General features: G+C 38.7%; 1 protein-coding gene across 1 annotated transcript; it reads right to left on the bottom strand.

The window, feature by feature from the left end:
* Positions 1-3,696: 3,696 nt before the first annotated feature.
* Positions 3,697-27,151, bottom strand: SLAIN1 (SLAIN motif family member 1). The gene is made up of 8 exons (XM_070751863.1): positions 26,639-27,151; positions 21,816-21,955; positions 13,378-13,527; positions 10,278-10,427; positions 9,253-9,600; positions 6,887-7,042; positions 5,298-5,592; positions 3,697-3,992 (listed from the first exon to the last, which is right to left on the bottom strand). Exons 1-8 carry the CDS (start codon positions 27,139-27,141, stop codon positions 3,917-3,919), a joined length of 1,818 nt encoding a protein of 605 aa, XP_070607964.1. The 5' UTR covers positions 27,142-27,151; the 3' UTR covers positions 3,697-3,916.
* Between the last annotated feature and the right edge of the window lie 33,797 nt (positions 27,152-60,948).

Raw genomic sequence — 60,948 nt, 5'->3', positions numbered from 1 at the left:
CATCATCTAAAACCAATCTCTGCTTTCTGTTCCTTCTTCCTCCCTGCTCCCATAGCCGTATCCCACATGATTGACTGTTATCCTTTAAATCAGTGTTTTTCAACCAGTGTGCCGTGGCACACTAATGTGCCGCGAGACATGGTCAGGTGTGCCGCGAAGCTCAGAGAGAGAAAGAAAATAAGAGAGAAAGAAAGAAAGAGAGAGAAAGAGAGAAAGAAAGAGCAAGAGAGAGAGAAAGCAAGCAAGCAAGAGAGAGAAAGAAAACAAGAGAGAGAGAAAGCAAGAGAGAGAGCGCAAGAGAAAGAAAGAAAGGAGAGAGAGAGAGAGAGAAAGAGGGAGGGAAGGTGGGAGAGAAAGACATAGAGGGAGAGAGAAAGAGCAAAAAAGAGGAAAGAAGGAAGAGAGAAAGAGGGTTGGAGAGAGAGAGAGAAAAGAGGGAGAGAAAGAGGGAGGGAGAGAGAAATAAAGCGAAAGGGAGGAAGAGAGAGAGAGAACTTTTTTGTCCAAACTTTTTTTAGCCCCCCCCCCCCCCCAATGTGCCCCATGGTTTTGTAAATGTAAAAAATGTGCTGCGGCTCAAAAAAGGTTGAAAATCACTGCTTTAAATGACTATTTCATCGTGAAAACCGATTGGAACTTTCATCAAGTATTTGAACAACGTAGCAGAGATGTATATAAAGTTGGCACAGATAGACCTCATTGGATTTGGGTATACGCTTAACACATATTCTGAACAAATACTGATTATTAAAAGACAAAATAGATAGATATATATAGAACGTACATGAAAAGTTTGACACACTTTTTCAAGCAAATACAAAAAAAAAAGATATCAAGTGCAAAAAATATGCTTTATTGAAAAGGCTATAAAAAATGAAGTATGTAATAATTTGTAAATCTACAAGATAAAAAATGCCTAGCTAAAGAGAGCAAAGGAAGCAAGGAACACATTTTTAAAACAAACCCACTTCGTTCTGACTAAACATTCAGAAGTCATATTTTGACTCCCCAAGAGGGACACTTCAGGTACTTTGTGCATTAAATAAGGACAATGTTAAATAAGGACAATGCAATGCTAACTTCGTAATACAGACAGTCCTTGACTTACCACCACTTGTCTAGCAACGGTTCCAAGTTACAACGGCCTTGGAAAAAGTGACTTACAACCTGTCCTTGAAGCTACAACTGTTGTACCACCCCTGCTGTCTGGAATGGGACGACTCACTGCGGTCGACTCTTAATAGCCAACTTTCTGTGGGACACTGACGGTCAGGTCACTGGGGGACAATTTAACAATTCAATTTAATTATTTAAAATACCATATTTTTTGGAGTTATAAGTCCGAGTTATAAGTCCGAGTCCTCAGAGAGGGACGGAATATAAATCCAATAAATGTATGTATGTATGTATGTATGTATGTATGTATGTATGTATGTATGTATGTATGAATGAATAAATAAATAAATAAATAAATAAATAAATTGCACCTTAGTTTTTGAGAAGGAAAATAAGAAAAACAAAATTCTGCCCCTGCCCACCAGCATTCATCTGGCTAGTCTCGGCATTCATCTGGCTAGTGTCCTTTCAGTGTGTGAAGGAATTGAGGGCTGTTTGGAAACTGAAACAGTATTTGCTGTGTGAGCAACAAGGAAGGAGACAGTTTGGAGCTCTGCAGCTCGGAGTCAATAATGGGTCCCTACCTGCGCATGTGCATCAAGCGAAATCTCATGTGAGGATGCTCATGTGAGCGAGATTTTGGCTATTTTTGCCAATGAATCTGCGCGGAAGCAAAAATATCGGCGCAAATCACCAAAATCTGGCTTGTGCGCGTGTCCTCATGCGGCATTTCACTTGCTACGCATGCACAGAGCCAAATCTCACGCTGATGGGTGTGTGCGCTCGCACCAGCCATGGAGGGTGCACTATTAGCACCGAAATGGAACAGACCCTCACTGCTGTGCTTTAAACTAGTCCGCTACTCAAAACTGAAATTCCTCCCCTCTGCTTGTGTTTTGCACATTGGAAAACCTGCTTTTGGTATTGTACATTTACTTCTTGTGTTATATTATATATAAAGAGAAGTTATTGAATCCTGCCGAATCAGTTACTTGTGTGTGCTTTCTGGATGTGATTGCTGCTGCAAACTCTGAGTCCTTGCAGCAAATAGTGAATAGCCAGGTCAGCTTGATCACATTATTGCAGGCTAAGTCAGCACGAGAAGCTAATTGACAGGTGGATCGGCATCCTGGAATATCCCCAATCAGATGTTTCAGGCGGCCACAGACCATTGCCGTCTCTACGACTCGCATTTTTGGCTACATTTGGTGATTAAGACGCACCCAAATTTTCACCCTCTTTTTTTTTATGTGTGTGGGTCCATTTTATACTCCGAAAAATGTGATAGTAGAGAGAAAAATAATTTAATTTTTGCCATTCACATTTCATTCTACATGGCATTGGACCAGATTTCCTCCGGAACCGCCTGCTACTGCACGAATCCCAGCAACCGATAAGGTCCCACAGAGTTGGCCTTCTCCGGGTTCCGTCGACTAAACAATGTTGTTTGGCAGGCCCCAGGGGAAGAGCCTTCTCTGTGGTGGCCCCAGCCCTCTGGAACCAACTCCCCCCGGAGATTAGAACTGCCCCCACCCTCCCTGTCTTTCGTAAACTACTCAAGACTCATTTATACCGCCAGGCATGGGGAAGTGAGTTGAGATATTCCTTCCCCCTAGGCCATTACAAGTTATGCATGGTATGTTTGTGTGTATGTTTGGTTTTATAATAAGGGTTTTTAGTTGATTTTATTATTGGATTGTTACATGTTGTTTTTATCATTGTTGTTAGCCGTCCCGAGTCTACGGAGACAGGCGGCATGCAAATCCAATAAATTATTATTATTAAATTATTATTCTGTCCCACTTTTTACATCATTTCTTTAGAGATTCTCTTCCACCGTTTCTTGATGTTGCTCTAACTCTTGACCCACGATGAGTTGTTCTGTGGAATGTCACCACAGAGAGTTGGCCGTGGCAAGTTGGCTGTGTCGAATTATCCTAGACCTCTTTGCAGTCATATGATTGTAATTCAGGTACATGGCAACTGGTGCTGACTGCAATTCAGGGGCATTGTGTGTGCAATCTTGTGGTCACATGATTGCAATTTATGACCTTCCCAGTTAACTCCCAACAAGCTAAGTCAACCGGAGAAGCCGCATTTACTTAGCAAACACGATTCCCTTATTGACTATGTGATTCACTTAATAACCATGGTAAAAATGGGTTAAATGAAGTCCAGTTACATGATGACTTGTTTAATGACTATACAGTGTTCCCTTGATTTTCGCGGGGGATGTGTTCCGAGACCGCCCGCGAAAGTCGAATTTCCGCAAAGTAGAGATGCGGAAGTAAATACACTATTTTTGGCTATGAACAGTATCCCTTAACACTTTAAACCCCTAAAGTGCAATTTCTCATAGATCATTACACACCATGTTTATTTATTAAAGTTTATTAAAAAAATATTTATTAAAGTCGGATGAAAGTTTGGCGATGACATATGATGTCATCGGGCGGGAAAAACCGTGGTTTAGGGAAAAAACCCGCAAAGTATTTTTTAATTAATATTTTCGAAAAACCGTGGTATAGACTTTTCGCGAAGTTCGAACCCGTGAAAATCGAGGGAACACTGTATTGCTCAGCAACCAAAATTTCAATCCCAACGGTGGTGGTAAGTCTAGAACGATCTGTACTGCTTTTTGCTTAAGCAGACAATTAAGTGCAATATATTTAGTGACAATGATAAGAACAGAAGAATAACAAAGAGTCCTAAGTCATAGCTCTCCTACAATTATATTTACCCAGCCAGCTGGGTAGGAGATCTGAGCTATTTTTTGAACGGTGTTCAGATTGACCTGACATCAATAACAGCCATCTCTCCAATTACCATCCCGTAGAGTAGTAAATGAAGAAAGAGGTTTCGGTGGCTGGAGGAAACTGTTAAAAAACAACAACAACACAAGATAAGCATAAAATAAGGCAAAGTCCCATGAAGAATTAAACACACGTGTATTGCTATCTTCTCCACAAGTTGGAGTTGACATACCTCTCAGATGAAATCTCGCAGAATGACCCTCTAGTTTTTAGCATCATCAAAAGAAAGATTTGGCTTAATATACTGCACACATCCTTTTTTATTTAAAAGAACATTTAAAAAAAAATATCTTTATTGATTTTCGTAAAAAAGACAAACTAGACATACATACATTTAACATATATTTGGGGTTGCAATTACCCCACTTGTTTTAGAAGCCTTTTTAATACATCCTTTAATACATCCTTTTTTATTTAAAAGAACTTTGTAATGAGTTTTCAAACATGGGACAAATTGGTCTTCCTGTTCTTTTCCCAAATCTGTCCAGATCCACAAGACACTTCAAATGTTTTGCTAGGGGAAAAAACTGAGCAGTTTTGTGCCAGGAATAGTGTGTAATCTTGTGCTGAAATGAAGCTACTTTTCTTTTCTCTATGACACAATACTAGGACAAGGGGGCACTCCCTAAAGCTCATAGGTAAGAAAGTGAAGACAAATAAAGGTAAACTTTTCTTTTCTAGATAAGAACCGGTTGTTCAAGATTTTTTTGCCTCTTCTCAAGAGCCATTTTCCACTTACCAACCCGAGCCTCCGAAACTGTAACCGGAAAAGGCAGAGAGAAGCCTCCGTGGGGCCTCTGTAAGAATCTCCTGGGAGGAAACAGGGCTGGAAAAGGTGGGGAGAAGCCGACAAACCCAAGCCTCCGAAACTGTAACCGGAAAAGGCAGGGAGAAGCCTCCGTGGGGTCTCTCTAGGAATCTCCTGGGAGGAAACAGGGCTGGGAAAGGTGGGGAGAAGCCGACAAACCCGAGCCTCCGAAACTGTAACCGGAAAAGGCAGGGAGAAGCCTCCGTGGGGTCTCTCTAGGAATCTCCTGGGAGGAAACAGGGCTGGAAAAGGTGGGGAGAAGCCTCCATGGGGCCTCTCTAGAAATCTCCTGGGAGGAAACAGGGCCTCCACTCTCCCTGTGGTTTCCCCAATCACACACATTATTTGCTTTTACACTGATTCCTATAGGAAAAGATTGCTTCTTCTTATAAACTTTTCTACTTAAGAACCTGGTCACGGAACTAATTAAGTTCGTTAAGTAGAGGTACCACTGTACTTGATTTTACGCATCTGTAGACTTCATGGCAGAACTTTAGGGAGTGGGAATTATTATTTCAAGGTTATAAGCTCAATTTCTCCTTCAACAAATGTATTCTTACCTTCGAATTGGCTGTGCAATTTTGCTCCTGGGTATACTGCTTCCACCTATGGCCAGGGAAGGCCTAGGAAGGCCACTACGAGTTACAATATTTGTGTTTGCAGTCTTGTTTGGCACTGGAATGCTTGTACTGGAATGCATTTGCAAGCTACTGTTGGACAACGCCAGGCTGTTGCCGCTATTACTTCCTTGAACTGTTGGACTCACATAGGCCATAGCTTTGAGGGGCTGCCTGGCAGATACTGGAAAATGCCCCACACTGTGGACTCTGTGTTGAAGTTGCCCCAGTGAAGGAACTAGAGAGAGGAGAAATAGGAAAAAAAACAAACCTGAGACCTATCATTGAAGAGGAATGTAAATAATTCCTGACAGTGACTTCACATATTAACACGAGGAAGTAAATTATTTAAACAAATGTACAATGTAAAAGTGTATTCAGATGCTCAGTTATTGTGTAGTTCTTTCTGTTGTTTTTGGACCTTTTTGTATGAAATTCAGGCATGCATACTCATGGGGAAGGCAAGGGGAAGAGATGAGAAAATATATACTGTATCAAAGACTGTTAACAGATGCACAACATAATGATAACAGAAAACTGAATCTGGAATCAATTTGCATTGACTTGAAGAACTACGTCCTTAAGTCATCATTCATTGGATCATTGCCTCCTGGACATCAAATCTTAGTGCATTTGGGAATTTTACAACTACGTTAACAATAAATGTATAAAAAGAAAATAGAAAAATCCCCTTAGTAGATATTTTTTGGGAATCCTATTTTTAGTAACATAAAATAAAAGTACATTTAAAATAAGAACAAAATAATCTCCGTTAAACCATTTCCCTGAATATAAAGCTTCAATGTAAAGTTTGTCTCAATTTAAATTTTAATTCTTTTAAAAAAATATTTTTAATTGAGTTTTTTGAAACAGAAAGCATAAACAAATACAGTGGTGCCTCTACTTACAAACGTCTCTACTTACGAACTTTTCTAGATAAGAACCGGGTGTTCAAGATTTTTTTGCCGCTTCTCAAGAACTATTTTCCACTTCCAAACCCGAGCCTCCAAAATTGTAACCGTAAAAAGCAGTGAGAAGCCTCCGTGGGGCCTCTCTAGGAATCTGCTGGGAGGAAACGGGGCCAGAAAAGGCAGAGAAAAGCCTCCATGGGGCCTCTCTAGGAATCTGCTGGGAGGAAACGGGACCGGAAAAGGCAGGGGAAAGCCTCCATGGGGCCTCTCTAGGAATCTCCTGGGAGGAAACAGGGCCTCCACTCTCCCTGTGGTTTCCCTAATCACACACATTATTTGCTTTTACATTGATTCCTATGGGAAAAATTGCTTCTTCTTACAAACTTTTCTACTTAAGGTCCTGGTCATGGAACAAATTAAATTCGTAAGTAGAGGTACCACTGTATTCTAAAGTAGTGTCCCCCACTTAAAATCCAGGGCCTTGCTTGCTTCTATCAATCTCAATGATCTGCCATAGGAGCTGTAGAACAATTGGATCCAAAGATTCAAGATTAGTAAAGAATGTTAATCAACAGCTTTCAATACACAAATTTTAAAAAACAAGAACATTTTCATACTTACTGGAAGACTGCATTCTGGATACTCCATTACTGGCTCCGTGCAAGTTGGAATCAAAACTTAGGCTGTTCCTCACAGAACCTGTAGGATTACTGTTTGTATTGACAGTAAGAGTACTCGGCATTCGAGCTAAGTTAGGCATGCTTCTTCGGAGTTTGTCTGCAGCAAAAGTTAAGACATTTGCATTGTCCAAAATAAATCAGGCATGAATTTAAAAAAGAGAAAGTTCTTTTGGATCAAGTCAAAAGGACCAATCAATGTGGGATTAACAGAAGGACTAAGCTGGTCAAGGAAGCTAATAATGGCAAAATCTTACTGATTTGATTGTGCCATGCCAATTCTTATGGCAGTAAATTAACTTAGAAAATTCCAACAATACAGTGTTCCCTCGATTTTCACGGGGCATGCGTTCCGAGACCACCTGCGAAAGTCGAATTTACGCAAAGTAGAGATGCGGAAGTAAATACTGTACACCATTTTTGGCTATGGACAGTATCACAAGCCATCCCTTAAGACTTTAAACCCCTAAATTACCATTTCCCATTCCCTTAACAAACATTTACTCACCATTATTACTGGTACTCACCATTGAATAAGACACAGTGATCCTGATATTTATAAACATAATTATTTATTAACAATAATTATTATTTTTATTTACTTGCAAAAATTATTAGTTTAGTGATGACATATGACATCATCGGGTGGGAAATAACCGTGGTATAGAAAAAAACCCCGCGAAGTATTTTTTGATTAATATTTTTTGAAAAACCGTGGTATAGGCTATTCGCGAAGTTCGAACCCGTGAAAATCGAGGGAACACTGTATTCTTTTCATAGTAGGATGCTATTTTTGAAATAGGAATAATGGTGATTGTGATATTCCAAAAAAGAAACAGAAAGAATTTGCCCTATGTGGCTCTGTCAATATTGTGAATGCAAGATTCACACCCAAACTCAATCTTCCCTTCTTCATGTTTCCTCTCCTTTCTGGTCCTGACTTGCTTGATCAGAAGGGTGGTAGAAAACGTTATGTATTAATCTCTAACTCAATTTTTGTGTCTTCCCAACTTTGAAAATTAAGTCTGTGCTAACCAAACAAGTCAGATGTATTCGAGAGTCATGCTTTTTGCCCTTAAAGAATTTTAGCTCTGCTGCAGAGTCCCAAAATAGTCACAATATGCGGTGAACAGATTTAGCAGTTTTCAAGCTGTACAGGCCTGAAGGAAGGGAAAATGATGTATATCGTGTGTAGAATTAAGCCATAACCTCTCAGATCATAAAACAATCTAGTTCAAATTATAGTTAGCTATAATTTTTATGCCTTATTGTCAGTTCTGACATGGTATTTGCCAGGTGTACTGAATTGTAAAGCTGTCAAATACTGATTCTCTCTCTCTCTCTCTCTGTATTATAGTATTTGAGTTTTACAATTAAGACATATATATTTTTTCCAAAATTAAATTAAATAAAATTTTTAATGCAAAAAAATAAATAAAAATGAGCCAGCAGCATCTATTAATCAGGGTTGCCTGAATAATATGCATTTTACTGAGAAGCATGGATTTTGATCCTTCATTTAAATTAACCTTCCTTTCTTAATTCCTTCCAATTTTATTAGAATCCGTTAGGATGGTTGTGATGACTGAGACTGACAGGTTTGCAAGAGCTCCACTTGAAACAGCAAATTCATACTACTAAATATAGGAATCCTCTTTTTATAGAGGAGAAAATGTGTGTGGCAGGTTAAGTGTGCTTGAGTGGGGAAATACAAACCAATCAAACAAACAAACAAATAAAAAAATTGAAGAATGGGCCATATATGGAAAGAAGGAAACTACTTCCAGAATATTAAGCCTTTATGAATTATTTTAGGTATATAGTGTTCCCTTGATTTTCGGGGGGGATGCGTTCCGAGACCACCCACGAAAGTCGAATTTCCGCAAAGTAGAGATGCAGAAGTAAATACACTATTTTTGGCTATGAACAGTATCCCAAGCCTTCCCTTAACACTTTAAACCCCTAAATTGCAATTTTCCATTCCCTTAGCAACCATTTAGATTATTACTCACCATGTTTATTTATTAATGTTTATTAAAAAAATATTTATTAAAGGCAGATGAAAGTTTGGCGATGACATATGATGTCATCGGGCGGGAAAAACCGTGGTATAGGGAAAAACCCCGCAAAGTATTTTTAAATTAATATTTTTGAAAAACCGTGGTGTAGACATTTCGCGAAGTTCGAACCCGCGAAAATCGAGGAAACACCGTATTATCAAAAAGAAAATAACCCGCTAATATTACAGTGTGTTCAGGATCAGATGTAAACTGATGTCAAGAAAAATTCACACAAGCCAGCCACTCTTACCTCCATTAATTCTGCTTGATTGAGACTCCAGAAGATTTGGGGGTTGAGGAGAACAAAATGGCTGCTGCTGATTATTACTGTAGGGAAAATATGGGGAAATTGGGCTCCTCCTACAGTCCCGTATATTGGAGAAAGTTTGGGAATGGGGAATTCCTTTTTGGAAAGGAGAGCAACGGGTGAGTCGAGGCTGTGGAGGGGGCAAGTGGTCAAATTCTTCTTCCTCATCTTCAAGGCTGTAACGATCAAATTCCTGATCGCAGCTGATCCCTTTTTTGATCAAAGGAAGCGATACACCGGAACTGTTTCTTGACACTGAGGTTGAAGTTGAAGCATAGTCTTGCCTCAGGCCTATAAAGGAAAACAAGATCCCAAAATACAAAGTGGTAAAAGTCATACCTCTAATAATAATATTAATATAATTGCATTATTATTTTAATCTTGCCCGACAAACCATGATCAAAGAAGCAAGAATTTATTTATTTGTTTGTTTGTTTATTTAGTTAGTTAGTTAGTTATTGGATTTCTATGCCACCCATCTCCAAAGACTTGAATTGTAAAGATTTCAGTAATGTTTCTTTAATATGAGTCTGGCTAAATACATACTTTTGGAAACTGTAAGAGGAAACTTCTCACCCTTATTTATAACCGAGTTCACTAAGACAGTCTGTCTGGATTCTTTGAAACACTTTGTCAGACTCTGCTGCAAATTTAAATCTCTAAATAGAAATGATCCTTGTCTCTATTTGTTGAGAAAGGTATAGTTTTATCAGAAGTCAAGTTCACTGAGAATCACGCGCCAAAATCCCTAAGTTCAACTTTGCCCTCCCATCGCTGCCTCCCCGCCATGTCCTAAAAACCAAAGTGATGTATCACATTTTCAAATTTTAACTAGACAATTTTTAAAAACTCATCTTCTACAAAATCATATTATTTTGCAAAGGTCAACCCTTTTCGTCCCCCCTAATCAGACAGCAAAAAAACCCCCAACCTCATTTAGAAGAAGGAAAATAAAAATGTCAACATACTTTCTTCTTGTAGCCGGGCCATGATCTGGACATCTGTGAGGTCTTGTAGTTTATACCCCATGGAAATGGAATCGTCTTCTAATTCCGAAGTGCTCAATTCACTGTCCAGAGATGACTGGGGACTAAGAGGGGAGCTTCTAGAAAGGCAATCTGTTGAAAAACATTAAATCCATAAACATTTCATTAAAAAATAACAGCACTAATTCATACATTAATTTATTAATTAAGAATGTGACTGTTCTATACAGTATATCTGCATTATTCCAATATCATAAATACAGTAGTCCCTCGCTATACCGCGCTTCACCTACTGCGGCTTCACTTCATCGCGGGTTTCTGAGGAAGTCGATCGGCAGATTTAAACAGCCCGCCGAACTCGATCGGCAGGTTTTTCAAAAATATATATATATCTAAAATTGTAAATACTGTATTTAAATACTGTATCTAAAATAAATACTGTGTGGGAAGGGTTTATAAACACTTAAAACAATGAAAACTTACCAAACAATTACAATATAAATACTTAAATAAGTACTATCAGTCGATAAATTCCCCATCGCGGATTTCACCTATCGCGGCCAGGTCTGGAACGTAACACCAGCGATAGGTGAGGGACTACTGTATCTACTTGGAAGAAAGACTTGATGACACTATAGAAAGTGCACAAACAACCCCTTACCACCTAAGGATATGCATACTTTGTAGATGATTAGGAATGTGCATCTCAGCACCACTGTTTTATATTATTCATTAAATAGATCCTCTTGTACAAACCTCAAAAAAGATGCTACTGCCTTGAGCTGAATTATTTAAATTCATAACGCAGGTGAATTTGCTTGAAAGTTCAGAAGAGTGCACAAAATGGCTATAAAGTGCTGGTGAATGGTTAAATATACTGTGTTTTCCCCAAAATATGACCTACTCCGAAAGTAAGTCTTAGCTTTATTTTTACATGTGTACCTAATATAAGCCCTGCCTCCCAAATAAGCCCTAATTAAGACCCTCGTTTTTCGCTGGGGATCTGTTCCAAGACCACCCATGAAAAACAAATTTCCGTGAAGTAGAGGAAATATTTTTTTAATGTATTTAACGAGTATTCGAACTTTTAAAACCCACCCTTTGCATTAAACAGCCATTCTATAATGTTTCTCAGCTGGAACTACATGTGATATCCTACCAGTTTCTTTCATAGAGTACAGTAGTACTGTAGAAGAATTTTATGGATTTTTAATGGATTTAAAATTTTCAATGGATTTAATGGATTTATGCCCCCTTTGAAAACCCGCGAAGTAGCGAATCCGTAAAAGATGAACTGCGAAGTAGCGAGGGATTACTGTACTTACCTTTGGACAGATGCAGCCAGGCCTTACATACCCAGACACCTGCCTTGCTGGCCCATTTCTCCTGCAGCTGGCAAGGCCAGCAAAGCTTTCCTAAAGGCCTTTGCAGCTGATAACAGAGCTCTGGATCATTTCTGGATCTGTTATCAGCTGCAGAGACCTTCAGGAAAGCCTTGCTGGCGTTGCTAGATGCTGAAGAGGCTCCTGGAGGTCTCTGACAGCAAAAAGAAGGTTAGGGGGTGATGGATGCAAGTGAGATGAATCAGTAGATGGCATTCCCCCTGAAAATAAGACCTGATGCTCTTTGGATGGAGATATATATATATATCTCCATCCAAAAGGCATCACACAGTGTTACCTCTATTTAAGAACTTAATTCGTTCCGTGATCAGGTTCTTAAGTAGAAAAGTTTGTAAGAAGAAGCAATTTTTCCCATAGGAATCAATTTAAAAGCAAACAATGCGTGCAAAGCCATTAGGAAAGAAATAAAAGCTCGGAATTTGGGTGGAGGAGGAGAAGGAAGAAGGACAGTCGCTGCTGAAGGAAGAAGGTGAGGGGAGGGGAATCAACAAAATCCAAAACTTTAAGGCTTTAAAAAAAAACCAGGGACTCTGAGGCGGCGAGGAGGAGTACGCGCTTCCCATACACTCGGTGGGAGGCTGCCTCCCATACACTGCGCCAGAGAGAGAAACCCAGGGGGAATGGCAGGAAATTGGCCGTGCCTTTGTGCCGCTCAAATTTCAAAAAGGAAACTGTATACTCCTCCCATATTTGGGTATACCAGGGTGATTTGACAGAAAAAAAATATGTATGTATGTATGTATGTATACATTATGTATATGTATATAGGTTTTGGCATATAGAGGGATGGCAGCTCTGACCACGCTTTGTTCATCCTAGCATGAAGCCGAAAGCACCAGTCCGAAGATGACGAGTGGGACCTTGTCGAAACGTTGCCAAGATTATATCAATCTTACATGGGAAAAGACCCAGATATATTATACAGTAGTACCCCTAGATACGAGTATAATTGGTTCCAGAAGGGAGCTTGTATGTCGAGCAACTCGTATCTGGAACAAATCGCTTTAAACTTTGTTTTTCCCCTCCGAGATAACCAAAAGCAAGGATTCTTGCCCCACCTAGTGGACGCTCGGCTCGTATCCCGAATTTGAGCTCGGGTCTGGAACAGAAATTTCTCTCCCCTCGTGGCTCGTATCTTGAAATACTCACATGTGGAGCAGCTCGTATCTAGAGGTACTACTGTATATATCTCCACCAAAAAGGCACTAGGTCTTATTTTCGGAGGGAATGCCATCCACTGACTCATCTCACTAGGATGCATCCCCCTCCCCGCCTTCTTTTCTTTGTCAGAGACCTCCAAGAACTTCTGCAGCTGGCAAGAATATATATAAGACCTGGTCTTATTTTCGAGAAAACACAGGTACTTCTTCCAAATCATTTTCAAAATATTCAGCCCATTTAAACACTATGAATTAAAAGTGGTATTGCAGTGATCTCTACTCATTAATTCAATACAAACAGGAATCCTATCATTTCTTCACATTAAAAAAGTATAACAAAGAAACAAAAATGAAAACTGCAGTACGGATTTGTTTTAGATTTGGGATTCCTAGTTATTTTCGGTCTATTCGTAATTTTCCTTACAGAAAACAGGGTCCTTAAATACACCGTCTGTAAACCTACAGTGCTTGGCCTTAGAGAATATTAAATTGCTAGGTTAGTAAGAAAGTAGGCATTACCTGTTTGTTCAGGTGTTAATATTGCTTTGCTGAAGGTTTTAGGGAACGCAGGGCTGTTAAAGCTATTGCTATATGGAGTAAACCTTGCAACAGGATTATAAGGAAAAGCCAAGGATACAGATGAAGAGAAGAGACTCCGCCATCTACTAGCTGTTAGTAGGCACAGAAAAGAAAATATCAGTTTCTATTTAGCAACAGAACAAAACAGCCTTTCAACTAGAAAAATACCTGACAATGGGTGTGAACCAATACCATAGAACAGCACTCACTAGAGCAAGATTTGAGCAGTTAGATTCTATGGTTAGATACGGACAATTCCACCAAGGACCATATTTTGAGAGAACATGCATTTGCGGTGCATCAGAAATAGAAGACATTGCACATGTGCTACTCAATTGTAAACTATACTGCTCAGTAAGACCTCAGTATTTACAGCCCCTACTTGACAAAATCATACACTGGGACTGTAATAAACAATTATATTTTCTTCAGGGTACAAATATATATGTAATTTCCAGAACCGCTAAGTTTATAGTCAGGGCTGTTCAGATGAGAATACGTTTTATAGAACATATTGGGGTGGCATGCAAAGGAGATGAACTCACTTAAGAATATTTTATATCAGTATCTTAGATTTGTTTAATACAGTATAATCCTTTGCACACGAGTTATATTCTCATGTTTTACTACTCAATTTTAGCATATTATACTGCATTTTAACTTATTCTTTATTCAAATTCCCTCTCTTTTAGCCAATTTTATTGTATTTTAACCAGTCACAGTTTTATGACGACCGATGTGGTCCTTTTCCTCGCTTTGATATGGTTGATTGACTAATCAAATAAAGTTGATATCGATTGATATTAGGAAGTTAATATCACCAGAAAGATCAAACAGTATTGATGTATGTACATCTAGTGAGATAAGTCTCACTGGAGACAGGAAATTTTATTCCCAAATCAACTGATGTATGAGAGATTTATTAGAAGTATTTGCTGTCCATCTCATATTAAAACAAGATGTCATTTGCATGGGAGCTAATCCCACTAAACTGATAGAATGCCAATAATTTTCTATAGGTTGGAAGGAAAAAATCCTGTTTAAGATAAATAAACAACCACATTTTGAGGCAAAAGGTTCAAAAGGGGATCAAGGGTTTTTTCTTTTCTTAATTTTTTTCTCTCCCATACAATACAATTTAATGCTGAACATTTTAAACACTTCTTGGTACCAATATTTACCTATAGAAATTATTTAAATTGAAATTTCACAGTAAAATAAAGGATGTGAGAATATTATTATTATAGACAAAATTAGTATACATACCGAAATAAAATTTTTAGAAGCTGTAGTTTTGTTAAACACTAAAATCATTGTTATTGCATGCAGAATAACAAAGTTGTGTTTGGAAAATCATTAGTGAGCTTTTAATTATCACAGAGGAAAGGTTTTCAAAACACAATATTATTTGGATAAATTATTGATGACAAACTTGAATGAGTGAAGTTTCATGATAAGCCACAGATTCACTTGCCCAGTAGCCAATATAAATTGCACCCCATTTTTAAGCTTTTAAGTCAATAAATATAAATATTTCTTTTCACCAAAGTGAAATTTCAAGTTACACAATTACAATTTTTAATGCAAACATACACACTCCAGAGCAGTTATTTTTCCATCATGCTAAATGCCAGATTGGTATATAGCCAGGGTGGATAAAAACTGGTTTTTAAATCATATTTTTTATTTAAATCAATTTTTTTAAAATCAAATTTATTTTAATAAAATGTTTTTGGAGTAAAAATCTATTTAAAATAGTTTTCTATTTAGGATACATTAATAATTTAGTTTATTCAACACGAAATGGAGCTTAGTTATGTAGTATGAGGCTGTATATTCTGCAGTATTTATATTTTTGGTAAACTCATTCAATGAATCCAAGCTCTGCAAGAAAAATAGGAAACTTTCATTTTGTTTGCAATTAATACTATTAAAGATTCTAACTATCAACAAGAATGAGTCCTTACGTTTAAAGAGCACCTGTCATTTCAGATCCATCATGGCAACACCTGTTAGCGGGCATCCACTCACCTGCTGCCCGCCACATCCCTCGCTTTGTTGTGTCATTGCCAGCCATCCCGTTACAATTAATGGGACAGTCGGTGAGTCAACAGCGGGTCAGAGGAGGAGTCATTGTTATTATTATTATTTATTTATTTATTGGATTTGTATGCCGCTCCTCTCCGCAGACTCTGGGCGGCTAACAACAATGATAAAAACAGCATGTACAATCCAATTAGTAAAACAACTAAAAACCCTTATTATAAAAACCAAACATACACACAAACATACCATGCATAATTTGTAATGGCCTAGGGGGAAGGAATATCTTAACTCCCCCATGCCTGGCGATAAAGGTGGGTCTTGAGTAATTGGTGAAAGACAAGGAGGGTGGGGGCCGTTCTAATCTCTGGGGGGAGTTGATTCCAGAGGGCCGGGGCCACCACAGAGAAGGCTCTTCCCCTGGGGCCCGCCAAACGACATTGTTTGGTCGATGGGACCCGGAGAAGGCCAACTCTGTGGGACCTTATCGGCCGCTGGGATTCGTGCGGTAGAAGGCGGTTCCGGATGTATTCTGGCCCAACGCCATGTAGGGCTTTAAAGGTCATTACCAACACTTTGAATTGTGACCGGAACCCGATCGGCAACCAATGCAGACTGCGGAGTGTTGGAGAAACGTGGGCGAATCTAGGGAGCCCCATGATGGCTCTCACGGCCGCATTCTGCACAATCTGAAGTTTAAACTTGATTTAAATCTTGATTTAGATTATGATTTAAATCGTGATTTAAACTGACTTGATTTAATCAAATCCGCCCTGTGTACCGCTAACGATGGACTGAAGCATTTACCCAAATTGTGCATGCACATATATGAAAGAGAACACTTGAACACGTCTTCTTGATCTTATTTAAAGGAAAGCCAAGAATAACAAGAGCCATTTTTAAGACAAATTTCAATCTTTTGTCCTCTTCATTAGAAATCATAAAATGTAAATGCCTTTAAAATGAAAAAAGGTCTTTTGTGCCTCTGGACTGGTGTCATAACAGTCTTGATCCAAGGCCATCTCCTTGTTACTCCCAAACGCAGTCTGCAGCCCACGTGTAAACAGCGTTCGTTATTTTGCCACAATTGCGCCTTTGAGAAGACTCACAGTGAACAAAGCTACTGTTTTTGCAGCTGGGATTCCAAGTAACAAAAACACGGCATTTGTGGGGAGAAAAAAAAACCTGGACGAGGACACACAGCATGTTCTAATCTAGAGCTATTCGCTGTTCTTAGGGAAAGTGTGATATCTATTCCAGTCAGTTTTAACAGGAGGGCTTTCAACAGGCACAGGAAAGGAAAAAGACTATGGATCTTCTGTTCTTTTTATAAAAGTAATTAGCTGTACCTGGCCACACGTTGTTGTGGCTCAACCTTGGAGGTCCTGTAGTCTAACCCCCTGCTCAATTTATTCAGAATAACAGAGTTGGTAGGGACTCTTTAGCCCAGCGGTCACCAAACTACGGCCCGGGGGCCGGATGCGGCCCGCTGAGGTCTTTTAACCGGCCTGCGACAGCACACGAGATTTTACCGATCGATATAATAAGAGGGAGAAATAGAGAGGGAGAGAGAAATGAAGAGGAGAGATAGAAAGGGAGAGAGAGAAAGGGAGAAATAGAGAGAGGGGGAGAGAGAGAAAGTGTGAAAGATACAAAGAGGGAGAGTTAGAAAGAGAGTGAGTGAGAGAAAGAGAGAAGAGAGAAAGAAAGAAAGAGAAAGAGGGAGAGATAGAGAGGGAGAGAGAAAGGAAGAGGGAGAGATGGAAACAGAGAGATAGAGAAAGAGAAAAATGAGAAAATGATGGAGGGAAAGAACGAGGGAGAGGAAAATGAAAGAAATGAAAGAAAAGGAAGAGGGAAGAGAGAAGCGGAGAGGAAGGAGGGAGGGAAGGAAGGAAGGAGAAATGGAGTTTGTTGATTTAAGTTTAAATTTACTTGTTAATAAAAAAGTATAAATTATTTTATTACTTAATTATTAATTACTTAATTACTTATTACTTCTTCTTTATTTTAAATATTGTATTTGTTCCCATTTTGTTTTTTACTTTAAATAAGGTATGTGCACTGTGTATAGGGATTTGTTCATAGGTTTTTTTAATAGTCCGGCCCTCCAACAGTCTGAGGGACAGTGAACTGGCCCCCTGTGTAAAATGTTTGGGGACCCCTGTTTTAGCCTAACTTCCTGCTCAATTTATGCATAAGAACAGAGTTTGAAGGGATTAACATTAGTGAGCAGGGTGACATTTGGACATCTCTCTCTCTCTCTATCTCTCTCCCCCTCCCTACCCCCCCTGCTTTGAGATACCGGCATGACCCATCTACCAAAAGACGATAAGAGCAGTCTACTCCACCGGGTTCTTGGTTCCACCCAAGTATGCAATACTTAGGAGGCAATCCACTCTATGGTTCCTTTATGTTCTGAGGAGAGTTTCCTGTGGCAGTTGAAACAATTATCAGCAACCAATCAAAACGTGCCTCCTATGTTTGTCACTAGTCTCCATGCCAAACAACTCCCTGTTTTTTCACCATCCAATCAAAACATGGCTTCTATGTTTTTTACCACCCAATCCTATGTTTTTCACCATTTTTACCTTTCACATGTGTGACATCTATAGAATATATGTATTTAAAAAGGGCTGTGATCAAATGCAATGCTGTATCAAAATTTTAAAGCAATTGGTGAAGAACTTTCGGAGATTTGACGTCCCGAACATAGGCACTTTTACATTTTTATTAATAAAGATTTGAGAATAGAACTGAGGAAGGAAGTGGTGAAAGTCAGAAGTATGAAAAATGTGTTTAGGAAAAGTGTTAAAAGTGTAGTGTCCCATGCCTTCCTTCCTTCCTTCCTTCCTTCCTTCCTTCCTTCCTTCCTTCCTTCCTTCCTTCCTTCCTTCCTCTTATATTCAACTTAAGTTGCTTCCAAATACAGTAACTCACTATTCTGTCTAACTTTGGATAGGCAGTTCCCTTTAGATAGCTTTTCACTCTTAATACAATCCAATTTTTTTGGTTTGGTGCATTCATCTTTCTACAGAGTTTCCCTTCTACTGACAGTCTGACAGACTTCCTATCCTGTGTTGGGTGTTATCTTATAGAAATCTATTGGTTTCTTTTTCTTTAAATCTTTCTCTGTTGGCATCTCTACTTCAATGAGTTGCCAGTCAAAAGCAGGGCATCTGCAAGTTTGCAACATGGTAGATGCAACCACGCTATTGAACTATGGCCTTTAAAAAAATATACATATTTATGTTGTGCAGGACTTTATGCAGTTATAGGTACCATCTTGACTTTGGGCTAACTTTGCATTGAAAGTCCTTTGTTAGTCCTACTTCAGGTTGAGAACAAAATTTTCATTTTCTATCTGTAGCAGCCTCTCAAATACTGGAATAATGCTATCATGTCCCTCCCCCAGTCCTTCTTTTTTCCAGACAACCAAACCCAAATCCTGCAACTGTTCTTCATATGTTTTAGTTGGATGCAATATTCCAAGTGTGGCCTTACCAAGGCTTTATAAAGTGGCGCTAATACTTCATGTGATTTTGATTCTATGCCTTTGTTTATACAACCAAGCATTCCTTTAACGTCATGAAAATTAGAGAGAATCCTATTTGAGCAGGTTTCTCAAATTATAGTTCCTCCTTGCAGTCATTTAAAAAAAATCTAATTGCTGTCTTAGAACAGCTCTTCTTCTTGTCCCTCAAAGTCATTCCTCCATTATATATTAATACCTCCGGAACCGCCTTCTACCGCACGAATCCCAGCGGCCGATTAGGTCCCACAGAGTTGGCCTTCTCCGGGTCCCGTCGACAAAACAATGTCGTTTGGCGGGCCCCAGGGGAAGAGCCTTCTCTGTGGCGGCCCCGGCCCTCTGGAATCAACTCCCCCCGGAGATTAGAACAGCCCCCACCCTCGTCTTTCGCAAATTACTCAAGACCCACCTTTATCGCCAGGCATGGGGGAACTGAGACACCTCCCCCAGGCTTTTATATTTTATGTTTAGTATGCATGTGTTGTATGGTTTTAATTGTTGGGGTTTTATATATACTTTTTTAAATATTAGATTTGTATTACTATTATATTGTTTTTGTTATTGTTGTGAGCCGCCCCGAGTCTTCGGAGAGGGGCGGCATACAAATCTAATAAATTATTATTATTATTATTATTATTATTATTATTATTATTATTATATATTAGTTGTTGTCTGACAATTTGGAGGCATTTCATAATGATGGAGCTTCAGAACTTCGTGAACATTTTGCATTCCTTCCCGATATCCGATTCAAGGCAGCTTTTCCAATGTAGGAGATATTTTAAGTGTTCGTGCACCAAGAATTCATAATATACTCCACCTCATATTAATCTTACCCATCCACTAAAAATGCAGAGGAGAGGAAAGTGCTGGATATCAAATAATGAACATGAAATAACTGGGGAAATACAAGTTAAATTTCACTGAAGCAGGCGATTCGTAAAAAGAAAGCTGGCTCTGCAAAATGGACAATGAACCTTGGAGTCAAACTTTTTGATAAGTGAGAGAAATGCTTAAGAGGAAAACCAGATCAAAGTTCTCATCACAATCGTAGTATGATCTTAATACAGCCTTGGTCAAGTCTAACTGTTTCTCTAAAAGAAACTATGCAGCCTAGATAACACCAGAGGCTTAAGGAACAGCTGTGTTAGTACTTTTACAAAGCCGGTATCCGTAGACATGTGGATAAAGTTATACAGGGAATTGTTACAGACAAATTTTGTGAAAGGCAATAAATTGCCATGTTGATAAGAGACATACTGTAGTAGCTGAATAAATGTGTTCATATCTTGTCTGCTTCTAATTGGTTCCTTGGTCTTTGCCACAATCATAGTTTCAACATACTGTCAATATTGCACATATTTTACAAACAATTATTCTGAATAAAGTTCTATCTGGTTCTATTCATTTGAAGATATTTTCTGACAAAAGAACAAACACATCGTATAGACTATTTGTGAGACTGTCTTCTACCGTATATCTCCCAGCCACCAATAAGGGCCCACAGAGTTGGCCTTCTCCGGGTTACATTGACTAGGCAGTGTCGGTTGGCGGGGCTGCAAGGGAGGGCCTTTTTTGTGGCAGCACCAGTTCTCTGGAACCAACTTCCCCCGGAGATTCATACGGCCTCCACCCTGCTGGCTTTCTGGAAAGCCTTAAAGACCTGGTTCTGCTGGCAGGCATGAGGTTGTTGAGCAATTAATACACCTTCCAGTTCCGGCCACAAAAAGTGTGAATGTTTTTATTAAGGGGTTTTAATATGGTGTTTTAAAATTATTTTTAATGATGATATTTTATAGATAGATAGATAGATAGATAGATAGATAGATAGATAGATAGATAGATAGATAGATAGATAGATTAGATAGATAGATAGATTAGATAGATAGATAGATAGATAGATAGATAGATAGATTAGATAGATAGATAGATAGATAGATAGATAGATAGATAGATAGATAGATAAAGGGACAGTGGCATTAAAATGAAAACTGTTCATAAACGTGCATCAGACTTTAGCTGTATTTCAAAATAAACATAACAAAGAGCTTTGAAATGTGTCTTAAAATCATGGGACGTGAAGCCAACAAAAATTCCAGAGTCACACAAATTCCTAATCTTTATTGTATAAAAATATATATACTGTATTTTTCGGAGTCCAAGACGCATCTTTCTCCCCTTAAAACAAAAAAATATATACTGTATTTTTCGGAGTCCAAGACGCATCTTTCTCCCCTTAAAACAAAAATATATATACTGTATTTTTCGGAGTCCAAGACGCATCTTTCTCCCCTTAAAACAGACTAAAAATTTGAGTGTGTCTTATATTCTGAATGTAGCTTTTTCAAAGTTTTTCCCCCCAGTCCTAACGAGGTGCTAATGATCTTGAAGGATTTTTTCATTGCTACTCCGAAGTTTTTTTTCTAACCCTAAGTCTTTGCAGGCTCTTTTCATTGCTATTCCCTCTGAAAAGTTTTTCCCCCCCCCAGCCCAGGGATATTTCCCCCCCCCTGGGGATAAAATGATGTGCTGAAGCTGACCAGACTAAGGGTGCTAGCTAGATAAACACCTGGTAGGTAGATTTCCCCCTCCTATTTTCCTCCACCAAAAGTAAGGTGTGTCTTATACTCTGGTGCGTCTTATACTCCGAAAAATACGGCGTATATAAAATATATAAGCACAGCTCCATACAGAACAACATTCAAATGGCTAATGGTACATACTGATATCTAACCAACTACAATCAACAATAAAAGTTTTAGTTGAAAAAAAACAACGAAATAAATCTTAAGAATAGAATTACCTTGCTCCAGCCTGAAGCACAAAGAACGCTTGGCAGCTTCCATCTCGGGGCTTGGATTATCAAGAACATGTCGACACCACTGTAGGGGAGTCAATGACTTTTCTTGCTCCAAGATACCCTTAACAGGTGCAGCGTATAGCCTAAATAGAAGCAGAGAAAAAATTTTAGGGGCATATTCTTTGTAGTGATGCTAGCTGTAATTTTCTACCTTTGGTGTTTGAAGATGAATTACAAGTCATAAAACGATCCAATGTTTGAAGCATATTTTAAACAACATTAGTTTTAGCCTTTCCTAAATCAGGCTCATGTAACTATACTGCTCAAAAAATAAAGAGAACACTCAAATAACACATCCTAGATCTGAATGAATGAAATATTCTCATTGAATACTTTGTTCTGTACAAAGTTGAATGTGCACAACAGCATGTGAAATTTGATTGTCAATGTTACTTCCTAAGTGGACAGTTTGATTTCACAGAAGTTTGATTTACTTGGAGGTATATTGTGTTGTTTAAGTGTTCCCTTTATTTTTTTGAGCAGTGTATTTATTCCTCCAAGAAAGGAGAGAGCAATGTATGTGCATTAGTGAAATCTTATGGCACCAGATGTTCCAGAATTTTAGTCATAGTCTGTTGTGGTTATAAGTCAAAGCACCATATGACTGGACCCAATTTTAAATGACAACCATTTTAACAATGGCCTTAAAGTGGCTCTTTACAACTGTGGTGGTGTAGTGGGTAGAGTGAAGTTCTGCAGTCACTGCGCTGGAGTGTTTGCGTGGTTTCTGTCCTCGGCCTCTCTCGGTAGGAGGTTGGGTTCCACTCCAGTGTGAGGATGAAAGCACTCATGATTCATCAGGAAAGTAGGAACCGGAGGAGTCCTAGCAGATGCAGTGAGCTCTTTCATCCTCGCACTGGAGCGGAACACGACCTACGCGGACTGGTCACAGATAGCAGGCGGGCCGCCCCTTGCCCAGGTCCACTCTGGAGGGAGAAATGGCCTTCTCCAAGGCCAAAAGTCATCTGGCACATATGCATGCTGGAGCTGACAAAGGGCAACATCTTGTGTGCCCTCCGACATGGCTACGCATGCCACCTGTTCGCCATAACAGTTATAGGCTATGCAAAAGAGACCAACAATTTGCTCAAAAGAGAATAAGACTACTGTACCTCCCCGCCAGTAGTCAGCACTCATATCAGCATAGATTAACACATTTAATTTCACACCAACAATCAAGTAAGCAATACTTCAATCAAGAAAGTGCCAAAGAGCCATCAGTAAACAGCCCAGCCAAGAATCCCTAAGACTGACAGACAGACAGACAAGACACCAAAATATAAACAGACAGCAAACACCCCTTATTGCTGTTTGATTTAGTATTTAGTATTTATTAGATTTGTATGCCGCCCCTCTCCGAAGACTCAGGGTGGCTAACAACAATATAAAAAGACAATGTAAACAAATCTAATATTAAAAGACAATATAAAAAACCCCAATTTAAAGAACCACTCATACATACAAGCATACCATGTATAAATTCTATAAGCCTAGGGGGAAGGGAAATTTCAATTCCCCCATGCCTGACGACAGAGGTGGGTTTTAAGGAGCTTGCAAAAGACAAGGAGGGTGGGGGCAACTCTGATATCTGGGGGGGGAGCTGGTTCCAGAGGGTTGGGGCCGCCACAGAGAAGGCTCTTCCCCTGGGTCCCGCCAAACGACATTGCTTAGTCGACGGGACCCGGACAAGGCCAACTCTGTGGGACCTAACCAGTCGCTGGGATGATGTTACTTAGTTATGATAATGAAACAGCTGCAAGAAAACAAGCAAGATCAGGCAACACCAAGGACCCATCATTTCAACCCTGAACTACAAATATTCTCCTTTATTGTTGACATTCTCTACTCATTAGCTAGTTTCTTTTCATGGTATGGTTAGAATTAGCTTCACAAGCATTAGGAGATTTTTCTCTTGATTTTCAGGTTTACCATGTCGAGTTCTTTTAAATGTTACTCAACTTCTTAGAAGCTGCAGCTGATGATATATTTTTTTAAAGTATCTGGTGAACCAGTGGGGTTCCACTGGTTGATATGGATGCCTTTTAACTCCCCAAATGGGTACTTAAATTCCAGAATATTTTACAAAACGTAATTCTTAGCAAATTGTTTAACTTTGTGCAAAAGTAACACAATTGTATGTAACTTAAGTTTGTGGGGATGTTAGAAATGTGTCCTTTTATAGACAGATAGTGTCATATTAATGGCTGAGATTCTAAAAAAAGAAGCACTGATTGTATGATGTAATGAGGAATATGAAATATACTGCTCAAAAAAATAAAGGGAACACATAATAATAATAATAATAATAATAATAATAATAATAATTTATTAGATTTGTATGCCGCCTCTCTCCGAAGACTTGGGGTGGCTCACAACAACGATAAAAACAATATTAAAATGACACAAATCTAATATTAAAAAACTAAAAACCCTATCATAATTAAAAACCAAACAGCACATACATACCAAACATAAATTATAATAAGCCTGGGGGAAAGATGTCTCAAATCCCCCATGCCTGGCGGTATAGGTGGGTCTTAAGTAGTTTACGGAAGACAAGGAGGGTGGGAGCAGTTCTAATCTCCGGGGGGAGTTGATTCCAGAGGGCGGGGGCCGCCACAGAGAAGGCTCTTCCCCTGGGGCCCCCCAGACGACATTGCTTAAATAACACATCCTACATCTGAATGAATGAATATTCTCATTGAATACTTTGCTCTGTACAAAGCTGAATGTGCACAACAGCATGATTGTCAATCCGTGTTGCTTCCTAAGTGGACAGTTTGATTTCACAGAAGTTTGATTTACTTGGAGTTATATTGTGTTCCCTTTATTTTTTTGAGCAGCGTATATTCCTGAAATATAAATGGTATTTGATATGAGAAACAGGGAATGATGTTTCTTTTTTTCTGCACAAATCTACATGTTTTCTTTGGAAGCATTTTAAACTCCACAAGAGGAAGTATCAGAAGGCATATTTGTAAGAAAGCGAAAAAGTGTGAAACAGCATTCTTTCTCCAAATTTCTCTACTCCCTCTGAAAAGACTAAGGATTTCTCCTAAAATGACGGCAGTTTTACTAACAATGGAGGAAAACCCCCATCAGCTTTGCTGACTGTTGGAGTTTATACCTTTTCTGCAGTATGTCAGAAATGATCACCTCCATTTTCATTAGTTTTGCATTCGCTCATGCTGCTTTAGATCTATTCAGAAATATTCTAGGCGGGCCATACTATCACAAGGGTTGCTGACCACAGTACTGAAATCCACGTGCATTTTCCCCAAGCTATGAGATTTCATCCCTCCCACTGTGGCAGTAATATTACCCATTCATCTTCAACTCAACATCCGTTTCAAACATGAATGCTAAACTGCGAGCTCCAGACTGGCTTTTATGATGAAATCCCCAGCTTTTCCCATTTTATCATTTCTTCCCTACATTACAGCAGGACAGTAGTGTAGTTTGCAACTGTCCCATTTCAATCAGCATCAACCGAGCGACTTAACTGACACGCGGTGATTATTTTTTGCACAACACAGTCAAAGCAATTCCGCAGAGCAAGCAACGCTAACAAATCTCAGTTCCTTCGCTCCATGCCAAGTTCCTTTTTAAGAATTTGCACTCGTTCCCATTTTAAATGCATAGGCACCTTCCTGCCTGGCATTTGTCCACCAATGCAATATAAAGAGAAGCAGGTTGGAATGGAGGGAATTGCTTGGAAAAGGAATGGTTGGGAAAAAAATCAATGAGAGAAAGGGAGATGTTCAGAGAGGGAGAACCCCTGTAAAATGATGATGGTGATGATGGTAATAATAATAATAATAATAATAATAATAATAATAACAACAACAACAACAACAACAACAAAACTAAATAATAATAATAATAATAATAACAACAAAAAACCAACCAAATAATAATAATAATAATAATAATAATAATAATAATTTGTTTCCGATTATTGATCTTCTTTGATCAGCCAGTCCAAGTTCAGTTATCTTTGAGTCAGGGCATACTTGTTTCCACAATTGGTACATCCTTTTTGTGATACAAAATCCAGCATATAAATCTCCTTTGCTGCGTATTAGTGATTTTTGTGAATAAAATAATAATAATGTCTATGGAGAAGGGCGGCCTACAAATCAATCAATAATAATAATAATAATAATAATAATAATAATAATAGATATTGTGATACAAAATCCAACATATAAATCTCGTTCGCTGTGTATTGCTGTCTTTTGTGAATAAAATAATAATGTCTATGAAGGGTGGCCTAGAAATCCAAAATAATAATAATAATAATAATAATAATAATAATAATAATAATAATAGAAATTGCGGTACAAAATCCAGCATATAAATCTCCTTTGCTGTGTATTACTGTTTTTTGTGAATAAAATAATAATAATGTCTACAGAGAACGGTGGCCTACAAATCATGATGATAATGATAATAATAATAATAATAATAACAACCACCACCATCATCATCATAATTGTGTGATATGAAATCCAGCATATAAATCTCATTTGCGGTGTATTGTTTCTTGTTACATTAGTAGTAGTAGTAGTAGTAGTAGTAATGATTATGATGATGGTGGTTGTTGTTGTCAATATTATTATTATTTAAAAAAAAACAGAGTCAAAGGGGATTTGGGCAGCCAAATGCTGGAAAAGTGAGCTTTGGATAAATAAAATAAAATAAGAAGAAAAAGGGAAAGAAGAGCCAGGCGGGGGGGGGGGGGGGTCGGGCAAAAGATACCCTACCAGGTTTCCTCCTCCTCTTCCTCCTCTTCCTCCGCCTGGCACCGCTGCTGCTCTCCTCCTTCCATGTCTTCCCGGCCGCAGCCCCGCAGCCTCCGAAGATCCAGGATTTCCACCTCATCCAAAAGGCTGGCTGGGGCCAGAAGGACCGAAGGGGCGGCGAGGGCTTCGTGGGCTCCGCCGGCGGGGGATGGCTTGAAGTAGACGAAGGGCTCGGCTTGGCACACCAGAGCCGGCGCTGGGCTCGACCTGCCGGCCGGAGGGGAGCTGCTGCGGGGGACCAGAGGCGAGGCGGCTGCCCCCACCAGAGTGCTGCTTGGGCACGGGCCAGGCGCCGAAGCCACCGGGGAGGTGGCGACGGCGGCTCGGTTGCGCAGCTGCTCGTTCTGCTTCTCCAGCTTGCGCACCAGCTCCTGCAGCTTCTTCACCTCCAGCTCGGCGCTCATGGCGCTCACGGCGCCCGGCTTCACCTCCGCCACCATCGGCTTCACCAAAGCGGCCTCCATAGCCGGGAGGCGCCCGGGAAGCGAGTGCAAAAGGCGAGCCTTTCCCGGACAAGCGCGGTTCTCGTTCCCCGCGGCGCAGCAGCAAACCACCTCCCCAGCAGGAGCACCTCACCGCGCGGGCCGGGCAACCGCGCAGGCGCAAGGAGGAAACAAAGCAGGGCGGGGAGACACCCTTGCGCTGCGCAAGGCTGGGCGGCGGCGGAGGGAGTTCGTGAGGGGAGTCTCTCTCTCTCCTTGCCCAAGATGAGGGAGTGGGAGGGGAACCGAAGGGATGGCGGGATGGTGGTTGTGGGGTGGGTGGGTAAGGTGCGGGGAAGCCCTCCCGGACTTCTCCTTCGCCGTCGCCGGTGTGGCGGGAATGTTCTTCTGAGGCGTTTCTTTCGAGGCGGAAAATAAATGGCGCGCGGGAATTGGGGTGGTGGTGGTGGTGGAGGTTGTGTCTTGCTCGATTCGAAGCGGGTCGACTGGTTTTTATTTTATTTTATTTTCTGCCAGACCGTTTTTTCTCTTCTTTTGTACACGGATGCATCCGAACTAGGCTGTGTTGTTTTTTCATTTTTGTCATCTAATATAAGCGGGGTAGATGTATACTTTCGTATTTATTGATATGTTTATCCTGTCACGGCTGGGTAGTGCCTATTTGAAGTGGTGAGCAAGGAAAACATTTGCAAGGAAGACAAAGCTATACTGTTCTGTTCTATTCTATTCTACTCTATTTTTTCTATTCTATTCTATTCTTCTCCATCCCTTTATCCTTTACCCCATCCCTTTGTAGCAATAGCAGTAGCATTTAGACTTAATATACTGCTTCATAGTGCTTTTACAGCCCTGTCTAAGCAGTTTACATATCAGTATATTGTCCCCAACAATCTGGGTCCTCATTTTACCCACCTGGAAAGGATGGAAGGCTGAGTCAACCTTGAGCGGGTAATGAGATTTGAACTGCTGAACTATAGCTAGCAGTTAGCTGAAGAAGCCTGCAGTGCTACATTCTACCCTACTCTACATTACTCTACCTTACCCTACCCCAGTGTTTCCCAACCTTGGCAACTTGAAGATATTTGGACTTCAACTCCCAGAATTCCCCAGCCAACAAATGCTGGCTGGGGAATTCTAGGAGTTGAAGTCCAGATAACTTCAAGTTGCCAAGGTTGGGAAACACTGCCCTACCCTACCCTACTCTACTCCGATTTGGGTTCTCTATGGGCCTAAGCCCATACATGGCACATATTTTGCAAACCACAACAGTGCTGTGATATTTCCTAACAGTGGGAAACATAGAAACATAGAAGTCTGACGGCAGAAAAAGACCTCATGGTCCACCTAGTCTGCCCTTATACTATTTTCTGTATTTTATCTTAGGATGGATATATGTTTATCCCAGGCATGTTTAAATTCAGTTACTGTGGATTTATCTACCACATCTGCTGGAAGTTTGTTCCAAGGATCTACTACTCTTTCAGTAAAATAATATTTTCTCATGTTGCTTTTGATCTTTCCCCCAACTAACTTCAGATTGTGTCCCCTTGTTCTTGTGTTCACTTTCCTATTAAAAACACTTCCCTCCTGGACCTTATTTAACCCTTTAATATATTTAAATGTTTCGATCATGTCCCCCCTTTTCCTTCTGTCCTCCAGACTATACAGATTGAGTTCATTAAGTCTTTCCTAATACGTTTTATGCTTAAGACCTTCCACCATTCTTGTAGCCCGTCTTTGGACCCGTTCAATTTTGTCAATATCTTTTTGTAGGTGAGGTCTCCAGAAGTGAACACAGTACTCCAAATGTGGTCTCACCAGCATTCTATATAGTGGGATCATAATCTCCATCTTCCCGCTTGTTATACCTCTAGCTATGCAGCCAAGCATCCTACTTGCTTTCCCTACCGCCTGACTGCACTGTTCACCCATTTTGAGACTGTCAGAAATCACTACCTCTAAATCCTTTTCTTTTGAAGTATTTGCCAACACTGAACTGCCAATACAATACTCAGATTGAGGATTCCTTTTCCCCAAGTGCATTATTTTACATTTGGAAACATTAAACTGCAGTTTCCATGAATTAATCAGTGAAGAATTAATCAGTGAATTAATCAGGCTTGCTATACCATTCAATCAAATGGCTATCCAATCTCTTCCTAAAAACCTCCAGGGATGGAGCACCTACAATTTCTGGAGGCAAGCCTTGTACAAGGGATTAAACTAGAAGATACCAAGATTGCTTCCAGTTCTGTAAATCTATAATCTAAATTGACTAACCTTGCCAAAGCAGGGAAGTCTATGTCCAAAAATGTTCAAGTTGCTGTATCCCAAAACAGATGCCATAGTTGAACCAATAGAGAAAAAAAATCAAACTCCCAAATAAACCTGCCTTTGATATGAGCCAGTGGCGTGTGGCATCAGTCCAAAAAGCAGTGCAATCCTAAATTGCATTAGCAGAGGAATTGAGTCAAGATTACATGAGGTACAGTACTAGTACTGCTCTAAAGCCTTAGTAAGACATCTAGAATACGGTATCCAGTTTTGGTCACCATACTATAAAAGGATGTTAAGACTCAAGAGTGCAGAGAGGAGCTACAAAGATGATTATGGGCCCAGAGGATAAAAACATGAAGAATGGTTGCATGAACTGGGTATTACTAGGGGTAATACATAGGTGGTATGATTGCAGTGTTCCAATATCTGAGAAGCTGTCACAAAGCAGAGGGACAATCTATTTTCCAAAGCACTCAAAGACTAGGCAAGGAACAATGGATGGAAACTGATCAAAGAGAACTTCAACCTAGAAATAAGGAACAAATTTCTGACAGTGAGAACAATTAACCAGTGGAATGGGTTGCCTTCAGAGGTTGTGGATACTTCATCACTTCAGGCTTTCAGAAAAAGACTCTAGTCAGAAATGGTATAGGGTATTCTGCCTGAGCAGGAGGTTCCATTAGATGACCTACAAGGTCCCTTCCAACTTGTCCTGCCATCAACATATTATGGTTGAGTATGGGAGGACTGAAAGTGAAGATCAAAAATTCATGTGTTGCAAACTAAATAAATGTAGGTATATATCACCCTTAATAGTGGATGATGGGGCTCAAAGAAAGCAATATTCCCTAAATTAGTTACTTCAATGTCTACTATGCAATTGACATGTATTCAGTGGAGTGTCTGCCTAGCAAGTTAAGCTGTAAGTGAATATTGCTGACATTCAAGCTGAGCAAAAAGGGGCTTAATGAGCATTATACCTTGATGTAAGAATAGAATAAATTATTCTGGGAAATTAGGATATATATAGTAGATAAAATTTAAATATTGAAGTAGAAATCTAAAGGGGATTTGTAAATTTGTATGAATATTTATGTACCACCCAGACAACAGATAAATTGGGATAACCAAGAACAGTCCTTAGCTGTTCTTAGTTAGTAATTTATTTATTTATTTATTTTATTTATTTATTAGATTTGTATGCCGCCCCTCTCCGTAGACTCAGGGTGGCTAACAATAATAGTGAAACAACATATAACAAATCTAATATTTAAAATAGTTTAAAAGACCCTAATTTAAAAACCAAACATACACACAAACATACCATGCATAAATTGTATAGGCCTACGGGGAAGAGAATATCTCAGTTCCCCCATGCCTGACAACAGAGGTGGGTTTTAAGGAGCTTACGAAAGGCAAGGAGGGTGGGGGCAATTCTGATCTCGGGGGGAGTTGGTTCCAGAGGGTCGGGGCCGCCACAGAGAAGGCTCTTCCCCTGGGTCCCGCCAAACAACATTGTTTATTCGATGGGACCCGGAAAAGGCCAATTCTGTGGGACAACTGGTCACTGGTATTTGTGCGGCAGAAGGCGGTCCCGGAGATTGTGAGAGTAACTGTAAACAGTAACTGTGTGAGAGACCTTAGAGTCTTGATGGACAATAGAATAGAATAGAATATTTATTGGCCAAGTGTGAATGGACACACAATGAATTTGTCTTTGGTGCATATGCTCTCAGTGTACATAAAGAAAAGATACATTTGTCAAGAATCATGAGGCACAACACTTATTGATTGGTTACAATCATAGGTTACAAATAAGCAACCAGGAAACAATATTAATATAAATCATAAGGATACAAGCAACAAGTTACAGTCATACAGTCATAAGTGGGAGGAGATGGGTGACAGGAACGATGAGAAAACTAATAGTAATAGTAATACAGCCTTAGTGAATACTTTGACAGTGGTGAGGGAATTATTTAGCAGAGTGATGGCATTCAGAAAAAAAACTTGTGATCCATTTATAAGTGTGTTCAGGTACCACCAGCTGATTTAGTTTGCTGAACATGAGTCTACAAATAGGACCCTTGCTTAGGTCTTTGGAGATTCAAGATGTTGTAGGACAAAGTGCAGAGCCATATTAACGGCATCATCTGTCGATCTATTTGCGCGGTATGCAATTGCTTCAACACTTCTTCTCTGTTAGTAAGAAATGAGTCTAGTATAACTGTCCCTTTATTTCCCTTCTCCACCTTTTGGAGGACAAAGTGGTCAGCTAGGTTGGCAGGAACCTTTCAATCACCCACCTGATGCAGAGTTTGCCTCCCAGCTGATGTCAGGGTAATTACATAAACACCCTATTACTACAGTGTTGTGTTTCCTAGATACATTTGGTAACTGGTTAGCAAAAAGTTCATCTATTTCTTCTGCTTGGTTAGGCAGTCTGTACGATTCACCTATGGCAATGTCATTATTTTTTCATTTTGTATTAAGCCATATGCATTCTAGGAGGCTTTCATTCTTGCACACTTCTATAGCTATATCATGAGTTCTTACATCTAATGCAATTCCAGCTCCTCTTTTGTTAGGTCTGTTCCTTTTGAACAGTTTGTATCCTTCCACCAGTACATTCCACTCATGAGTTTCATATCACCAAGTTTCAATAATGGCAGTTATACCCTACCTGCCCTCTAGAATTCCCTCGAATGCATAAGGCCAAAAATAGAATAATTAACTTGTGCACTAGCAGTGACTAGTGCAAGATGTGGACGCAACCCATTGAACAATGCTCAGCTTTCAAACCTGAACTGTTGGGTTTCTAGCAGACGAACTCAGCTTCTTATCCACTGACCGCCTCCTATAAAGTCCTATGTTCTTAATATATTAACTGGAAATATAATTTCATCTTATTCTCTATGCTAGAGCACTCCCTTGTGGCAGTAAGTGGGAAAAATAAAAAAGAAAAGGCCACATTCAGCCACCTTAGAAACAAATTGAAGATTATCATATCATGCAGAGATCAGCCTATTAAAAGCCGAGGTGGCGCAGTGGTTAGAGTGCAGCACTGCAGGCTATTTCAGCTGACTACTAGCTGCAGTTCAGCAGTTCAAATCTCACCAGCTCAAGATTGACTGAACCTTCTATTCTTCCGAGGTGGGTAAAAAGAGGAGGACCCAGATTGTTGGGGGGCAATGGGCTGACTCTCTAAACCGCTTAGAGAGGGCTGTAAAAGCACTGTGAGGCGGTATATAAGTCTAAGTGCTATTGCTATCATGTCATGCAGAAGATTGTCATGCCATGCAGTCTGCAGAGACTGTTGTGTGAATCAGACCCTGAAGTTCCAGAAAGGCAGGTCTCTGTTTAGAAAGGAAATCAAATAAATTATAAGGCTCCTAAGGTACACAGTATTCAGAGCTATAATTGTGCTGATTTGTACCAATGATGTAAGCTACGATGAATCGCTGGACAGCTTGCCCTACTTTCTTTGGTCGTTCCAAATGTGCATGTGGAATGCTCTGTGAATACTTTTGAAACTGGTATGTGAAATCACACATACCACTTGGCTGCCTCTCACAAATTTGGACAGGGAATCTTTGCTCATGGTCACTCATTCAATTCAATTCAATTTATTAGATTTGTATGCCGCCCCTCTGAAGACTCGGGGCGGCTCACAACAGTAATAAAAACAGTATAACAATGGAACAAATCTAATAATAAAATTATATAACCCCCCCCCAACAATTTAAAAACCATACAGCACATACATACCAAACAAAATATAAGAAAGCCTGGGGGAGATGTCTTAATTCCCCCATGCCTGGCGATATAGGTGGGTCTAGAGTAACTTGCGAAAGCCGTTCTAATCTCCGGGGGGAGTTGATTCCAGAGGGCCGGGGCCACCACAGAGAAGGCTCTTCCCCTGGGGCCCACCAAACGACATTGTTTGGTCGACGGGACCCGGAGAAGGCCAACTCTGTGGGACCTTATTGGCTGCTGGGATTCGTTCGGTAGAAGGCGGTACCGGAGGTATTCTGGTCTAATGCCATGAAGGGCTTTAAAGGTCATTACCAACACTTTGAATTGTGACCGGAAACTCTTATGCCCTTATCACCTACTGCAATGCTCTCTATATGGGGCTACCTTTGAAGAGTGTTCGGAAACTTCATAGTTGGCTTTTTAAAAGTTGTACTTGGGTGTCCCATTATTAAGGTGATTATTGCAATGGTGTAGATTGAGGCTGAAGTCTATCATGCTGTAGTCACTGTGGAAAAGGGTTCTTTTAGTTGTAGTTCACAAATAGCCCTTTTGCTGTTGCAGAATACGAGGTCGAGGCAGATATTGAGTCTAACATTGTTCATTACTAGATTGTCCCAGATTGGTAGCAGCGTTGCATAAGGTTGTATGGATGGGTTCAGTCATGCATTTGTTTAGGGTCCAGTTAATGTGAGGTAGATTGAGGTCTCCAAGAAAGATAAGGGGGGTATGGGCAGGAGGCTGCCCATGTTAGCAGTCTGGTTCATTTGTTCGCATGTGTGATGTTGTAGTTTGGGGCTTTGTAACAAAGTAGGAAGTGAAGTGTGACATTTAAGGGTAGATCACAGACGATGGTTTCGGGAAGGGTGAGATCATGTGTAACTTGAATATTGTTTAGGCTTAGTGTTTTTTTGTAGAATATAGAAATATGTAGAATATAGAAATATGGAAAATAATAGCTACTATTCCTATTTCACAGTAGCCATGAAACCCACTGGGTGACTTTGGGCCAGTCAATCTCTTTCAACTTACCTCATAGAATTGTTGTGGAGAAAAAGAACGAATGAACGTATGTTGAGATATGTTCATCACGTTGAGTTATTTTGTAAAAATAATAATAAAAAGGTGGAATACAAACAAACATACAAAGGTAACATGTCTGTCAAGCAAAATCCCCAAATAATTACAGAACTGAATGTACAAAGCAAAATAAGACTATGTATCTCCACTTTCCTGTGTATTAAACTTTCAATCATATACAGTTTGACTTGATAAGACAATTTGGCTAATGCTTATTTTGGATTAGAAAGAAAACAATCTGGAAGCTACCCATTATTTCTCCTGCAAATATAAGTTTTAGATTTCCTCTTCTTTTCATAACTATTGCTAAATTTCTCGGAAGAAATATACAATTGCTAAAAAATAATAGATTTCTAATAACTATTATTTAAGACATGGCAAATATTTGCCAAACTTAACCGTATTGATTTTTAAAGCATACCATTATGGTCTGGCCATGAAACTCTTTTAAATGTGGTACTTTTTAAAAGGTTCACAATGTGATCAGTCTGCAAATCTGAAGGCCTTTCTTGTAGTAAATAATTTGTACAATACTTCCCCTCAGCTCTTGCCAATATGGATAGTGAGTATGGGTAACTTTCAAAAGTGAAACAAGAAGCAATTGCTTTCATTGGTATTAATATTTCAGTAGTGAATGGGGAGCGGAGAAGGATGAATTTAATGTTTAAATTAAATGTTATGTTTCAAGATTGACAGTAAAAAGCTTCTTAAACTGGTTTTACCTCTCCCAGTTTCTTTCCACTCCCTGAAAGTTTCACATATTGTAAAGGCAAGTTGCTAATGGACTAAACTCAAGTATGGTGATTTATCATGTAATGCATTTTAGATATTTAAGCACACACCCAAGTTAGGCATGTTATTAAGCTGCACTGAAGTTCAACACCTGAGAACTCTAATCACTCAATTTCAGCTATGATCCCAGAACCGAAATATTTCAAGAATAATATATTTCTGGCTTAACCAACTCTGCTTCCAGTTGACAAAGACAACAGTTTTTTCAATGAGTAAAAATGACGAAGGCAGAGCTGGAATTTTGATTTCAACTGGTTGCTGATGATACAAAAGTACATAAAATACAGCCGCATATTCCTGATTTTGATTCAGTTTTTTTTTGCTGAGATACGGTAATAGCTCTTGCATATTTCATCAAGATCATCTTTCTTACTCTCCACACCTGTGTAATGCTACCAAGCAAAACAATGAATGAATGTGACACTGATCTAGATTGATATTAGTTATTATTATCATAATATGTACAAAACATATTCATGAATGTCTTTCCTAACCACTTTACTCAAAATATGTTGAGTCAGAAAAAAAAAGGCCTTTGGGCACTGCTACACAGGATTACTGGATGCTATGGAATGCATCAGATGTCAAAGATGAATTAAATTATCAGCCATTGATTTATTCACTGATATAGCAAATGCCATAAAAATTTTGTATGGAATTTAATCTACATTCTGCATCAGGTCTCAAATTTCAGTAAATATTTCTTTACAGATAATTATTCATTCGGCCACATTATTATTGCGTTTCTACCAAGAAGCTACTCAGGTGGCTTATAACAAATTTTTAAATTAAAAAAGTAACCACTGCATTATTAAAAATGCAATTATGTCACAGTATTACAAGAACAGCAAATTACTAAAAATAACTTGCTTACAGCAGATGACAACAACCAGTCAATGCAGCTGTTCCCTCAAAGATTGTCCTGTCTGGTTCTGACAGAGACATCCTTAGGCTGTAGGAGGATTGAACAAACCACTTCCATATTATTAGCCCCAAAAGTAAATTTAGTAGCAGAGGTGGGTTCCTACCGACGCAATCCAGTGTGCCACTCCGGTAATGGCCCACCAATTGCACAATTTTGGTGCGACAGCTGCAGTGCTCTCTTTGCCAGCCCGTGTGTGCCGCCATCTTTTTTTTTTCTAATTTCGGTGATTTTTCGGCTCTCTGATCATGCGCAGAAAAAAAATCACGCAAGGGGGAACATACACAGTGCACTGGTAGGGAAAGTTAAGAGGAACCCACCCCTGGGTAGTAGCCACTAAAAATCATGTTCTATTTAAAGTAATTTATAACATGAAGATAAATAAAAGGCTTTGTCTTTCTAAAAGCAGAGGAACTCATTACCTGACTCTGTTGTTGCTTCCCCCAACCGCAAAATCTTCAACCTTACATTATCTACAATTGACCTCTCCCCTTTTCTAAGAGGTCTGTAAGGGGCGTGCATAAGTGCACTTATGTGCCTAATGTCCCTGTCCTACTGTCTTATTATCCTTTCTATTACTACGTTCTACTTATGTTAATATGTACTATAATATTATACTTGTTTGACAAATAAATAAATAAATAAAATAAAACTTCTGAAGGATGGGCATCTCATTTTGGGAATATCATGGGAGAAGATCGTTTGCCACATGTCCATCACGAGAATCGTCAAAGGGGATAGAAACATCCCCTGAGGGTTCAGTAGGCTCGAGCAAGTTGACAGAAATCCTGCTGCTTTTCACATGCCTGTGGTGCATTCAATACATTTTAAAAAGGGATGATTCAAAGATTCTTGCTGCCTCTCACCACAGCATTTGAAATTATTAGTTGCCTTAATGTTTTGACACAGAAGTTGACAGCTGAGGCGTTAACCTGCGTTCAGCTCGTGTTTATCTACTCATGGATTTTCTTGAAATCTGTGGGAAACAAATGTATTGCCAAAAGCCTTTCCTACAGTCACTGAAAGATCTTTTGGCATCTAAACTATGGGTTTGCTAATTTGATAGTGCTCTTTTTCCTGTTTCCTGTTTCTTAAGGTTCATGCTGCATTTTTTTCCCTTTCCAGTGCTTGGCAACTACAATCCTTGCAGAGATCACCATATGAAGGAATAGCAACCCAAATTGTTTATCAATTGGTTTATCCATAATACCTAAAAGAAAAGTTTCAATCCTACACCCACTGTAACAACATTGCCAAAAAAGCTTTAAGAGTTGTTAACTTAATCCTTCGCAGCTTCTTCTCTGGAAACATTGATCTGCTAACCAGAGCATACAAAACATTTGTCAGACCAATCTTTGAATACAGCTCACCTATATGGAACCTACATTGCATATCTGACATCAAAATAATTGAGAGAGTCCAGAAATATTTCACAAGAAGAATCCTTCATCCTCTTCCCACAACAAAATACCTTACTCCGCCAGACTTGAAATACTTTGATTAGACAACTTACAACTCTGTCGCCTCCATTCCGACTTAACTATAGTTCATAAAATCATATAGCAAAATGTCCTTCCTATTAGTGACTACTTCACCTTCAGCAACACATGAGCATGTAATAGATTTAAACTAAATGATAACTGCTCTAAACTAGACTGCAAAAAATATGACTTCAGCAATAGAGTAACCAACCCCTGGAATGCACTACCTGACTGTGGTTTCTACTCCTAACCCCAAACTTTTAACCTTAAATTATCTACAATTGATCTCTCCCCACAAGGACCTCTCCCGCATAAGCGCACCATTGTGCCTACCATTCCTGTCCTACTGTCCTATTATCTTTTAGCATTACTTCCATCATTACTTTCTAATGTTATGTTTTACAAATTACCATCCTATAATTGTTTGACAAATATATATATAAACAAACAAACAAATAAATAAATGTTTTTACAAGACTATCACATATGATAAAATCTCCCTGGATTTTGGTTGCATTTGGTTGCATAAATAAACTTATTTATTTATTTATTTTAATTTTAATTTTATTTGTTTTTTCACATATGTATTGGTGGTATACAAAGATATAATATTTATATACATGATACTAATAAAAGAGAAACATTAGGACAAGGGACGGAAGGCACTCTGGTGCACTTATGCACGCCCCTTACTGACTTCTTAGGAATTGGGAGAGGTCAACAGTGGATAATCTAAGGGTAAAGTTTTGGGGGTTAGGTGATGATACTACAGAGTCTGGTAGTGAGTTCCATGCATCAACTACTCGGTTACTAAAACTGTATTTCCTGCAGTTGAGTTTAGAGTGGTTTACTTTAAGTTTGTATCTGTTGTGTGCTCGTGTGTTGTTGCGGTTGAAGCGGAAGTGGTCGTTGACAGGAAGAATGTTGTAGCAGATGATTTTATGGGCTTATTAGAGGTCCCTCTATACAGAGAGGGATGGCATACAAATCCAATAAATGAATGAATGAATGAATAAATAAATAAATAAATAAATAAATAGTAAGCCATCCTTGACTTTCAAGAGTTCATTTAGTGAATGTTCAAAGTTACAATGGCACTGAAAAAGTAACATGATAATTTTTCACACTTATGGTAACTGCAGCATTCCCATTGTCAAGTAATCAAAATTCAGATGCTAGGTAACTCACTCACGTTTATGACCATTTCAATGTCTTGGGGTCATGTGATCACCTTTGGCAACTTTATGACATGCACAATCAATGCGAAAGCCAGATTCAGTTAACAACCCGGGCAAGAAAGGTTGTAAAATGGGACAAAATTCATTTAACAAATGTCTCACTTAGTGACAAAAAAAATCGAGGATTATCTATACACTTTTGCTAGTTTATCCAGGGTCAAATATGAGTACTCTGGAGTACTCATATCAAATGATCTAAGTGCCAAAGCCTACTGTAACAACATTGCCAAAAAGGCATTCAGAGTTGTAAACCTAATCTTTTTGGTAATACTGTATTACACTTACTAACCAGAGCATACAAAACATTTGCCAGATCAATTCTTGAAAACAGCTCATCTGCCTGGAACCTGCACTGTATATTGGACATTAATACAATTGAGGGTGTCCAGAGATATTTCGTGAAAAGAGTCCTCCACTCCTTTGCTTGCAACAAAATACCTTATGCCATCAGACTTGAAATTCTGGGCTTGGACAACCTAGAACTACACCGCCTTTGGTATGACGTAAGCAAAGTTCATAAAATCATCTTCTTCTTCTTCTTCTTCTTCTTCTTCTTCTTCTTCTTCTTCTTCTTCTTCTTCTTCTTCCTATTATTGTTATTGTTATTGTTACTGTTACTGTTACTGTTATTGTTATTATTAATTAGATTTGTATGCCGCCCCTCTCCGCAGACTCGGGGCGGCTCACAGCAGTGATAAAAACAATATACAGTAACAAATCTAATATTAAAGTTTAAAATAACTATTTTACATTAAAAAGCCTAGGAAACCCAGTATATAAAAAAGCATACACACAAATATATCATACATACAGCTACATAGGCAAGGGGGGGATGTCTCAGTTCCCCCATGCCTGATGGCAGAGGTGGGTTTTAAGAAGGTTACGAAAGGCAAGGAGGGTGGGGGCAGTCCTGATCCCTGGGGGGAGCTGTTTCCAGAGGGTCGGGGCTGCCACAGAGAAGGCTCTTCCCCTGGATCCCGCCAGACAACATTGTTTAGTCGACGGGACCCGGAGAAAGTGTATTGATATCTGCTACAATGTCCTTCCTGTCAACGACTACTTCACCTTCAACTACAACAATACACAAGCACTTAAAGTGAACCGCTCCAAACTTGATTGCAGAAAATACAACTTCAGTAACAGAGTTACCAATGCCTGGGATGCATTACCTGACTTTGTGGTTTCACCCCAAAATCCCCAAAATTTTAACCTTAGACTCTCTACTTTTAACCTCACCCAGTGAAGGGCTACCAACATTTTTACTACCACACTGTGAGCATGGCTTATGTAGGATGCCCTGCATTTTCTTTCAACATCTTTCAGTGCAAATTGGGTGCTCTAGGGTGAAGCTCCCTTTTCGCTACTCCACTGCCTTTCCCCCCCATCCGGGTAGTAGTCCACCCTTGACCTCACCCCATTCCTAAGAGGTCTGTAAGGGGCGTGCGTATGCAAACCATTGTGCCTACCGTCCCTGTCCTAATGTTCTCTTTTATTTGTATTCATTTCATGTATTCGAATCCTGTTTATATATATTATTTAATACATGCTTGACAAAATAAATATCTATCAAAGATACACCATTTTATTTAAAAAATTATGTCGTTATAATTCAATGTGAATTTTAATCCATTAGTCCATACATTCTCCCGTTTATCTAGCATTATGTTGTATCAAAAAAATTGCCCATTTTATAAATGCAATCTTTGATATATTGGTCTTCCAGATTCATCTTGAGTAGCATTTTATATACTTTAGCGATCAAATGGTCATATTCAGAATTGCAGGGGGAAAAAATTACTGGCAACCTGCCTTCCATTGAGGACCTGTATACTGCACAAGTCAAAAAGAAGGCTGTGAAAATATTTATTGACCCCTTACATCTTGGATATAAATTGTTTTAACTCCTATCCTCAAAATGATGCTACAGAGCACTGCACAGTAACAGTCTTCGGAGAGGGGCGGCATACAAATCCAAGTAATAAATAATAAATAAATAAACAAGACACAAGAACATTTTCCCCCCCGAACGCCATCACTTTGCTAAACAAATAATTCCCTTACCACTGTCAAACTATTCACTAAGGCTGCATTACTATTAGTATTAGTCTTCTCATCATTCCTGTCACCCATCTCCTGCTACTTGTGAGTGTATGACTGTAACTTGTTGCTTGTATCCTTGTGATTTATATTAATATTGATTATTTCCTGATTGCATATTTGTACCCCATGACAATCATTAAGTGTTGTGATTCTTGATTCTATGATTTGTCATGATTCTTGACAAATGTATCTTTTATTTTATGCACACTGAGAGCATACGCACCAAAGACAAATTCTTTGTGCGTCCAATCACACTTGTCCAATAAAGAATTCTGTTCTGTTCTGTTCTATTCTATTCCATTCCACTCCATTCCATTCTATTATTCTATTCCATTCCATTCCGTTTTGGCCCTGGCAGTGATACCCATGAACTTGAAGTGCAAATCCTTTATGCTTGAGATCCACAATATTACAGATTATTATGGATTGTGCCGATTGGGGCACAATCACAGGACATAAAAAGTTTTGGTGCTGCTGTAATGCAAAATCAGCATTTGATTCCATTCCATTCCATTCCGTTCTAAGCTGACATCCAATTCAGATTTAACTCCTGCAAACACAAAACCTTTTTGCCAAAAGTTGCAAAACTTTTTAAAAATCAAGTTTAAATCTTTCAAAAAATCTATAATAATTAAACTAAATTAAACTAAATATTTCATTTACCTTTTCCAACGGTAACCATAGCATGATTGACTTTTTCTCAATATATGTCCTTACTGAAACCACCTCAATGATGGGATAACCAATTACAACTTTTAAAAAGCCTACTATGATATCATAGATATTGACCTCTCATCTCTTGATTGGCATACACTATTCTCTGGCTGTAATACTGCTGAAGACTACGGCAATATATTTTTGCTCGATATCCAAAGAGTCATTAAATTATATGTACCACTAATAATCACCAAAACCAAGAAAAATAAATTACCCATAAAAATATGGAAGCTCGAATCCAAAAAAAGATCTCTGGTGAAAAAATAAAACAGGCTATGTTTCAAACTTAAAAAGCTGTAACAAAAATCTGTGTCACCAAATAAAGACTGAATGCACCAATTATCACATCAATCAAGAAGTAAACTTTCTATGCACAAAGTCCACATGTGCCTTCTATAACTTTGTAAACAACCAACTCAAAAACTCAAGATCCATCCCATCCTTTAAAGGAATGAATGGTAAAGACTATAACAATGAAACTGTTAAAGCCAACCTCTTTAACACATTCTTCAGCTCAGTCTTTGTAAATAGCAATGGCTCATGCCCAATATTTCCTAGTTGTACCACAATCAACTTCAACTATCTAACCCAAATCAATTTTACAGAAGATAATGTTAGAATGGCATTACACAACCTAAAACCATTTCTATCTATTGGACCTGATGAACTGTGTGCATACTTTTTTAAAAAGCTCTCCACAACCTTGGCTGAACCTCTAAGTATATATTTTTTTAAATCCTTCAGGACTAGCTCCTTACCCAACCTATGCTCACTAGCCATAGTCATCCCTATCTTCAAAAAAGAAGATCCAAGTAACATTGAAAATTAGAGACCAATCCATTACCTTCTACTTAGAAACTAATAGCCTACTCTCCAACAAATAATTTGGTTTCCAGAAAAAAGTATCCTGTAATCTGCAACTCTTACACTTCAGAAACATACGGACCACTCAACATGATCAGGATAAAATAAGGCAAGAAGGAAGGGGGCAGTATGCATCTTTGGGAGTAGTTAATTCCAGAGGTCCGGAGCCCCCACAGAGAAGGATCTTCCCCTAGGCCCCGCTAAGCGACATTATTAATACAAAAAATACATCTTGGGGGAAGAAACAGACTTTATTTGGGGGAAATTACATGTAATACAAATATTAATATTATTATATTAATACAAATAATATTTGTATTAATATAATAATATTAATATTTGTATTACATGTAATTTCCCCCAAATAAAGCCTGTTCCTTCCCCCAAGATGTATTTTATATTATACATTTATATAATACATTTTATATTATATATACCGGTAGATATACACAAACACACACTCTCATGGTAGAATTCTACCACACGGATACGCACATCCCATTTTGGAAATGAGGCAAGTATCAGTGTAAAACGACAGTAAACAATTGTAAGTTACTATAGCGTATTTAAACTATAGTTTAAATATACGGTAGTAACTTAGTGTAAAATGTAAAAAGGTGCCCTCCCTTTTCCACACCTTCCCCTCCTCCCAGTGTGACTCATCCCTACTGGAGAAGCCACAAAGCTGTGAAGCTGTGTTTGGTGCAGACAATACTACTTTTTTGTAAGCTGAACTTATCACAGTATTTGTAAGTACTGCACAAGAGTATTTCTGGGGAATCTGGATTTGGAAACTGGTTGCATAAAGAGGTAAGCAGATACTTATAGATCGGCATGAGATTATTTCAAAAAGTGTTCAGTTTATGATATTTAGAAGAGCAGGGCAATTCATGAACTTTCCTTCTCTCTATTGGGATTTGGTTTACCATCTCATAAGCTCAGACAGGATGCCCAAATATAGCGCCTTCAAAAACTCTGGAAATCTAAGATAATTTGCACTGTGATCCTTTGTACTCTGTTTCTGCTTGTCAAAAGAATCGCTTAGATAGAAGATGAGGTTTTTTAATTCTAAAATCTCACCAGGGAGAGCTAATCATGGCAGTAAAAGTTTACACAAGTTATATCCTTTCTATGGCATAATAGTAAAACTAGACTACTATCAGATATCAGGCAAAGTATCAGATATTTAAAAAGTAAGGGTCTAGAGACAAGATAATGATTTGAAGGAAGTTTTCGCTATTTATTCTGCTTTGGTTTGCAGGAGAATACATAACATGCTGTTTAATAATATATGCTGTTAATTTTTTCAATATAATAAAGAATTAAGTTTAAAGTTGTAAAAAACCTTCATTTAAAAAAAAAAGAACAATTAAGGTATTAATGGAAAACTCACACATATCAAAATTGTACAGAGAAACTGTCTGATCCCATAGCTACTTACTATTTTAATTCTTTCAAGACTGAATCTTCATCTCCACCCAAATCCTGAAAAACCTGTTCCCGCAGCTTGCTTTATACTCAAGAGACAAGGGATTTTCATTCTAGCTTTGCATTCAAGTAGCATTCAAGTAGCATTCTTTTGCATATCTTGCTTTATGATTGGATTTACAATGGCTACCGACATAGAGAATGTAATTTTTAAGTGTAAACAGAGATATACAGTACACCAGTTAATAATATACAATGTGAAGATTATAAGACAACCAGGGAGTTGAAAATATTGAAAATTGAGTCTGGCTAATGCTCAAGGGAGATTTTTAAATCTTGTAAACTTTATATTGTCTTAAATACAGTTTTAGATTTCTCTATGTATAGCTTTTCCAGATGAGTGAAAGTTGTGGTTTTCCAGCAATTGCTGTTAAGATAGTTAGAAATTGTCTGGACTCTTATTCTCCATTGTATTTTGTGGCTGATTGCTGCTTTGAAGTATAGAACATAATAGGGCAGGTTTTTGCCTAAGTGATGACCTGGGGTAGAAATGACACCAGAATGAGATAAATATTTATAGGTTTAAAATTGATTAGTTGGAGATAGCTTATTGTCTTCACTTATCTTGATTTTATGTACCATTGTGTGTTGTGTGGAAGTTTTAATACAAGGCACAAAAGCTGTGACACCAAAACTCCAACATGGCTTTGCTTTTTACAACTGCATTTTGAGTAATTTTGAGTTTGGTTTCTTTTGATTACCAAAATGAGCACCTACATATCTTATAGTTCTGCATGGTACCCAAGTCATACCTGCGACATAATATAATGGTTTATTAACATAATCACAATTTTATTATTATTATTATTATTTATTATTATTTATTGGATTTATATGCCGCCCCTGTCCGTAGATTTTATGTTATAGATTTTCAAACTTAAAACTTTATATTTTAAGATTTTGGATGAGGACAGAAATGGTACTTTTACCTCAAGTGACTGGTATTTTATGACTAGTTCATCATTATCACAATATTGGATGAGGGCTTACAAGACTCTTTTAAGATCTGCAGGTGTCAAGGAGAGAATTAATGCAGTCTCTATGTAGAGCAACCAGATAATGCTTTGATCCCCTATTTTTTTGGAGTGTGTGTGATGATTTGGTTTATTTAACTGTTTTGTCATGTCATTAATGTAGAAACTGAGGAATAGGAGATGTCAGGGCTACCGCAATTAGGTCCCTAGGGCTCTCAAATACATTTGATTGGAGTGATAGGTTCTTTATTTATTTATTTATTTTGTCCAATACACAATGAGGGTTTTAGTGGGTATATATTTATATACACATAGTAAAATGCATGATGAAGGTTATAGAGGAGATGAAGTAAAATGCATGATGAAGGTTATAGAGGGATGGCCATGAGGTGTGGGAGGAAGCTAAGCTGCAGAGAGGTAAGTTGGAACCTACCTCTGCCCTGTGCCCCAACTGAGCTGCCACGGTCGGTGCTAGGTCCACCCCACCCCATTCCTGGAGCTTGCTGCATCCCTTCCAATTTTATTTATTTTTATTTATTTATTTTGTCCAATACACAATGAGGGTTTTATTGGGTATATATCTATATACACATAGTAAAATACATGATGAAGGTTATAGAGGATATACTCATGGTAAAATATATCTAAGAAATGATAGAAAAGAAGGTATAGTAATAGAACATATCAATGAAAGAATAGAAGAAGAGATATAGGAATAGAAGAAAGGTATAGGAGAGCAACAGGACAGGGGACGGAAGGCGCTCTAGTGCACTTGTACTCGCCCCTTACTGACCTCTTTAGGAATCTGGATAGGTCAACCGTACATAATCTAAGGGTAAAGTGTTGGGGGTTTGGGGATGACACTATGGAGTCCGGTAATGAGTTCCACGCTTCGACAACTCGGTTACTGAAGTCATATTTTTTACAGTCAGGTTTGGAGCGGTTAATATTAAGTTTAAATCTGTTGTGTGCTCTTGTGTTGTTGTGGTTGAAGCTGAAGTAGTCGCCGACAGGCAGGACGTTGCAGCATATGATCTTGTGGGCAATACTTAGATCTTGTTTAAGGCGTCTTAGTTCTAAACTTTCTAGGCCCAGGATTTTACTAAGGGTTATTGGTTGCAGCAAAAGCAAGGCTAGGACTGAATATTTGCGCATACAAGTTACAGGGTTCCTCTTTCATGATGCTTTCCCCCCTTGACCAGATCATCAGTGTCCAATAGCATACCAGTATAATGTTTTGGGAACTGCTTTGATGTCAGGCGCGTCTTGAAACATCTTCTCATTCTTTCCCAAGCCAAGCATCCTTGGGAGGCTGGCGCAATCTGCTTTAACATTTCTGGTTCCTATCAGTGCCATTCCCTCCCCTTTGCTTCCTCCTTCTTCCCTCCTGCAGAACTTTCCCAAAATTGTTTTGCCCCCCTCCCCCTGCCCTCCATTTATGGCACCAGTTTAGCAAAGACGGCAGAGCGGACAAGAGAAATAACAAAACCTACATTGATGAATCGAGAAGAAAAATCTCAAAGTTTATAGCCCAGGGAAAGAAAAATAGTAATTAAAAAACTCCCCCAGGTTTTAAACCATAACCTTTTATTATCAAGCCAAGTGTAATAACCTTTACTGTCAGTTTTGTTTTATTAGTAAACTTTAGAATACATTTAGTGACAATAGTTATCATTGACTCAGTAGATGGAATACTCATGAGTCACAGATAGGAATGCTATCCACACCATCCTTCTGTCATCCTCAATGTGGAAATATTTATTTTTCTAACCTCTCTTCCGAGTCGTTTATAAATAAATTGAACCTTACAGGGCTTGGAACGGAGGCTGCAATACACCTCCGTCACCTCCGTTTTTATTTTTATGGATTGTTTCCTGATTGCTTATTTGACTCCTGTGACAATCATTAAGTGTTGTACCTCATGGTTCTTGACAGATGTATATTTTCTTTTATGTACACTGAGAGCATATGCACCAAAGATAAATTCTTTGTGTGTCCAATCACACTTGGCCAAAAAAAGAATGCTATTCTATTCTATTCTATTCTATTCTGCTTGAGGTCACTGACATACGTTCATTGAGTACAATTCTTAAATCCTGTACTTACCATATTTAATATAGTATTCGGAGAGGGGCGGCATACAAATCCAAATAATAAATAAAATAAATAAGTATAGTCCAGTTCACATTTTACCATCTTGTCTTCTAAAACCCAATTCTGTCTGTTTAATACAGTAATCTGTTCTAGAGTTTGTTTAGCTTTTCCATAAAACAGCCCTGTAGTTACCTGGATCATCTTTTCCCCCCATTTTGAGTTTCAGAACTACCCATGCACAATTCAAACAGCTATTAGGCAAACGTGGACAATATCTGAACCTTTGCTTAGCCCTATATTCTCTGTCTTATTTTATCACTGATGATTTAAATTTCAAGGTGATTCAAAACTATACAGTACTGCAAAACATGTTCATTTCACTTATACCTCTTGATATTGGATATGAACCAAGAGTCTCAACAGATAAATATTTGTAATGTTGTTGGCTGATACTTTACATAATTGCCAGAAAATCAAATTTTTTCCATCCTATAAGGTTGTTCAAGGTGACTACTCTGATCAATACAAATTTTGGTCTGATCATAAACCTTCAACTATTAAGTTCTGGTTTCTGTAGTGAACAAAAAGCTTTAGGGTAATGCTATACACACAACGAGGGCTCCACAAAATGTAGAATATTTATGGAAAGTAATTTGGAGTCTTTCATATATTATAAAGGAGAAGCTAAAACTGTGCAACTAACTGTTTAAGTGTGATATAGCTGTCAAAAAAGGGCTGCAGGTAGTCCTTGACTTATAACGGTTCATTTAGTGACTGTTTAAAATTACAACGGTACTGAATAATGTGACTTATATCATTTTTCATAGTTACAACCTTTGCAGCATCCCAATGATCATGTGATCAAAACTCAGATACTAAGAAAAATCATAAAATGGTTGTGTTATATTTTTTGTGTTAATAAAAATAATTAAAAAGTCACTTAGAAATACAGTGATACCTCGTCTTACAAACCCTTGTCATACAAACTTTTTGAGATACAAACCCGGGGTTTAAGATTTTTTTTGTCTCCTCTTCCAAACCCAAGCCGCCGTCACTGGGATGCCCCGCCTCCGGACTTCTGTTGCCAATGAAGCGACCATTTTTGTGCTGCTGGGATCCCCCTGAGGCTCCCCTCCATGGGAAACCCCACCTCTGGACTTCCGTGTTTTTGTGATGCTGCATGGGAATCCCAGCAGTTCAAAAACGGGCGCTTCACTGGCAACGGAAGTCCGTAGGTGGGGTTTCCCAGCAAGGGGAGCCTCAGCGAAATTGCAGCATCACAAAAACACGGAAGTCCTCGAAACCCCACCTCTGGACTTCCGTGTTTTTGCGATGCTGCGATTTCGCTGAGGCTCCCCTTACTGGGAAACCCCAAGTAAGGACTTCCGTTGCCAGCGAAGCACATGTTTTTGCACTGCTGGGATTCCCCTGCAGCATCACAAAAAGCACGGAAGTCCGGAGGTGGGGTTTCCCGTGGAGGGGAGCCTCAGGGGGATCCCAGCAGTGCAGAAACAGGCACTTCAGCTGGCAAAAGGGGTGAGTTTTGGGCTTGCACGCATTAATCGCTTTTCCATTGATTCCTATGGGAAACATTGTTTCATCTTACAAACTTTTTACCGTACAAACCTCGTCCCGGAACCAATTAAGTTCATAAGACGAGGTATCACTGTATACTGAATTTCCAAACAGCAACATTAGTGATTGTTTTGCATAGCACAAAGCAATTAAAACAGATTGCGAAAAAGAAAAAGAAAAAAAGAGAGAAGAAAAGTCATAAAAGGGGGCAAGACTCACTTAACAAGTGCCTTACTTAACGACATAAATTTTGGACTCAATTGTGGTTGTAAGTCAAGGATTATCTGTGTTTGGCATATTCAATAACCAAAAAACAAACCTCTCCAGAGTTCAAGTGGACTATGAATTCCTCTGAAGCCTTTCGTAAGCTCCTTAAAACCCACCTCTGTCGTCAGGCATGGGTCTTCGGAGAGGGGCGGCATACAAATCTAAGTACAGTAATAATAAAATAAATAAAATTGACATGTTCCTTCCCCCTAGGCTTATAAAATTTATGTATGGTATGCTAGTGTGTATGATTGGTTTTAACTTGTGGTGTCTTAAAATTAATTTAAATATTGGATTTGTTTACATTGTATGGCGATTGCTGTGAGCCGCCCCGAGTCTGCGGAGAGGGGCGGCATACAAATCTGATTAATAAATAAATAAATAATAAACTCCTTTGTCAAATATAGACTGGATAAGTCTACTCTAGTTGAGTAAATCCTGGAAGGTGTTGGACTTGTTCCTTCTTCTATGACTCTATGAACTGATATTTTAAAGAAGCAATTATACTCAGTCAGCTGTTGCCAAGTGTGCACAGCTGTTTCTCTTTTTTTTTTTTTTTTAAAAATGACAGATTGCTTCCTCTTTTAATAGACCATAAGCAGCACTATTACAACTGACTTGCTCTATCCAAATTAATGAACAAGAATCCAGTTTTCCTGCCTTACATTTATGTATTTTTTTCTTAGATTATCATCCCGTGTTTAATACTCATGCTTCCTCCTATTTTCCCCAGGGCTACAACCCTATGAGGTGGTTAGTCTGAGAAAGAGTGAGCTGTTTAAAGTCATCAAGACAGTTTTTATGGATAATGTGGTACTGAAACTCACAATCTCCTTGTTTCTAGGTCAGCATTTTCTTATTTTGAACGTAGGGCAGTGTAGGGTTCCTTGTCTTCGGTGCTACTGCTGCGCTACCGGAGACTGGCGAGGGCGTGCATGCATCCGGCGGTCGGTCAAGTGGGCACACGCTGGCACGAAATTCGGCTTCTGTGCATGCGCAGGAAGTGAAATTTCATGCAAGGACCCTCGTGTGTGTGAGATTTCATGTATTTTCAGCTATTTTTTTGCTTCCACGCATGCGCAGAAGCTGAATCTCACACTGGCAAATGCGTGCATGCGTCAGAGATGTTTGTGCTTCTCCATTTCCCCTACAACACCATAGTGTGGCCCGTACTGGGTGCAACCCACTACTGCTTGTAGGTAATTTCAAGGCTGGCTTGTAGTATTTATCATGGAGGCTAAATAGTTGAAGCCTGGGGGCCTTTAGATCCATGATAGTGAATCTATGGCACACATGTGCAAAGTCGCACGTGGAGCCATGTCACCTGACATGAGCGGTGTAGTCCATCCCTCTTCTGGGTTTCTGGCGCACATGCAAAGCACAATGATCAGCTGGCCTTTGTGTGTGAAGTAGTGCCGGAAACTGGAAAAGCTGGTCTTCCGTTTTCCAGTGTGAGCATATGCGCCGGTCAGCTGATCATCACATGCGCATGTAGTAACTGGAAAACTAGCTGACTGGCCTGCTAGAAGAGGGTTGCAGGAAGCCATCGCGGAGAAAAATGAACTCAGGAGCCTGTTTTCGCTGGCAGAGCACTCAGGCTACTACAGGTGCCCCCGATACAAATTGTATTGAATTGTCCACTCCCACCCTGGCTGTGCCCGCCACGGTCCCTTGAGGTCAAACATAAATCTGATGTGTCCCTCAATGAAATCGAGTTTGACACCCCTGATATAGATGAAATCCAAACACACAAGCCCAATTAGAACAACAACATTTTAGTTAATATCAAGCCTGAAAACCAAATTTCCATTTATAATTATTTCCAAATAACTGTTGTTACAACACGAGGCAACTGAGATGAACTCTAAGTTTATTATTTAAATTATTTACTTACTAAACTGAGATTGATTACTCAAGGAATATCTATAGTATCTTTTCGACGTAATGCTTTGATTCTATGACTTTTAACTGCCTTTGCCTTTTTCTCTCTATACAATAACTTTTACATCCTTTACATTCCTTATTTCCATCTCATCTCCGAATATTATTCCTGCACTGTATTAATTATCATACCTTAGTAATATTTTTATGTGCAAACAGGATATGCTTACAAAAACTTAAAATAAACTCATGGATTTTTTTTTTAAAAAAACCTGAGATAATAACAAAAGCAATACATAGCCAATTATGCTTCTAATCTTTTATGTGATGCTATGAGTGACTAGATTAAATGAATGTGGATTATTGGGTTAGGATAAATGGGGTTTCAGAAATTTTTAGCGTTTGTAGCATTTTTAATATTAGATTTCTATCCACTGTATTGTATTTATTATATTGTACGCCGCCCTTAGTTGATTGAGAAAGGCAGCATAGAAGTCAAATAAACAAATAAACAAGTATACAAATACACAAACAGACATATTTGCAGTTTGGCATTGAGTTTGGCACTGAGTAATTTTTATGAATTATTTGCATTATTTCTTCATCTCGTACAAAGGGGTGTTTCCTTCTTAGCGCTGTCCAAGGGGAGTCCCAAAACTTTGTGGAAGGTTTGCAGCCGTTATTTTGCCAGAAAGTTTAGACTAAGGCCCTGGGAAAGGAGGTGACCAAGAAGGGGAAAGAATAGCCATGGGGGGACAGCAAAGTTCATATCCACATTATAGCTTAAAATTATAGGCATGTTGTAGGCCTTGGCTCACTGTTACAGTGTAAAAATCCTCAACTAAACAACTACAAATGGGACCAGAAGTCCAGATGTAAGTCATTTTGGATATGCTCTTTCTAGACTCGGAGGCAAAATTCAATGAGCACTAGCTGCAAAAGCATTAAAGGAAATTATTGGGTTCAATATACAGTGGTACCTCAAGATACGAACCGCTCGTCTTACGAACAACTCGTGATACGAACCCGGGGTTCAGCAAAATGTTGCCTCTTCTTACGAACTTTTTTCGAATTACGAACCGGCATTCGGAGACTGCTGGGAAGCCGCGTGGCTGTTTTAAAAGGTGACAGCCGGGCGGCGGGGCTTCCCAGAAGCCTCCAGAACGCCGGTTCGTAACTCGAACAAAGTTCGTAAGAAGAGGCAAAATTTTGCTGAACCCCGGGTTCGGTTCGGGAGGTTGCTGGGAAGCCCCCCAGGCCGGCTGTGACCTTTTAAAACACCCGCGCCGCTTCCTAGCTGTCTCCCGAAGCCGAACGCGGAAGTTCGGCTTTAGCATTCGGCTTCAGGAGACAGCTGCGAAGCGGCGCGGGTGTTTTAAAAGGTCGCAGCCGGCCTGGGGGGCTTGCCAGCACCCCCCCGAACCCCGAACCTGGGTTCGGGGGGGTGCTGGAAAGCCCCCCAGACCGGCTGTCACCTTTTAAAACAGCCGCGCGGCTTCCCAGCAGTCGCCGAAAGCTGTTTTTTTGCGGGGGGGTTTTTGGTTGCACGGATTAATTGACTTTACATTGTTTCCTATGGGAAACAATCTTACGAACCTTTCGTCTTACGAACCTCCTCCTTGCACCAATTAAGTTCATATCATGAGGTATTACTGTATATAACTGGTTGGCCACTATTGGAACAGAGGCCAGTTTGTGTTTCATCGGATCCAGCAAAGTTTTGTACGTGGGTAGTGAATAAAAAGGATGCATTTTGATGCCATTTTCTGGTTTTTGACCACTTGTTTTTTCCCCCTGTGTGTTTTTACTTTATTGTAGGACAAATTGGATATACTGTAGCCCTGAATAAAATGTCAACATTCACTGTAGGAAAATCATCGCATAACAAAAATGGTAATGTAATTGCTCTTTCAGTTTTCTTTTAACAGCACTGATAGATTTGAAAAGTAAAGGAAACATGAAGAACTAAAATGCCTTGCAATAATATGCAAGAGTGTGGATCTGGGTGTGGGTGTGCCAGGGGTGGGTTCCAGTTACCTTCTCTACTGGTTCACATCGTGACGGAAGTGCGTGTATTGCCCCAACAGGCAAAAAAAAACCCCTGGAAATGACCCTTTGCCCATGCACAGAAGCCTTCATGTTTTTTTGCAAGCCACGGTGACCAAAGGACCTGTTCGGGAGCATGGACCGCTTGTCATTGCTGCTAGTTCACCAAGTGGCATTAAATTTCCACCACTGGTTCTAAAGAACCATCTGAACTGGCAGCAACCCAAAACAGGTCTGTGCATGTGTATAGGGCAGATTATGTGCTTTCCTATATTAAGAATAAAACATGCCATTTAATTGCAAATGCCTTGATTCACCACTTTTAAGCTATAAAAGTGATTTTAGCAACATGTTTAGCAGCTGTTAAACAGTTGCGATTAACCAGTATCTTGAAAACTAATATTGAAAACTAATACCAGGCTGATTTTTTTTTCTAGATTTGGAAGCTAAGCAGCCAAGCTAAGCAAATATTGTGTTGTTTAAGTGTTCCCTTTATTTTTTTTGAGCAGTGTATTTTAAGTTAATACATGGATGGGCAGCTACTGCTGTAGGTTAAACCAGGAAGTTGCAAACAATATTGGAAGAAAGCATAAGTTATGGATAGAGGTTTGGCATTCTATCCAGACTTGTGTTCAGATGTAACCACATGTCATTTGGCAACTTGAAAGATGGTTAACCCTCCACCCCAAGCTCCCTTTTATACCCACCCACCCTCTCCCCATCACACATGTTTTTCCCACCAGCAGGCAATGTTTGGTAGAGTCAGAACAATAACAGAAGAATTCTCAAAAAATATTTAAAACAAACAACCAAAACCTGTTCCAACTTTATTCCAGAGACAGAATTAAGCTTGGCAGTTGAGACATCAAAACTTAAGTTGGCACACTTTTCTGCCAACTCAGAGATTGGAGGAATGACTCCTGGGGCAAGTAAATATATTCTATGTACTGTCTAATATACCGCTGATATATTTACAGATACTAAGAATGCTTCCCTTGCAATGAAGAGCAGACAGCAAGTTATTAATGAGGTCAACAAGCGAAGGACCCTTTTGCAAGATAATAGCTGGATAAAGAAAAGGCCCGAGGAGGAAAGGTAAGGAAAGAACTCAATGTCTTTTTGGCAGTATGGTCAGACCTTACAACTTTTTCTAGACTTCTCATGTGAAATCCATGAAAGTGACTGACTTGTTCTCGTTAAAGTCTGTTGAAGTTTTTCAGCTTGGTTTCCCAAGTACAGTGTTCCCTCAATTTCCGCGGGGGATGCGTTCCTAGACTGCCCGCGAAAGTGGAATTTCCGCGAAGTAGAGATGTGGAAGTAAATGCACTATTTTTGGCTATGAACAGTATCACAAGCCTTCCCTTAACATTTTAAACCCCTAAATTGCAATTTCCCATTCCCTTAGCAACCATTTACTCACCATGTTTATTTATTAAAGTTTATTTTAAAAAAATTTATTAAAGGTGGATGAAAGTTTGGCGATGACATAGGACGTCATCGGGTGGGAAAAACCGTGGTATAGGGGGAAAAAACAACGAAGTATTTTTTAATTAATATTTTTGAAAAACCGTGGTATAGACTTTTCGCGAAGTTCGAACCCGCGAAAATTGAGGGAACACTGTACAGTAAATATTTTCCAGGTGGCTATTTATAACTTGTAATTTACATACCTGTAATTTACATACTTACTTGCATTTATTCACTGCATAAACAGCATAGTAACCACTTTTTTTTTGCTGTGTTTCTATGAAGCTATCTTTTCTTGTCCTGAATCCATGAGGGAGTCAGTCATGGTGTAATCTCTTAGTTAACTACTTAGTTAACTGCTACTAAAACAATATTTCTTCCTATTCTCACATTTTTCAAGAGCATCCTCAAAGTGTATAGAATCTGTTAACCCTTCTCTCTCATTGTGTTACCTTGGAGAAAAGTCATGGAATTGGAGAATGGCTAAGTGCAAAGGCAGGAGAGTAGCATAAGAATTGAGAAGTGCGACAACCAATTTCATGCTGGTATTGTTTTCTGATGACTGTAAATTGAACAGAGAACTATTGGAGGTTTTTAAGAAGAGACTGCACAGCTTGCTAGAAATCATGTTTATATAATTGCTAGAAATTTATGTTATGACGGTCTTGGCATATTCGGGTTTCTTCCCGTGTAGGATTCAGAGATTTCTGGCGATGTTTCGACGAGGTCCCACTCATCATCTTCAGGCTGGTGCTTCTGTCCTTGTTCTATGGCCACCCACCAGTATTTATAGAGGGAAGGCAGCTCAGGTCTTGCTGTGTTCGCCCTAGAACAAGGACAGAAGCACCAGCCTGAAGATGACGAGTGGGACCTCGTCCAAACGTCACCAGAAATCTCTGTATCCTACACGGGAAGAAACCCGAATATGCCAAGACCATCATACCTGTACCCATGAATATATATATATATATACATAATCATATATATATATATATACATAATCATATATATATATATATACATAATATATATATATATATATACACAATCTACATACATATACCTGTGAAAATTTACGAAAACAAATATATATATATATATACACACATATCATCACAGAGCAAACAAAGTACAGTCACCATGTGTTTTACTTTTCAACTGCTTCAACTGTAACGGGAAACAGGAAACTCTACTTAAAACAAAACAGCATAGAATATATACCATAAATCCAAACTTGTAAAAACACTGCTATTTATTGGCTGAATGCTACTGCAGTTGTTGCATAAAAAGACATTCCAACAATGAATTCCAACACAGCTATTTGTCTGCCATGATATAGGATCTCCTGCTTGAGAGGGAGGTTGGACTAGAGCACCTCCAAGGTCCTTTCAACTCGGTTATTCTGTTAGTGATTGATTTATAGAGCTGTCCTTCTCACTTTATGTGATTGTAGGTTGCTTACAATAAAACCAATAAAAACCTAAAATAAGACTATAAAAAACAAATAGAAATAAACCAGATACTGTAGCAACCAGGTGCAATCTAACAAATCATCCACATAACCAGGATATGGCTCTATCCCATGCTCAGGGCACCAGCTTTAACATGAAGTCATCAAAGGCTTAGGAAATGCCAACAGGAAGAGGGCCAATCTAAACCTGGGTGGAATGATGTTCCAAGGGTGGGTACCATAGCAGAAAAAGCTCTCCACCTAAGCCCTGCCAAATTGACACTTCCTAGTCAATGCTACCCAGACCATCTCCTTCCTGCCAGATTGGATAGAGAGGTAGAAACAATTGGGGAGAGATCATCCTATAAGTAATATAATTTGGTAATAGGAAAAAGGCTGTGAAAGGCTAAAGGTAAAACGTGATTGATCATTTTGGGATTTATTTTTTCTGCCATCGAGCCAGTCCAGCAAATTGATGATGGTGCAATATACTGTGCAATTTAGATTTATTCACTTATTAAGGGATTAGCATGTTGTGGAAATGGAGCCACAGTGATCTGCAAGGTAGAAATAGAAGTGAAAAGAAGATGAGTAATGAAGAAGTGGTTTAAATTAAACATAGGCAGCTGAAAAGATGGAATATTTAGTACTAAGTTACATATTTTTTGTGTATAGCATCTTGCAAAACATGGAAACTTATTTCCAGATGGTGCAATAATTATGACCAATAGTGGAAGAAGAATTTTGGAATGCATCTATTCATTTTCTCCATATCAATTATGGGTGATATACAACTGTTGTAACACAAAATGTTTAATTTGAGTTTGTTCCAGTGAATCTTAGATTGTCTCAAAAATGTAATGTTTCTTCACGTGAAAGTCAAATTAATCAAGTGTTAGGAATCTATGTTTCTGATGCAATGGGGTATCCAATGTATATTCTTGTTTGGGGGATCCAAACCCAGTGAGCCAAACTGGCATAGTACCATTTCCTAAATTTCTCTGCAATATTTAGGTCATGCAGCATCCTTCATGACATAAACCTAGGTCCCAAATCTTCTTTGGCTTGAAAACATTTTATGCAATTGACTAAAGCTGCCCAATACACTACATAGCATATCAACAACGCTGCCTGATATACTACATGTATAATAATAAATGACTAAATCAGGATATTAAAGCTTAAATCAATGGTGAGATAATGAGCTATAAGTCTAGTTCAACATTCAAGTAGTATCTGAGTCTTATGCATTTAGGATTTCCCCTTTCCTACTTCTTGATATAATAGGTTGTCAAGAAAGGGATGGGTTGCATTCACTAAAAGTTTGAAGTTGGAAAGGATACATGAGATTTAAGCTTTAATACACTGATTTAGTCATTTACTAGTATATATGTAGTATATCAGGCAGCATTGTTGATATGCTATGTAGCATATTGGACACAACCTAACAATTTGAAAACCATATACCATCCTGGAGTCACAAGTTGCTCAGTTCTGGATTTAAAGATAGTTTCTTTGGATGTCATGAAGACCCAAGGTTTATTTTGAACAGAGCTGAATTGCAATAAACTTGGGATTTGAATGCTTTCCATTTTCTCCTCTTACTTTAGTCCACTTTAAAATAACTAAAGCATATTGTGTTAATCAGACTTGAAAGAGTCATTGAAACTTACAGCTTAAAAAAAATCCCATTTCCTAAACTTTTGCTATGATGCTTACAGATAGTCCTTAACTTACGATTTATTCATTTAGGAACTATTCAAAGTGAAGACTGTTTTGAGTGACTTAAAACTGTCACATCATCTCCGTGATCAATCACACGATTGTGATTCAAGCATTGGCAACCAGCATGTATTTTTGCCAGTGGCAGTGTGCTGACGTCACAAGGTTGTCATTTGCAACCATTCCACCAAGTTTCCAATAAGCAAACTCAATGGGAAAACTAGCAGGGCAGATTTTAAAAATCGCAAGCATGTAATGATCGTGGTCATAAAATCAGGTGCACTTATAGAAGGCCTCACTTAACAATCACACCAGTGAACAATGAATTTTCCAGCCCAATTGTGGTTGTAAATCAAGAACTGCCTGTACTTTATTTAAGGATGATGTCTAATTTTTGTTTATTGCAGCACCAATGAAAACTATGGCAGAGTGGTTCTTAATCAGTATAAATCACAAGAAAACTTGCACAGGTACAGTATCTAGAGTGCCTTCTGACCCCTGTCCTATTGTCTCTCCTATATCCCATATATCTTCTCTTCTATCCCTATATCTTTCTTCTATTCTCCCATTGATTATTTTATCCTATACTCTCTCTTCTATTCTTTCTCTAATTCTATTTCCTCGAAGGTGTCCTCTATTACCTTCATTGTGTATTATTGTGTATTGGAATAAATAAATAAATAAATAAATAAATAAATAAATAAATAAATAAATAAATATTCTTTCCTCTGCCCATTTCATCTACAAAGTTGCAATTCATTGTACAGTGATACCTCGTCTTACAAACTTAATTGGTTCTGGGACGAGGTTCTTAAGGTGAAAAGTTTGTAAGACAAAACAATGTTTCCCATAGGAATCAATGGAAAAGGGTTTAATGCGTGCAAGCCCAAAATTCACCCCTTTTGCCAGCCGAAGCGCCCGTTTTTGCACTGCTGGGATTCCCCTGAGGCTCCCCTCCATGGGAAACCCCACCTCCGGACTTCTGTGTTTTTGCGATGTTGCAGGGGAATCCCAGCAGGAGAATCCCAGCATTGCAAAAACGAGTGCTTCGCTGGCAACGGAAATTTGGAGGTGGGGTTTCCCAGCGAAGGGAGCATCAGTGAAATCACAGCATCGCAAAAACACCGAAGTCCTCGAAACCCCACCTCCGGACCTCTGTGTTTTTGTGATGCTGCAATTTCACTGAGGCTCCCCTCGCTGGGAAACCCCACCTCCGGACTTCCGTTGCCAGCGAAGCGCCCGTTTTTGCGCTGCTGGGATTCCCCTGCAGCATCACAAAAACACGGAAGTCCGGAGGCGGGGCATCCCAGTGGCGGCGGTGGGTTTGTAAGGTGAAAATAGTTTGTAAGAAGAGGCAAAAAAATCTTAAACCCTGGGTTTGTATCTCAAAAAGTTTGTATGACAAGGCGTTTGTAAGACGAGGTATCACTGTACTGTTAATAATTTGTGTATTAATTGAGCAAAGTCAGGCTTTTGATTTAATTCAGAGACTGGGATTTTCTATTACTTCTTTGTAATGCAGTAATTTCTTCATTGTTTAAAGTACTCATGAAGTCTGACATGCCTATTAAGTCATAATATGAGACATTTTGATAGTCAGCCCTATGAGTGGTTTAATTGATAACAATTGAACTATGTAATTTTAAAAATGAAATTGATCCATCCAATCTTTTTGGAGGATTTTTAAGAGGAAATAATTAGCATTAAATTTGTAATAAAAGTGGAATCTCCTTTTATTAGGAGCTTTGTAGGACAGGAAAAAATACTACTTCCTGTCTCTTGAGCACTTTATTCATTAAATTGAGATCTGATATTGCTGAGGTCAATATAATTAAATATATTATGGTTGCCATTTCTATGATGCAAATATTTGGGTGACCAATAGAAAACAGATTAGTAAACACAAATTCCTTGTTTCCATTTCTGTCCATTCAGAAATAACTTTTTCAGCTCAAAGATGGCAACTATATTGGAATATGATTTTGTCTTAGTTATGTTTTTACATACAACATATAATCAAATTATGGAAAGAAGTGATTTTATTTATTTTAAGGATAAAGGTTGTATGGTTTAAGCATGCTTGGGATGTGTCCATCATGCAACAAAAAACATAAAATAAATTTTAATAAAATATAAAAAATTATAATTAAAATAATAAATTAATTAAAAAGAAAAAACTCAAAGGACAAACTCAATGGATCATTAGATCTTTTGCTATCACTTCTCTATTTTCTATGTTCCTAATTTTGTATAATTGATTTCAGGCAATTCCTATCATTTATGATAGAGGCAGTCTGTAATAATTTTTCAAATAACAAATTTGAGAATGCTGAAACCTCTTTGGAGAATTCGTTGCTATGTCTTGGATTCAAAATAGATTAATTGAAATTAATACAATTCAGACATAAATAACAAAAGCTTATTCCACTTTTCTCATTTATAGCATACTTAATTGTCAAGATAATTTTATAATATTAAATGTGTGTTATTTAATAAGGAAAATATTATTTTTAACAATATTTTTATTAATTATATTAACAGAGATGCTTTTATACTTTAGTTTATTCCATAGTTCCATGATAATAGAACTATGGAATAGATATTTTTATATAAGCTAAGCAGCTGGTAAATGTCATACTTCTGTGAGATGGCAACTAATTATTTATTATTAACTAATGAATTAATTTTCCTTTCTTAATAATAGAGTCCTAGAAAGAGAGGATGATGAGAAAGCTATGCTTAATCGATACAGATCTGATACTACTTTAGACAGGTAAAAATTTCATTTACACAAGTTTTGTTTTGCTTTTGTGCAGTATTATGCAATCTGAGTGAAAGCAAATTTCTTCAGGTTAAAAAGCTGTTACAAATCTAATAAATAATAATAATAATAATAATAATTTATTAATTTAAGTATTCCTTTTACATTTTATGACTATGATATAACCTAGTTTTATGTTTGAATTAAATCTCTCTGCTAAGTTTTAAGTTCATCTGCAATTCAATTCAATACAGGTGTGTACTCAAAAGTGACTTAAGCCAATATATTTTATGAAACAGGCTTTAACTCTCTGTTTCCTACTTTATACAGTAGTTGTCCTGATTTGCATCACAGATCGGACGCCCTTAAATTAGTCTAATTTAATTTTGAATGTTGTTGTGAAGATTCACAATCCTCAGAGCAATTTGAAAGATAGGTAGAATATAAAACTTGGTAGTAAATCAGGCGGGGTGGGGTTTCCTACTTACCATAGTTTGTTTGCTTGTTTGTTTATTTATTCATTTATTTATTCATTCATTTATTCATTCATTCATTCATTTATTAGATTTGTATGCCGCCCCTCTCCGTAGACTCGGGGCGGCTAACAATGTGTTGCGCACAACACTTGTGCTTTGCAGCCCATACTAACGCTGTTCTCAGAGTTGACACTCTGAAACTTGGAGCAAACACTTCATCATAGTCACCCTCCATCTGGGAAAACCCCTGCGCTACTAATCTAGCTTTATACTTCAGAGCACCATTGGACTCAGTCTTAACTTTATAGACCCAACGAGATCCCACCAAATGCTCTCCAGGAGGCAACTGTACTTCTTCATAAACTTCCAACTCCCTCATGGCAGCTAACTCTTTCCTCATAGC

Source organism: Erythrolamprus reginae, chromosome 4 (assembly GCF_031021105.1).
Source record: "Erythrolamprus reginae isolate rEryReg1 chromosome 4, rEryReg1.hap1, whole genome shotgun sequence".
Taxonomy (NCBI): Eukaryota; Metazoa; Chordata; class Lepidosauria; order Squamata; family Dipsadidae; genus Erythrolamprus; species Erythrolamprus reginae.
Note: the sequence above shows the minus strand (reverse complement) of the source record. Positions and strands in the feature narration are given on the sequence as shown.

Coding starts and splice junctions, on each gene's coding strand:
- SLAIN1 (XM_070751863.1), bottom strand. CDS start 27,141: ATGGAGGCCGCTTTGGTGAAGCCGATGGTGGCGGAGGTGAAGCCGGGC. Junction 5,593..6,886: donor ATCCAGAATGCAGTCTTCCA/GTAAGTATGAAA, acceptor TCCTCTCTCTAG/TTCCTTCACTGGGGCAACTT. Junction 3,993..5,297: donor ATTGCACAGCCAATTCGAAG/GTAAGAATACAT, acceptor GTTTTTTAACAG/TTTCCTCCAGCCACCGAAAC.